The sequence below is a fragment of the Paramormyrops kingsleyae genome, chromosome 15 (genome assembly GCF_048594095.1).
Source record: "Paramormyrops kingsleyae isolate MSU_618 chromosome 15, PKINGS_0.4, whole genome shotgun sequence".
NCBI lineage: Eukaryota > Metazoa > Chordata > Actinopteri > Osteoglossiformes > Mormyridae > Paramormyrops > Paramormyrops kingsleyae.
Window position 1 is genome coordinate 29,444,441 of NC_132811.1, and position 72,089 is coordinate 29,516,529.

The following is a 72,089-nucleotide window of genomic DNA, read 5'->3' on the forward strand; positions in this document are numbered from 1 at the left end:
GTCAATCGGTCTGACGGGAGCGCTACGGCCACTGTTTATATATGTCTAAGACCAACCTATGCTAATTCAGCTAAAATGAGTTACCAGTCAGGTAGGAAGCAGTCTACCGATTTCCCCCATCTTACCAAATGCAGCATGTGGCACAGTGGGCTAAGCCTGCGTGCTTGTGATCAGAGAGTTGCCGGTTCAAACCCAGTTTCGGTGGCTACTTGACCTACCTGTATGCTACGGCCACCAGCTACATCCAACCTGCACCATTTCCATGCTCATTTCAATCAACCATCTAAATCTCAGCCGTGCTTCAGCCAATCCTCATCAAATTTGATGGCCTAATGTAGTAAGGGACCTCAGACAGACCCTCCAATTTTGGTGCCGATCGGTCAAACGGGGGCGTTACAACAATTTAACATGTCTGTATAAACCTTGAAAATCAGTTCAACTTACATTTATCTCATTTCTGTTATAGTGACATATTACTGGTTAAAATATTTTGTACTGCCAGTTCTATGAGTCATGCCAAATCAATACATATGCAATGCCGAATGATAGTCATTTTCATTCACTTGTGATGTTTAAAAACTTAATAAATAACATATTACTGTAACTTCTACAATGTCCAGCCCAAGTAGGTCATTCTGGTAGTACATCAATCAGGACATTGCCCTTATGGATAATTCATAAAAATATCTTGACCTGTATGCTATGGCCACCAGCTACAACAAACCTGCACCATATCCATGCTCATTTCAATCAACCATCTAAATCTCAGCCATGCTTCAGCCAATCCTCATCAAATTTGACGGCCTAATGTAGTAAGGGACCTCAGACAGACTCTCCAATTTTGGTGCCAATCGGTCAAACGGGGGCGCTACAGCCACTGTCCATATATGTCTAAGACCCACCTTAGCAAATTCAGCTGAAATGTCCTTATTTCTCATAAAACCTTGAAAAAATTGTTACCTTTCCCTTCACCTGAGTCCATGTTTTTTATTTACTTTCATTTTTCACCAATTTGCCTCATAGAACATTATCAGACTTAATTTACACATAAGAAGGCCTGAAAGTATTAAATGGAATTTCTAAAATGGAGCGCTGACTCCACCTGCTGGCCACACCATTTCCATACCCATTTCAATCAAACAGCTATATCTCTGGCATGCTTCATCAAATCCTTACAAAATTTGACTCGCTTCTGTGTCACTGTACTACAGACAGACCTTCCAAGTTTGGTGGCAATCGGTCAAATTGGGGTGCTACAGCCGCTGTTCTAATATGTCTAAGACCAACCTTGGTTAATGCAGCTGAAATCTGCTTATTGTTTATTTGAAAATTAAAATATTAATCACCTTTCCCTTCATCTAAGTCCATATTTTTAATCTGCTTATATTTTCCTGCCATTTGACTTTTACAAATCTTTCAAACTTTAATCTTTCTTCAGGCTGTGTACACTGCAGCAATTACAATTTTATAATAAATTGGCCAGCAGGTGGAGTCAGCGCTCCATTTCAATAATGCCTTCAATACTTTTAGCCTTTCTCCTGTCTAAATGTACAACCTACAATATGATACAGCATGATATTACTGCTGTTACATGTCACACTGCCGCAACTCAGCACTTTGTTAAGAATATGCAACAGCCTATGTTTACACAGGCAGTATAAATAAGCAACTGTGTAATATCTAGACTTACCAGACCAGGTATGAAGGTGCCTAAATCTACCAACTAGTCAGGCCATCTGACCCAAACCATGCATTCAGTCAGGCTAAGGCACTCCACCACAGGGTTCTACATTCTGTCCTACATTTGCTGACCTGTTAGGCCGATATTAACTAATCTATATCATGATATCTACTTACTACTCAGACCATCTGACCAAAACAATGCATTAAATCAGGTTCAGGCACTACACCACAGGGTTCTACATTATGTCCTACATTTCCTGACCTGTTAGACCGATACTAAACAATCTGCATCCTGATTTCTACCTTCTACTAAAACCATCTGACCAAAACAAGTTCTGTTCTGTCTGACATCTGCTGACCTGTTGTTCTGTCTGACTTGTTAGTACCCTCCTCTACGGTTTGCCCTACATCTCCTGTCGCATTAGAGCTACGCTAAATCTTCATCCTGTTATGGCAGTCTAATTTTGTCTGACTTTCTACTACCCTGGCCGCCGGTTCTCTGCCGTTATTCCTCTACTGTCCTACCAGTCCGATCGTCCTACGCTTTGGACCCTTTCGTAACTGCTTGCAGTTTCTAGTTAAGGGTCCAAAGGACGAAGTCCTTATGGACCATTATTGTTTTTCTTAGGATTATTATTATTATTATTATTATTATTTTTCTGCCCTAAAACTGAATGCCCAGCCTAAACCGTAAGTCCTAGGCCTACCAAATTTGGTAGGATGATTGGAATTCCTACCCACTACTCAGCGTGTCCGACGCGTCCGACTCAGCCAGAGGGGGGCGCCGTAGCGCCCCCCAACACGTTTTGGATGATATCTCCTGTCCAGTTTGTCCTACCTTCGAAATTCTTTTTTCTCCTGATACAGACAGCCATGCCCTACCAAAAAGTCAATGGGACCATGAAGCTCCGCCTACTTAGATTTTTTGCTAATTTGCATAATTTGCAAATCCTACTTTTTCCTTCAAGTCCTGGCTTGTCCTACCAAATCAGACAAATGAGGTGTCAGACGAATCAGAATTCTCAGCTGATCAAGAATCATTAAGAAAATTCAGACATTTTTATATCCTACGGCCATTAGCCACGCCCAAACAATGTCCAAATTTGGCCCGTTTTGGTCTGACGGCTATAACTTGGCCGTGCCTTGGCCTACCTTGACCAAATTTGAAATGCTACCTCCCTACACCATTCTGGGGACACGGTCCGAGGCGGGCCGCATTTCGCCCATAGGGGGCGCTACAACTAAACACTGGCAATATCTCCTGACTGCCTTGGCCAATCTGACTGAAATTTGGTAGATATGTGCTTGGACCCAGCCTGAGGTCAGCCACATACAATGGCAGTCATTAGTCCTTAGATCGTGGCCGCCATCGGCCAATCAAGATCAAGCAGCCATTTGACAGTCTTATCAATGACCAATCTAGACCAAATTTTGGTGGTATATTTGTCCTCCTACCCCCAGCCCAACATGCAAAGGACACCTCACTCGGCCACATGGGGGCGCTACAGTGACAACTTTTGCGTTTCTGCCTATTTCTCGAGAACGGTGAAGCCTACAATCGACATTTATTGCCAGGTCAATTCAGTACGACATGCCAAATCAAACAACATGTAGAACTTGCTTATGCATCTTTGCGTTTTTGCATAATTGTTATTGTTCTGAAAACAAGACATTTCATTAACCTCCTAGGATTTTCACCAAACCTACCCAAATCTGATATCATTTAAATCAGGAGACAGTCATAATAAATAATTCATAAAAAAATCATAAACTTTCCATGAGGTATAGTCACCAGCCACACACAAACCATACAGGTGCCATGCCCAATTCAATCAGACAGCTATATCTCAGGCCTGCCTCAGCCAATCATCACCAAACTTTAATATATCCTGTAGAATAGTAGTCCGGAAGGGCCCTCCAAATTTGGTGCCGATCAATCAAACGGGGGCGCTACAACAATATAACATGTCTGTATAAACCTTGAAAATCAGTTCAACTTACATTTATCTCATTTCTGTTCTAGTGACATATTACTGGTTAAAATATTTTGTACTGCCAGTTCTATGAGTCATGCCAAATCAATACATATGCAATGCTGAATGATAGTCATTTTCATTCACTTGTGATGTTTAAAAACTTAATAAATAACATATTACTGTAACTTCTACAATGTCCAGCCCAAGTAGATCATTCTGGTAGTACATCAATCAGGACATTGCCCTTATGGATAATTCATAAAAATATCTTGACCTGTATGCTATGGCCACCAGCTACAACAAACCTGCACCATATCCATGCTCATTTCAATCAACCATCTAAATCTCAGCCATGCTTCAGCCAATCCTCATCAAATTTGACGGCCTAATGTAGTAAGGGACCTCAGACAGACCCTCCAATTTTGGTGCCAATCGGTCAAACGGGGGCGCGACAGCCACTGTCCATATATGTCTAAGACCCACCTTAGCAAATTCAGCTGAAATGTCCTTATTTCTCATAAAACCTTGAAAAAATTGTTACCTTTCCCTTCACCTGAGTCCATGTTTTTTATTTACTTTCATTTTTCACCGATTTGCCTCATAGAACATTATCAGACTTAATTTACACATAAGAAGGCCTGAAAGTATTAAATGGAATTTCTAAAATGGAGCGCTGACTCCACCTGCTGGCCACACCATTTCCATACCCATTTCAATCAAACAGCTATATCTCTGGCATGCTTCATCAAATCCTTACAAAATTTGACTCGCTTCTGTGTCACTGTACTACAGACAGACCTTCCAAGTTTGGTGGCAATCGGTCAAATTGGGGTGCTACAGCCGCTGTTCTAATATGTCTAAGACCAACCTTGGTTAATGCAGCTGAAATCTGCTTATTGTTTATTTAAAAATTAAAATATTAATCACCTTTCCCTTCATCTAAGTCCATATTTTTAATCTGCTTATATTTTCCTGCCATTTGACTTTTACAAATCTTTCAAACTTCAATCTTTCTTCAGGCTATGTACACTGCAGCAATTACAATTTTATAATAAATTGGCCAGCAGGTGGAGTCAGCGCTCCATTTCAATAATGCCTTCAATACTTTTAGCCTTTCTCCTGTCTAAATATACAACCTATAATACAATACAGCATGATATTACTGCTGTTACATGTCACACTCCCGCAACTCAGCACTTTGTTAAGAATATGCAACACAGCCTATGTTTACACAGGCAGTATAAAATAGCAACTCTGTAATATCTAGACTTACCAGACCAGGTATGAAGGTGCCTAAATCTACCAACTAGTCAGGAAATCTGACCGAAACCATGCATTCAGTCAGGCTAAGGCACTCCACCACAGGGTTCTACATTCTGTCCTACATTTGCTGACCTGTTAGACCGATACTAACTAATCTATATCGTGATTTCTACCTACTACTGAGACCATCTGACCAAAACAATGCATTCAGTCAGGTTCAGGCACTACACCACAGGGTTCTACATTATGTCCTACATTTCCTGACCTGTTAGACCGACACTCAACAATCTCCAACCTGATTTCTACCTTCTACTCAAACCATCTGACCTAAACAAGTTCTGTTCTGTCTGACATCTGCTGACCTGTAGTTCTGTCTGACTTGTTAGTACCCTCCTCTACGGTTTGCCCTACATCTCCTGTCGCATTAGAGCTATGCTAAATCTCCATCCTGTTATGGCAGTCTAATTCTGTCTGACTTTCTGCTACCCTGGCCGCCGGATCTCTGCTGTTATTCCTCTACTGTCCTACCAGTCCGATTGTCCTACGCTTTGGACCCTTTCGTAACTGCTTGCAGTTTCTAGTTATTATTATTTTTCGCGCCCTAAAACTGAATGCACAGCCTAAACCGTAAGTGCTAGACCAACCAAAATTGGTAATATGATGTCAATTCCTACCCGCTACTCAGATTCTCTGACCCAGGCCTGTCAGCCAGATGGGGGCGCTCTAGCGCCCCCCAACGCGTTTCAATCCATAGCTCCTGTCCTATTAGTCCTATAATTGAAATTATTTTTTCTGCTGATACAGACAGCTTTGCTCTACCAACTTGCTATTTGGACTATGAAGCTCCGCCTACTTAGATTTTTTGCTAATTTGCATAATTTGTGAAACTGACTTCTGCCTTCAAGTCCTACAATATTGGACCAAATCAGACAAATGAGGTGTCAAACCGATCAGTCCACTTAGCTGATTAAAATAGATTCAAGAAAGTCTGACATTTGTCTATTTTATGGCCACTACCCATGCCCAAATCCCACCTAAATTTGGCCTATTTCAGTCTGAATGCTATAACTTCTCCATACCTTAGCCTACCTGAACCAAACTTACAATCCAACCTCCCTGCTCTATCATGGGGTCAACATACAATGCGGCCCACATTTCGTCAATAGGGGGCGCTACAACTAATAACTGCCAATATCTCCTGAATGCCTTAACCAATCTAATTGAAATTTGGCAGATATGTACTATGTACAAGCCTGAGGTCAGAGAAGTAAAATGGCAGTCATTAGTTGTAAAATCCTGGCCACCATTAGCCAATCAAAATCAAGCAGCCATTTGACCAGCTAAACAATGAGCAATCCAAACCAAATTTTGGTTATACATTTGTATTGTGACCCTGAGCCCACCCTGTAAAGGACATGTCAATCTGCCATATGGGGGCGCTACAGCACATTTCTGCCTATTTCTCCTGAACTGTTAATTATAAAATTGACAATTGTTGCTTAAGCTATCCACTAGCTCATGACAAATTTAATCGTATAAAGAACTTCATCATATCTCTTGCCATTTTTGCCTATTTTGTAAAAGTCTTAAAACAGTACTTTTTTCTTATCCTCCTAGGATTTTCACCAAACCTACACAAATCTGGTATCATTTAAATCAGGAGACAGTCCCTATATAAAATTATTAAAAAAATCATAAACTTTCCATGAGGTATGGCCACCAGCCACACCCAAACCATAGTGGTGCCACACCCATTTCAATCAGACAGCTATATCTCAGGCCTGCCTCAACCAATCATCATCAAACTTAAATATATAATGTAGGATATTACTGGAGAAGGGCCCTCCAAATTTGGTGCCGATCAGTCAAACGGGGGTGCTACAGCAATATAACATCACTGTATAAACTGCAAAATCAGCTCAACTTACATTTATCTCATTTTTGATCCAGTGACATATTACTGGTTAAAATCTTTTGCCCTGCAAGTTCTGTGAGTCATGTCAAATCAAGAAATATGCAATGTCCCATGATAGTCATTTGCATTCCCTTGTCATATTTAAAAACTTAATAAATAACATATTACTGTAACTACTGCAATGTCCATCCTAAGTAGGTCAATCTGGTAGTATAAAAATCAGGACACTGCCCATATGTATAATTTATAAAGATAACTTCACTTGCCTGTACAGTATAGCCACCAGCCACACTGAACCTACAGCATTTCCATGATCATTTCAATCAAACAGCTAAATCAGAGGAATACTTCATCTGATCATCACCAAATTTGACCCACTAATGTACCACTGCACCTCAGACAGACCGTCCAAATTTGGTGCTGATCGGTCAAATGGGGGCGTGACAGCCACTGTCCATATATGTGTAAGACCCACCTTAGCAGATTCAGCTGAAATGTCCTTATTCCTCATGAAACCTTCAAATAATTGTTACCTTTCCCTTCAGCTGAGTCCATATTTTTAATTTCCTTTCATTTTTCACCAATTTGCCTTATACAACATTATCAGACTTCATTTACAAATGAGAAGGTCAGAAAGCATTTAATATCATTTCTAAAATGGAGCGCTGACTCCACCTGCTGGCCACACCATTTCCATTCCCATTTCATTCAAACAGCTAAATCTCAGGCATGCTTCATCCGATCCTTACAAAATTTGATTCACTACCTTGGGTAATTCAGCTGAAATATCCTTCATAATACTTTCAAGGAATTAACTTTCCCTTCACCTCAGTCCATATTTTTAAGCTCCTTTCATTTTTCTGCTATTTGACTCATAGAAAATTATCAGATTTTATTTATAAGCCAGGCAGTATATATTGCAGATTTTTCGCTTTTTTGTATTAAATTGGCCAGTAGGTGGAGATGGTGCTCTATTTATATTGCAGTTTTTTAGATTTTTTTTTATAGATTAGCCAGCAGGTGTAGTTCGTCCTGTATTTCATTAATGGCATTAAATTCTTTCAGGGCTTCTTATGTCTAGAATACTTTACAAATGCAATAAGCCAGTTGTTTTTTTTAATATACAAGACAGCATGTGTTCACTGAGGTACTATAAAGTAAGCTTAACTTGTATGATCTAGACTTAAAATATTAGGTATGCAGGTGCCTATTTCTACCGTCTACTTAGACCATCTGACACAAAAAACAAATTCTTTTGGGCTGAGGCACTTCAGCAAATGGTTATATATTGTATCTTATATTGTTGTACTAAGGCTGCTTCTGCTAATGGCAGTAGTCAAACTGCCACACCAGGGACTGCATGCTACCAATTATCAAATGTAGCGCTAACTCCACCTGCTGGCCTCACTATTTCCATACCGAATTCATCAAGTCTGCTAAACCTCATTGATACTTCATCGAATTCGCACAAAATTTGACTCACTTCTGTAGCACTGGACTATGAATAGACCATCTAACTTTGGTGACATTCGGTTAAATGGGGGCGCTTCTGCCACTGTCAAAATGTATTAATAGTTAATGCAGCTGAAATTTATTTTTCATCAAACCTTCAAAGATTATTGACATTTTCATTTCATTTCACTTTTAGAAATGTATCAAAGTTCAGAGATACTTCAGGCTGTGTACAGTGCAACAATTGCAATTTCTTCCAACAGCTAGTCACCACATGTCCCTTCTGTTTCTGATCTACCCTCTTCCGTTTATCGTACCTTAATCAACATATCAAAGTCAATGTTCAAAATATCAGGTATTATCTTATCATAGAAGCATTTTCTACTTTTTCTGACTATTTAAAAACATTGGCCATCAGTTACAGTCTGTACTTCATTTCCAATTTAGCCAATGTCATAACATGTCTAAGACCAACCTTCGATAATGCAGCTGAAATTAGCTTATTTCTCATGAAATATTAAAAATTAATCATCTTTCCCCTCATCTCAGTCCATATTATTAAATTGCTTTCATTTTCCAGCCATTTCACTTTTAGAAATCTATCAAACTTCAGTGATGTACACTGCAGCAATTTCAATTTTTTCCAACAACTAGTCACCACATGTCCGTTCTTTCTCATCTACCATTTTCCTACTTTCTGTCTATTTAAATGCATTGGCCATCCGTTACAGTCTGTACTTCATTTCCAATTTAGCCACCGTCATAATATGTCTAAGACCAACCTTGGTTAATGCAGCTGACATCTCCTTATTGTTTATTTAAACATTTAAATATTAATCACCTTTCCCTTCATCTAAGTCCATATTTTTAATCTCATATATTACTGCCATTTAACTTTTAGAAATCTATCAAACTTCAATGTTACTTCAGCCTATGTACACTGCAGCAATTGCAATATTTCTCCAACAACTAGTCACCACATATCCCTTCTATTTCTCATCTACCCTTTTCCCTTTATTGTACCTTGATAAACATTTCTACAGTAATGTTCAAATGTTAGTTATCATCTCATAGTAGCATTTCCTATTTTCTGATTATTTAAATGCATTGCTCATCAATTACAGTCTGTACTTCATTTACAATAATTAGTGAACTTCTAATCTTATGCCATTCACTTCATTCCTCTTCATTGCTTCTGTCCATTTGCTTTGGACCCGATTGTCACTGCTTGCAGTTATCTTTATTATTATTATTTTTTTCCTGCCGTAAAACTGAATGTACAGCCTAAACCGTAAGAGCTAGACCAACCAAACTTGGTAAGATGATGTCAATTCTTACCCGCTACTCAGATTCTCTGACCCAGTCTTGTCAGCCAGATGGGGGCGCTCTAGCGCCCCCCAACGCATTTCAGTCCATATCTCCTGTCCTATTAGTCCTACAATTGAAATTCTTTTTTCTGCTGATACAGACAGCCATTCCCTACCAACTTACCATTTGGACTATGAAGCTCCGCCTACTTAGATTTTTTGCTAATTTGCATAATTTGCAAATCCTACTTTTCCCTTCAAGTCCTAGCTTGTTCTACCAAATCAGACAAATGAGGTGTCAAACGAATCAGAACTCTGAGCTGATCAAGAATCATCAACAAAATTCCGACATTTTTATATCCTACGGCCATTAGCCACGCCCAAACAATGGCCAAATTTCGCCCATTTTGGTCTGACGGCTATAACTTGGCAATTCCTTGGCCTACCTTGACCAAATTTGAAATCCTACCTCGCAACACCATCCTGGGGACACGGTCCAAGGCGGGCCGCATTTCGTCAATAGGGGGCGCTATAACTAAAAACTGGCAGTATCTCCTGACTGCCTTGGCCAATCTAACTGAAATTTGGCAGATATGTACTAGGACGCAGCCTGTGGTCAGTCACATACAATGGCAGTAATTCGTCCTTAAAGAGTGGCCGCCATCATCCAATCAAAATCAAGCAGCCATTTGACAGGCTTATCAATGACCAATCTAAATCAAATTTGGGTGATACATTTGTGCTCTCACCCTCTGCCTACCCTGTAAAGGACACCTCACTCGGCCAGATGGGGGCGCTACAGTGACAACTTTTGCGTTTCTGCCTATTTCTCGAGAATGGTGAAGCCTACAATCAACATTTACTGCCAGGTCAATTCAGTACGACATGCCAAATCAAACAACATGTAGAACTTGCTTCTGCACCTTAGCATTTTTACATAATTCATATTGGTCTGAAAACAAGACATTTCGTTAGCCTCCTAGGATTTTCACCAAACCTACACAAATCTGGTATCATTTAAATCAGGAGACAGTCATAATAAATAAATATTAAAAAAATCCTAAACTTTCCATGAGGTTGGGCCACCAGCCACACCCAAACCATAGTGGTGCCACACCCATTTCAATCAGACAGCTATATCTCAGGCCTGCCTCAACCAATCATCATCAAACTTAAATATGTAATGTAGGATATTACTGGAGAAGGGCCCTCCAAATTTGGTGCCGATCAGTCAAACGGGGGTGCTACAGCAATATAACATCACTGTATAAACTGCAAAATCAGCTCAACTTACATTTATCTCATTTTTGATCCAGTGACATATTACTGGTTAAAATCTTTTGCCCTGCAAGTTCTGTGAGTCATGTCAAATCAAGAAATATGCAATGTCCCATGATAGTCATTTGCATTCCCTTGTCATATTTAAAAACTTAATTAATAACATATTACTGTAACTACTGCAATGTCCAGCCTAAGTAGGTCAATCTGGTAGTAGAAAAATCAGGACACTGCCCATATGTATAATTTATAAAGATAACTTCACTTGCCTGTACAGTATAGCCACCAGCCACACTGAACCTACAGCATTTCCATGATCATTTCAATCAAACAGCTAAATCAGAGGCATACTTCATCTGATCATCACCAAATTTGACCAACTAATGTACGACTGCACCTCAGACAGACCCACCAAATTTGGTGCCGATCGGTCAAATGGGGGCGCTACAGTTACTGTCCATATATGTCTAAGACCTACCTTAGCAAATTCAGCTGAAATGTCCTTCTTTCTCATAAAACCTTCAAGGAATTGTTACCTTTCCCTTCACCTTAGTCCATATTTTTAATTTCCTTTCATTTTTCACCTATTTCCCTCATATAACATTATCAGACTTCATTTACACATGAGAAGGCCTAAAAGTATTAAATAGTATTTCTAAAATGGAGCGCTGCCTCCACCTGCTGGCCAAACCATTTCCATGCCCATTTCAATCAAACAGTTATATCTCTGGCATGCTTCATCCAATCCTCTCAAAAATTGACCAACTGATTTATCTCTGGCCCACAGACAGACCCTACACTTTTTGTGCTGATTGGTCAAAGGGGGGCGCTACAGCTACTCTGTAAATATGTCTAAGACCAACATAGGCTAATGCAGCTGATATTACCTTATTTCTCATCAAATATTTAAAGATTAATCACCATTACCTTGATCTCAGTTAATATTTTTAAATTGCTTTAATTTTCCTGCCATTAGACTTTTAGAAATGTATCAAACTTCAGTGATGCTTCAGGCTCTGTACATTGCAGCAATTGCAAATTCTTTGAACAGCTACTCACCACATTTCCCTTCTGTTTCTCATCTACCGTTTTCCATTTATTGTACCTTAATCAACATTTCTACGGTAATGTTCAAATGTCAGGTATCATCTTATAGTAGCATTAACTACTTTCTGACTATTTAAATGCATTGGCCATCAGTTACAGTCTGTACTTCATTTACAATTTAGCAACTGTCATAATATTTCTAAGACCAACCTTGGTTAATGCAACTGAAATTAGTTTATTTCTCATCAAATATTTAAATATTAATCACCATTACCTTCACCTCAGTCAATATTAATAAATTGGTTTCATTATCCTGCCATTTGACTTTTAGAAATGTATCAAACTTCAGTGATGTTCACTGCAGCAATTTCAATTTTTTCCAACAGCTAGTCACCACATTTCCCTTCTGTTTCTCATCTACCATTTTCATTCTTTCTGACTAATTCAATGCATTGGCCATCAGTTACAGTCTGCACTTCATTTCCAATTTAGCCACTGTCATAATATGTCTAACAACAACCTTGGTTAATGCAGCTGACATCTCCTTATTGTTTATTTAAACATTTAAATATTAATCACCTTTCCCTTCATCTAAGTCCATATTTTTTTTATCTACTTATATATTACTACCATTTCACTTTCAGAAATCTATCAAACTTCAATGTTACTTCAGCCTGTGTAAACTGCAGCAATTGCAATATTTCTCCAAAAGATAGTCACAAGATTTTCCTTCTGTTTTTCATCTACCATTTTGATAAACATTTCTACGGTAATGCTCAAAATGTTACGTGTCATCATCTCATACTATCATTTCCTATTTTCTGACTATTTAAATGCATTGCTCATCAATTACATTGTATACTTCATTTACAATAATTATTAAACTTTTAATTTTATGCCATTCACTTCATTACTATTCATTGCTTCTGTCCATTTGCTTTGGACCCGATTGTCACTGCTTGCAGTTATTTAAGGGTCCAAAGCATGAAATGCTTATGGAACCTTATTGTTTTTCTTAGGATTATTATTAAGGGTCCAAAGCATGAAATGCTTATGGACCATTATTGTTTTTCTTAGGATTATTAAGGGTCCAAAGGACGAAGTCCTTATGGACCATTATTGTTTTTCTTAGGATTATTTATTAAGGGTCCAAAGGACGAAGTCCTTATGGACCATTATTGTTTTTCTTAGGATTATTATTATTAAGGGTCCAAAGGACGAAGTCCTTATGGACCATTATTGTTTTTCTTAGGATTATTATTATTATTATTATTATTATTATTTTTCTGCCCTAAAACTGAATGTACAGCCTAAACTGTAAGAGCTAGACCAACCAAACTTGGTCAGATGATGTCAATTCCTACCCACTACTCAGGTTGTCCTACCCAGTCCTGCCAGCCAGATGGGGGCGCCTTAGCGCCCCCCAACACGTTTCGGTCGATATCTCCTGTCCTGTTAGACCTACAATCGAAATTCTTTGTTCTACATATACAGACAGCAAAGCCCTACCAACTTGCCATTTGGACTATGAAGCTCCGCCTACTTAGATTTTTTGCTAATTTGCATAATTTGCCAATCCTACTTTTTCCTTAAAGTCCTGGCTTGTCCTACCAAATCAGACAAATGAGGTGTCAGACGAATCAGAATTCTCTGCTGATCAAGAATTATCCACAAAATTCAGACATTTTTATATCCTACGGCCATTAGCCACGCCCAAACAATGTCCAAATTTGGCCCGTTTTGGTCTGACGGCTATAACTTGGCCGTGCCTTGGCCTACCTTGACCAAATTTGAAATGCTACCTCCCTACACCATTCTGGGGACACGGTCCGAGGCGGGCCGCATTTCGTCAATAGGGGGCGCTACAACTAAAAACTGGCAATATCTCCTGACTGCCTTTGCCAATCTAACTGAAATTTGGTAGATATGTACTAGGAAGCAGCCTGTGGTCAGTCACCTACAATGGCAGTAATTATTCCTTAAAGAGTGGCCGCCATCAGCCAATCAAAATCAAGCAGGCATTTCACAGGCTTCTCAATGACCAATCTAAATCAAATTTGGGTGATACATTTGTGCTCTGACCCTCTGCCTAAACTGTAAAGGACACCTCACTCGGCCAGATGGGGGCGCAACAGTGACAACTTTTGCATTTCTGCCTATTTCTCGAGAACGGTGAAGCCTACAATCGACATTTCTTGCCAGGTCAATTCAGTACGACATGCCAAATCAAACAACATGTAGAACTTGCTTCTGCATCTTTGCGTTTTTGCATAATTCATATTGGTCTGAAAACAAGACATTTCGTTAACCTCCTAGGATTTTCACCAAACCTACACAAATCTGGTATCATTTAAATCAGGAGACAGTCATAATAAATAATTCATAAAAAAAATCATAAACTTTCCATGAGGTATAGTCACCAGCCACACACAAACCATACAGGTGCCATGCCCAATTCAATCAGACAGCTATATCTCAGGCCTGCCTCAGCCAATCATCACCAAACTTTAATATATCCTGTAGAATAGTAGTCCGGAAGGGCCCTCCAAATTTGGTGCCGATCGGTCAAACGGGGGCGCTACAACAACATAACATGTCTGTATAAACCTTGAAAATCAGTTCAACTTACATTTATCTCATTTCTGTTCTAGTGACATGTTACTGGTTAAAATATTTTGTACTGCCAGTTCTGTGAGTCATGCCAAATCAAGACATATGCAATGCCCAATGATAGTCATTTTCATTCCCTTGTGATGTTTAAAAACTTAATAAATAACATATTACTGTAACTTCTACAATGTTCAGCCCAAGTAGGTCATTCTGGTAGTACATCAATCAGGACATTGCCATTATGGATAATTCATAAAAATATCTTAACCTGTACGCTATGGCCACCAGCTACAACAAACCTGCACCATATCCATGCTCATTTCAATCAACCATCTAAAGCTCAGCTGTGCTTCAGCCAATCCTCATCAAATTTGACGGCCTAATGTAGTAAGGGACCTCAGACAGACCCTCCAATTTTGGTTCCAATCGGTCAAATGGGGGCGCTACAGCCACTGTCCATATATTTCTAAGACCCACCTTAGCAAATTCAGCTGAAATGTCCTTATTTCTCATAAAACCTTGAAAGAATTGTTACCTTTCCCTTCACCTGAGTCCATATTTCTTATTCACTTTCATTTTTCACCGATTTGCCTCATAGAACATTATCAGACTTAATTTACACATAAGAAGGCCTGAAAGTATTGAATACAATTTCTAAAATGGAGCGCTGACTCCACCTGCTGGCCACACTGTTTCCATGCCCATTTCATTAAAATAGCTATATCTCTGGCATGCTTCATCCAATCCTCACAAAATTTGACGCACATCTGTGTTACTAGACTTCAGAAAGACCTTCCAAGTTTGGTGGCAATCGGTCAAACGGGGGCACTACAGCCACTGTCCTAATATGTCTAAGACCAACCTTGGTTAATGCAGCTGAAATCTGCTTATCGTTTATTTAAAAATTAAAAAATTAATCACCTTTCCCTTCATCTAAGTCCATATTTTTAATCTGCTTATATTTTCCTGCCATTTGACTTTTACAAATCTTTCAAACTTCAATCTTTCTTCAGGCTGTGTACACTGCAGCAATTACAATTTTATAATAAATTGGCCAGCAGGTGGAGTCAGCGCTCCATTTCAATAATGCCTTCAATACTTTTAGCCTTTCTCCTGTCTAAATGTATAACCTAGAATATGATACAGCATGATATTACTGCTGTTACATGTCACAATACGCAACTCAGCACTTTGTTAAGAATATGCAACACAGCCTATGTTTACACAGGCAGTATAAAAAAGAAAACTCTGTAATATCTAGACTTACCAGACCAGGTATGAAGGTCCCTAAATCTACCAACTAGTCAGGCCATCTGACCCAAACCATGCATTCAGTCAGGCTAAGGCACTCCACCACAGGGTTCTACATTCTGTCCTACATTTGCTGACCTGTTAGACCGATACTAACTAATCTATATCCTGATTTCTACCTACTACTGAGACCATCTGACCAAAACAATGCATTCAGTCAGGTTCAGGCACTACACCACAGGGTTCTACATTCTGTCCTACATTTCCTGACCTGTTAGACCGACACTCAACAATCTACATCATGATTTCTACCTTCTACTCAAACCATCTGACCTAAACAAGTTCTGTTCTGTCTGACATCTGCTGACCTGTAGTTCTGTCTGACTTTTTAGTATCCTCCTCTACGGTTTGCCCTACATCTCCTGTCACATTAGAGCTACGCTAAATCTCCATCCTGTTATGGCAGTCTAATTGTTGCCCGGTCAATTAAGTACGACATGCCAAATCAAACAACATGTAGAACTTGCTTCTGCATCTTTGCGTTTTTGCATAATTCATATTGGTCTGAAAACAAGACATTTCGTTAACCTCCTAGGATTTTCACCAAACCTACACAAATCTGGTATCATTTAAATCAGGAGACAGTCATAATAAATAATTCATAAAAAAATCATAAACTTTCCATGAGGTATAGTCACCAGCCACACACAAACCATACAGGTGCCATGCCCAATTCAATCAGACAGCTATATCTCAGGCCTGCCTCAGCCAATCATCACCAAACTTTAATATATCCTGTAGAATAGTAGTCCGGAAGGGCCCTCCAAATTTGGTGCCGATCGGTCAAACGGGGGCGCTACAACAATATAACATGTCTGTATAAACCTTGAAAATCAGTTCAACTTACATTTATCTCATTTCTGTTCTAGTGACATATTACTGGTTAAAATATTTTGTACTGCCAGTTCTGTGAGTCATGCCAAATCAAGACATATGCAATGCCCAATGATAGTCATTTTCATTCCCTTGTGATGTTTAATAACTTAATAAATAACATATTACTGTAACTTCTACAATATCCAGCCCAAGTAGGTCATTCTGGTAGTACATCAATCAGGACATTGCCCTTATGGATAATTCATAAAAATATCTTGACCTGTATGCTATGGCCACCAGCTACAACAAACCTGCACCATATCCATGCTCATTTCAATCAACCATCTGAATCTCAGCCGTGCTTCAGCCAATCCTCATCAAATTTGACGGCCTAATGTAGTAAGGGACCTCAGACAGACCCTCCAATATTGGTGCCAATCGGTCAAACAGGGGCGCTACAGCCACTGTCCATATATGTCTAAGACCCACCTTAGCAAATTCAGCTGAAATGTCCTTATTTCTCATAAAACCTTGAAAGAATTGTTACCTTTCCCTTCACCTGAGTCCATATTTTTTATTCACTTTCATTTTTCACCAATTTGCCTCATAGAACATTATCAGACTTAATTTACACATAAGAAGGCCTGAAAGTATTGAATACAATTTCTAAAATGGAGCGCTGACTCCACCTGCTGGCCACACTGTTTCCATGCCTATTTCATTCAAATAGCTATATCTCTGGCATGCTTCATCCAATCCTCACAAAATTTGATGCACGGCTGTGTTACTAGACTGCCTCAGCCAAGCTGCAAAAGACCTTCCAAGTTTGGTGGCAATCAGTCAAACGGGGGCACTACAGCCACTGTCATAATATGTCTAAGACCAACCTTGGTTAATGCAGCTGAAATCTGCTTATTGTTTATTTAAAAATTAAAATATTAATCACCTTAACCTTCATCTAAGTCCATATTTTTAATCTGCTTATATTCTCCTGCCATTTGACTTTTACAAATCTTTCAAACTTTAATCTTTCTTCAGGCTGTGTACACTACAGCAATTACAATTTTATAATAAATTGGCCAGCAGGTGGAGTCAGCGCTCCATTTCAATAATGCCTTCAATACTTTTAGCCTTTCTCCTGTCTAAATATACATCCTAGAATAGCATACAGCATGATATTACTGCTGTTACATGTCACACTCCCGCAACTCAGCACTTTGTTAAGAATATGCAACACAGCCTATGTTTACACAGGCAGTATAAAAAAGCAACTATGTAATATCTACACTTACCAGACCAGGTATGAAGGTCCCTAAATCTACCAACTAGTCAGGCCATCTGACCCAAAACATGTATTAAGTCAGGCTAAGGCACTCCACCACAGGGTTCTACATTCTGTCCTGCATTTGCTGACCTGTTAGACCGATACTAACTAGTCTATATCCTGATTTCTACCTACTACTCAGACTATCTCACCAAAACATTACATTCAGTCAGGTTCAGGCACTACACCACAGGGTCCTACATTCTGTCCTACATTTCCTGACCTGTTAGACGGACACTCAACAATCTCCATCCTGATTTCTACCTTCTACTCAAACCATCTGTTGTCCTACCTGTCCTACCTGTCCTACTTGTCATACCCTTTGGACCCTTCAGTAACTGCCTGCAGTTTCTAGTTATTATTATTATTATTATTTTTCTGCCCTAAAACTGAATGTACAGCCTAAACTGTAAGAGCTAGACCAACCAAACTTGGTCAGATGATGTCAATTCCTACCCACTACTCAGGTTGTCCTACCCAGTCCTGCCAGCCAGATGGGGGCGCCTTAGCGCCCCCCAACACGTTTCGGTCGATATCTCCTGTCCTGTTAGACCTACAATCGAAATTCTTTGTTCTACATATACAGACAGCAAAGCCCTACCAACTTGCCATTTGGACTATGAAGCTCCGCCTACTTAGATTTTTTGCTAATTTGCATAATTTGCCAATCCTACTTTTTCCTTAAAGTCCTGGCTTGTCCTACCAAATCAGACAAATGAGGTGTCAGACGAATCAGAATTCTCTGCTGATCAAGAATTATCCACAAAATTCAGACATTTTTATATCCTACGGCCATTAGCCACGCCCAAACAATGTCCAAATTTGGCCCGTTTTGGTCTGACGGCTATAACTTGGCCGTGCCTTGGCCTACCTTGACCAAATTTGAAATGCTACCTCCCTACACCATTCTGGGGACACGGTCCGAGGCGGGCCGCATTTCGTCAATAGGGGGCGCTACAACTAAAAACTGGCAATATCTCCTGACTGCCTTTGCCAATCTAACTGAAATTTGGTAGATATGTACTAGGAAGCAGCCTGTGGTCAGTCACCTACAATGGCAGTAATTATTCCTTAAAGAGTGGCCGCCATCAGCCAATCAAAATCAAGCAGGCATTTCACAGGCTTCTCAATGACCAATCTAAATCAAATTTGGGTGATACATTTGTGCTCTGACCCTCTGCCTAAACTGTAAAGGACACCTCACTCGGCCAGATGGGGGCGCAACAGTGACAACTTTTGCATTTCTGCCTATTTCTCGAGAACGGTGAAGCCTACAATCGACATTTCTTGCCAGGTCAATTCAGTACGACATGCCAAATCAAACAACATGTAGAACTTGCTTCTGCATCTTTGCGTTTTTGCATAATTCATATTGGTCTGAAAACAAGACATTTCGTTAACCTCCTAGGATTTTCACCAAACCTACACAAATCTGGTATCATTTAAATCAGGAGACAGTCATAATAAATAATTCATAAAAAAAATCATAAACTTTCCATGAGGTATAGTCACCAGCCACACACAAACCATACAGGTGCCATGCCCAATTCAATCAGACAGCTATATCTCAGGCCTGCCTCAGCCAATCATCACCAAACTTTAATATATCCTGTAGAATAGTAGTCCGGAAGGGCCCTCCAAATTTGGTGCCGATCGGTCAAACGGGGGCGCTACAACAACATAACATGTCTGTATAAACCTTGAAAATCAGTTCAACTTACATTTATCTCATTTCTGTTCTAGTGACATGTTACTGGTTAAAATATTTTGTACTGCCAGTTCTGTGAGTCATGCCAAATCAAGACATATGCAATGCCCAATGATAGTCATTTTCATTCCCTTGTGATGTTTAAAAACTTAATAAATAACATATTACTGTAACTTCTACAATGTTCAGCCCAAGTAGGTCATTCTGGTAGTACATCAATCAGGACATTGCCATTATGGATAATTCATAAAAATATCTTAACCTGTACGCTATGGCCACCAGCTACAACAAACCTGCACCATATCCATGCTCATTTCAATCAACCATCTAAAGCTCAGCTGTGCTTCAGCCAATCCTCATCAAATTTGACGGCCTAATGTAGTAAGGGACCTCAGACAGACCCTCCAATTTTGGTTCCAATCGGTCAAATGGGGGCGCTACAGCCACTGTCCATATATTTCTAAGACCCACCTTAGCAAATTCAGCTGAAATGTCCTTATTTCTCATAAAACCTTGAAAGAATTGTTACCTTTCCCTTCACCTGAGTCCATATTTCTTATTCACTTTCATTTTTCACCGATTTGCCTCATAGAACATTATCAGACTTAATTTACACATAAGAAGGCCTGAAAGTATTGAATACAATTTCTAAAATGGAGCGCTGACTCCACCTGCTGGCCACACTGTTTCCATGCCCATTTCATTAAAATAGCTATATCTCTGGCATGCTTCATCCAATCCTCACAAAATTTGACGCACATCTGTGTTACTAGACTTCAGAAAGACCTTCCAAGTTTGGTGGCAATCGGTCAAACGGGGGCACTACAGCCACTGTCCTAATATGTCTAAGACCAACCTTGGTTAATGCAGCTGAAATCTGCTTATCGTTTATTTAAAAATTAAAAAATTAATCACCTTTCCCTTCATCTAAGTCCATATTTTTAATCTGCTTATATTTTCCTGCCATTTGACTTTTACAAATCTTTCAAACTTCAATCTTTCTTCAGGCTGTGTACACTGCAGCAATTACAATTTTATAATAAATTGGCCAGCAGGTGGAGTCAGCGCTCCATTTCAATAATGCCTTCAATACTTTTAGCCTTTCTCCTGTCTAAATGTATAACCTAGAATATGATACAGCATGATATTACTGCTGTTACATGTCACAATACGCAACTCAGCACTTTGTTAAGAATATGCAACACAGCCTATGTTTACACAGGCAGTATAAAAAAGAAAACTCTGTAATATCTAGACTTACCAGACCAGGTATGAAGGTCCCTAAATCTACCAACTAGTCAGGCCATCTGACCCAAACCATGCATTCAGTCAGGCTAAGGCACTCCACCACAGGGTTCTACATTCTGTCCTACATTTGCTGACCTGTTAGACCGATACTAACTAATCTATATCCTGATTTCTACCTACTACTGAGACCATCTGACCAAAACAATGCATTCAGTCAGGTTCAGGCACTACACCACAGGGTTCTACATTCTGTCCTACATTTCCTGACCTGTTAGACCGACACTCAACAATCTACATCATGATTTCTACCTTCTACTCAAACCATCTGACCTAAACAAGTTCTGTTCTGTCTGACATCTGCTGACCTGTAGTTCTGTCTGACTTTTTAGTATCCTCCTCTACGGTTTGCCCTACATCTCCTGTCACATTAGAGCTACGCTAAATCTCCATCCTGTTATGGCAGTCTAATTGTTGCCCGGTCAATTAAGTACGACATGCCAAATCAAACAACATGTAGAACTTGCTTCTGCATCTTTGCGTTTTTGCATAATTCATATTGGTCTGAAAACAAGACATTTCGTTAACCTCCTAGGATTTTCACCAAACCTACACAAATCTGGTATCATTTAAATCAGGAGACAGTCATAATAAATAATTCATAAAAAAATCATAAACTTTCCATGAGGTATAGTCACCAGCCACACACAAACCATACAGGTGCCATGCCCAATTCAATCAGACAGCTATATCTCAGGCCTGCCTCAGCCAATCATCACCAAACTTTAATATATCCTGTAGAATAGTAGTCCGGAAGGGCCCTCCAAATTTGGTGCCGATCGGTCAAACGGGGGCGCTACAACAATATAACATGTCTGTATAAACCTTGAAAATCAGTTCAACTTACATTTATCTCATTTCTGTTCTAGTGACATATTACTGGTTAAAATATTTTGTACTGCCAGTTCTGTGAGTCATGCCAAATCAAGACATATGCAATGCCCAATGATAGTCATTTTCATTCCCTTGTGATGTTTAATAACTTAATAAATAACATATTACTGTAACTTCTACAATATCCAGCCCAAGTAGGTCATTCTGGTAGTACATCAATCAGGACATTGCCCTTATGGATAATTCATAAAAATATCTTGACCTGTATGCTATGGCCACCAGCTACAACAAACCTGCACCATATCCATGCTCATTTCAATCAACCATCTGAATCTCAGCCGTGCTTCAGCCAATCCTCATCAAATTTGACGGCCTAATGTAGTAAGGGACCTCAGACAGACCCTCCAATATTGGTGCCAATCGGTCAAACAGGGGCGCTACAGCCACTGTCCATATATGTCTAAGACCCACCTTAGCAAATTCAGCTGAAATGTCCTTATTTCTCATAAAACCTTGAAAGAATTGTTACCTTTCCCTTCACCTGAGTCCATATTTTTTATTCACTTTCATTTTTCACCAATTTGCCTCATAGAACATTATCAGACTTAATTTACACATAAGAAGGCCTGAAAGTATTGAATACAATTTCTAAAATGGAGCGCTGACTCCACCTGCTGGCCACACTGTTTCCATGCCTATTTCATTCAAATAGCTATATCTCTGGCATGCTTCATCCAATCCTCACAAAATTTGATGCACGGCTGTGTTACTAGACTGCCTCAGCCAAGCTGCAAAAGACCTTCCAAGTTTGGTGGCAATCAGTCAAACGGGGGCACTACAGCCACTGTCATAATATGTCTAAGACCAACCTTGGTTAATGCAGCTGAAATCTGCTTATTGTTTATTTAAAAATTAAAATATTAATCACCTTAACCTTCATCTAAGTCCATATTTTTAATCTGCTTATATTCTCCTGCCATTTGACTTTTACAAATCTTTCAAACTTTAATCTTTCTTCAGGCTGTGTACACTACAGCAATTACAATTTTATAATAAATTGGCCAGCAGGTGGAGTCAGCGCTCCATTTCAATAATGCCTTCAATACTTTTAGCCTTTCTCCTGTCTAAATATACATCCTAGAATAGCATACAGCATGATATTACTGCTGTTACATGTCACACTCCCGCAACTCAGCACTTTGTTAAGAATATGCAACACAGCCTATGTTTACACAGGCAGTATAAAAAAGCAACTATGTAATATCTACACTTACCAGACCAGGTATGAAGGTCCCTAAATCTACCAACTAGTCAGGCCATCTGACCCAAAACATGTATTAAGTCAGGCTAAGGCACTCCACCACAGGGTTCTACATTCTGTCCTGCATTTGCTGACCTGTTAGACCGATACTAACTAGTCTATATCCTGATTTCTACCTACTACTCAGACTATCTCACCAAAACATTACATTCAGTCAGGTTCAGGCACTACACCACAGGGTCCTACATTCTGTCCTACATTTCCTGACCTGTTAGACGGACACTCAACAATCTCCATCCTGATTTCTACCTTCTACTCAAACCATCTGTTGTCCTACCTGTCCTACCTGTCCTACTTGTCATACCCTTTGGACCCTTCAGTAACTGCCTGCAGTTTCTAGTTATTAAGGGTCCAAAGGACGAAGTCCTTATGGACCATTATTGTTTTTCTTAGGATTATTATTATTATTATTATTATTATTATTTTTCTGCCCTAAAACTGAATGTACAGCCTAAACTGTAAGAGCTAGACCAACCAAACTTGGTCAGATGATGTCAATTCCTACCCACTACTCAGGTTGTCCTACCCAGTCCTGCCAGCCAGATGGGGGCGCCTTAGCGCCCCCCAACACGTTTCGGTCGATATCTCCTGTCCTGTTAGACCTACAATCGAAATTCTTTGTTCTACATATACAGACAGCAAAGCCCTACCAACTTGCCATTTGGACTATGAAGCTCCGCCTACTTAGATTTTTTGCTAATTTGCATAATTTGCCAATCCTACTTTTTCCTTAAAGTCCTGGCTTGTCCTACCAAATCAGACAAATGAGGTGTCAGACGAATCAGAATTCTCTGCTGATCAAGAATTATCCACAAAATTCAGACATTTTTATATCCTACGGCCATTAGCCACGCCCAAACAATGTCCAAATTTGGCCCGTTTTGGTCTGACGGCTATAACTTGGCCGTGCCTTGGCCTACCTTGACCAAATTTGAAATGCTACCTCCCTACACCATTCTGGGGACACGGTCCGAGGCGGGCCGCATTTCGTCAATAGGGGGCGCTACAACTAAAAACTGGCAATATCTCCTGACTGCCTTTGCCAATCTAACTGAAATTTGGTAGATATGTACTAGGAAGCAGCCTGTGGTCAGTCACCTACAATGGCAGTAATTATTCCTTAAAGAGTGGCCGCCATCAGCCAATCAAAATCAAGCAGGCATTTCACAGGCTTCTCAATGACCAATCTAAATCAAATTTGGGTGATACATTTGTGCTCTGACCCTCTGCCTAAACTGTAAAGGACACCTCACTCGGCCAGATGGGGGCGCAACAGTGACAACTTTTGCATTTCTGCCTATTTCTCGAGAACGGTGAAGCCTACAATCGACATTTCTTGCCAGGTCAATTCAGTACGACATGCCAAATCAAACAACATGTAGAACTTGCTTCTGCATCTTTGCGTTTTTGCATAATTCATATTGGTCTGAAAACAAGACATTTCGTTAACCTCCTAGGATTTTCACCAAACCTACACAAATCTGGTATCATTTAAATCAGGAGACAGTCATAATAAATAATTCATAAAAAAAATCATAAACTTTCCATGAGGTATAGTCACCAGCCACACACAAACCATACAGGTGCCATGCCCAATTCAATCAGACAGCTATATCTCAGGCCTGCCTCAGCCAATCATCACCAAACTTTAATATATCCTGTAGAATAGTAGTCCGGAAGGGCCCTCCAAATTTGGTGCCGATCGGTCAAACGGGGGCGCTACAACAACATAACATGTCTGTATAAACCTTGAAAATCAGTTCAACTTACATTTATCTCATTTCTGTTCTAGTGACATGTTACTGGTTAAAATATTTTGTACTGCCAGTTCTGTGAGTCATGCCAAATCAAGACATATGCAATGCCCAATGATAGTCATTTTCATTCCCTTGTGATGTTTAAAAACTTAATAAATAACATATTACTGTAACTTCTACAATGTTCAGCCCAAGTAGGTCATTCTGGTAGTACATCAATCAGGACATTGCCATTATGGATAATTCATAAAAATATCTTAACCTGTACGCTATGGCCACCAGCTACAACAAACCTGCACCATATCCATGCTCATTTCAATCAACCATCTAAAGCTCAGCTGTGCTTCAGCCAATCCTCATCAAATTTGACGGCCTAATGTAGTAAGGGACCTCAGACAGACCCTCCAATTTTGGTTCCAATCGGTCAAATGGGGGCGCTACAGCCACTGTCCATATATTTCTAAGACCCACCTTAGCAAATTCAGCTGAAATGTCCTTATTTCTCATAAAACCTTGAAAGAATTGTTACCTTTCCCTTCACCTGAGTCCATATTTCTTATTCACTTTCATTTTTCACCGATTTGCCTCATAGAACATTATCAGACTTAATTTACACATAAGAAGGCCTGAAAGTATTGAATACAATTTCTAAAATGGAGCGCTGACTCCACCTGCTGGCCACACTGTTTCCATGCCCATTTCATTAAAATAGCTATATCTCTGGCATGCTTCATCCAATCCTCACAAAATTTGACGCACATCTGTGTTACTAGACTTCAGAAAGACCTTCCAAGTTTGGTGGCAATCGGTCAAACGGGGGCACTACAGCCACTGTCCTAATATGTCTAAGACCAACCTTGGTTAATGCAGCTGAAATCTGCTTATCGTTTATTTAAAAATTAAAAAATTAATCACCTTTCCCTTCATCTAAGTCCATATTTTTAATCTGCTTATATTTTCCTGCCATTTGACTTTTACAAATCTTTCAAACTTCAATCTTTCTTCAGGCTGTGTACACTGCAGCAATTACAATTTTATAATAAATTGGCCAGCAGGTGGAGTCAGCGCTCCATTTCAATAATGCCTTCAATACTTTTAGCCTTTCTCCTGTCTAAATGTATAACCTAGAATATGATACAGCATGATATTACTGCTGTTACATGTCACAATACGCAACTCAGCACTTTGTTAAGAATATGCAACACAGCCTATGTTTACACAGGCAGTATAAAAAAGAAAACTCTGTAATATCTAGACTTACCAGACCAGGTATGAAGGTCCCTAAATCTACCAACTAGTCAGGCCATCTGACCCAAACCATGCATTCAGTCAGGCTAAGGCACTCCACCACAGGGTTCTACATTCTGTCCTACATTTGCTGACCTGTTAGACCGATACTAACTAATCTATATCCTGATTTCTACCTACTACTGAGACCATCTGACCAAAACAATGCATTCAGTCAGGTTCAGGCACTACACCACAGGGTTCTACATTCTGTCCTACATTTCCTGACCTGTTAGACCGACACTCAACAATCTACATCATGATTTCTACCTTCTACTCAAACCATCTGACCTAAACAAGTTCTGTTCTGTCTGACATCTGCTGACCTGTAGTTCTGTCTGACTTTTTAGTATCCTCCTCTACGGTTTGCCCTACATCTCCTGTCACATTAGAGCTACGCTAAATCTCCATCCTGTTATGGCAGTCTAATTGTTGCCCGGTCAATTAAGTACGACATGCCAAATCAAACAACATGTAGAACTTGCTTCTGCATCTTTGCGTTTTTGCATAATTCATATTGGTCTGAAAACAAGACATTTCGTTAACCTCCTAGGATTTTCACCAAACCTACACAAATCTGGTATCATTTAAATCAGGAGACAGTCATAATAAATAATTCATAAAAAAATCATAAACTTTCCATGAGGTATAGTCACCAGCCACACACAAACCATACAGGTGCCATGCCCAATTCAATCAGACAGCTATATCTCAGGCCTGCCTCAGCCAATCATCACCAAACTTTAATATATCCTGTAGAATAGTAGTCCGGAAGGGCCCTCCAAATTTGGTGCCGATCGGTCAAACGGGGGCGCTACAACAATATAACATGTCTGTATAAACCTTGAAAATCAGTTCAACTTACATTTATCTCATTTCTGTTCTAGTGACATATTACTGGTTAAAATATTTTGTACTGCCAGTTCTGTGAGTCATGCCAAATCAAGACATATGCAATGCCCAATGATAGTCATTTTCATTCCCTTGTGATGTTTAATAACTTAATAAATAACATATTACTGTAACTTCTACAATATCCAGCCCAAGTAGGTCATTCTGGTAGTACATCAATCAGGACATTGCCCTTATGGATAATTCATAAAAATATCTTGACCTGTATGCTATGGCCACCAGCTACAACAAACCTGCACCATATCCATGCTCATTTCAATCAACCATCTGAATCTCAGCCGTGCTTCAGCCAATCCTCATCAAATTTGACGGCCTAATGTAGTAAGGGACCTCAGACAGACCCTCCAATATTGGTGCCAATCGGTCAAACAGGGGCGCTACAGCCACTGTCCATATATGTCTAAGACCCACCTTAGCAAATTCAGCTGAAATGTCCTTATTTCTCATAAAACCTTGAAAGAATTGTTACCTTTCCCTTCACCTGAGTCCATATTTTTTATTCACTTTCATTTTTCACCAATTTGCCTCATAGAACATTATCAGACTTAATTTACACATAAGAAGGCCTGAAAGTATTGAATACAATTTCTAAAATGGAGCGCTGACTCCACCTGCTGGCCACACTGTTTCCATGCCTATTTCATTCAAATAGCTATATCTCTGGCATGCTTCATCCAATCCTCACAAAATTTGATGCACGGCTGTGTTACTAGACTGCCTCAGCCAAGCTGCAAAAGACCTTCCAAGTTTGGTGGCAATCAGTCAAACGGGGGCACTACAGCCACTGTCATAATATGTCTAAGACCAACCTTGGTTAATGCAGCTGAAATCTGCTTATTGTTTATTTAAAAATTAAAATATTAATCACCTTAACCTTCATCTAAGTCCATATTTTTAATCTGCTTATATTCTCCTGCCATTTGACTTTTACAAATCTTTCAAACTTTAATCTTTCTTCAGGCTGTGTACACTACAGCAATTACAATTTTATAATAAATTGGCCAGCAGGTGGAGTCAGCGCTCCATTTCAATAATGCCTTCAATACTTTTAGCCTTTCTCCTGTCTAAATATACATCCTAGAATAGCATACAGCATGATATTACTGCTGTTACATGTCACACTCCCGCAACTCAGCACTTTGTTAAGAATATGCAACACAGCCTATGTTTACACAGGCAGTATAAAAAAGCAACTATGTAATATCTACACTTACCAGACCAGGTATGAAGGTCCCTAAATCTACCAACTAGTCAGGCCATCTGACCCAAAACATGTATTAAGTCAGGCTAAGGCACTCCACCACAGGGTTCTACATTCTGTCCTGCATTTGCTGACCTGTTAGACCGATACTAACTAGTCTATATCCTGATTTCTACCTACTACTCAGACTATCTCACCAAAACATTACATTCAGTCAGGTTCAGGCACTACACCACAGGGTCCTACATTCTGTCCTACATTTCCTGACCTGTTAGACGGACACTCAACAATCTCCATCCTGATTTCTACCTTCTACTCAAACCATCTGTTGTCCTACCTGTCCTACCTGTCCTACTTGTCATACCCTTTGGACCCTTCAGTAACTGCCTGCAGTTTCTAGTTATTATTATTTTTCTGCCCTAAAACTGAATGCCCAGCCTAAACCGTAAGTCCTAGGCCTACCAAATTTGGTACGATGATTGGAATTCCTACCCACTACTCAGGTTTTCCGACCCGTCCGACTCAGCCAGAGGGGGGCGCCGTAGCGCCCCATAACACGTTTTGGATGATATCTCCTGTCCTGTTTGTCCTACCTTCAAAATTCTTTTTTCTCCTGATACAGACAGCCATGCCCTACCAAAAAGTCATTGGGACCATGAAGCTCCGCCTACTTAGATTTTTTGCTAATTTGCATAATTTGCAAATCATACTTTTTCCTTAAAGTCCTGGCTTGTCCTACCAAATCAGACAAATGAGGTGTCAGACGAATCAGAATTTTCAGCTGATCAAGAATCATCAACAAAATTCAGACATTTTTATATCCTATGGCCAATAGCCACGCCCAAACAATGTCCAAATTTGGCCCATTTTGGTCTGATGGCTATAACTTGGCCGTGCCTTGGCCTACCTTGACCAAATTTGAAATGCTACCTCCCTACACCATTCTGGGGACACGGTCCAAAGCGGGCCGCATTTCGTCAATAGGGGGCGCTACAACTAAAAACTGGCAATATCTCCTGACTGCCTTTGCCAGTCTAACTGAAATTTGGCAGATATGTACTAGCACCCAGTCTGTGGTCAGTCACATACTATGGCAGTCATCATTCCTTAAATAGTGGCCGCCATCGGCCAATCAAAATCAAGCAGGCATTTGACAGGCTTATAAATGACCAATCTATACCAAATTTTGGTGGTATATTTGTCCTCTGACCCGCAGCCCACCATGCAAAGGACACCTCACTTGGCCAGATAGGGGCGCTACAGTGACAACATTTGCATTTCTGACTATTTCTCGAGAACGGTGAAGCCTACAATCGACATTTATTGCCAGGTCAATTCAGTACGACATGCCAAATCAAACAACATGTAGAACTTGCTTCTGCATCTTTGCGTTTTTTCATAATTCATATTGGTCTGAAAACAAGACATTTCGTTAACCTCCTAGGATTTTCACCAAACCTACACAAATCTGGTATCATTTAAATCAGGAGACAGTCATAATAAATAATTCATAAAAAAATCATAAACTTTCCATGAGGTATAGTCACCAGCCACACACAAATCATACAGGTGCCATGCCCAATTCAATCCGACAGCTATATCTCAGGCCTGCCTCAGCCAATCATCACCAAACTTTAACATATCCTGTAGAATAGTAGTCCGGAAGGGCCCTCCAAATTTGGTGCCGATCGGTCAAACGGGGGCGCTACAACAATATAACATGTCTGTATAAACCTTGAAAAGCAGTTCAACTTACATTTATCTCATTTCTGTTATTGTGACATATTACTGGTTAAAATATTTTGTACTGCCAGTTCTGTGAGTCATGCCATACCAAGACATATGCAATGCCCAATGATAGTCATTTTCATTCCCTTGTGATGTTTAAAAGCTTAATAAATAACATATTACTGTAACTTCTACAATGTCCAGCCCAAGTAGGTCATTCTGGTAGTACATCAATCAGGACATTGCCCTTATGGATAATTCATAAAAATATCTTGACCTACCTGTATGCTATGGCCACCAGCTACACCAAACATGCACCATATCCATGCTCATTTCAATCAACCATCTAAAACTCAGCCGTGCATCAGCCAATCCTCATCAAATTTGACAGCCTAATGTAGTAAGGGACATCAGACAGACCCTCCAATTTTGGTGCCAATTGGTCAAATGGGGGCGCTACAGCCACTGTCCATATATGTCTAAGACCCACCTTAGCAAATTCAGCTGAAATGTCCTTATTTCTCATAAAACCTTGAAAAAATTGTTACCTTTCCCTTCACCTGAGTCCATATTTTTTATTCACTTTCATTTTTCACCGATTTGCCTCATAGAACATTATCAGACTTAATTTACACATAAGAAGGCCTGAAAGTATTAAATGGAATTTCAAAAATGGAGCGCTGCCTCCACCTGCTGGCCACACTATTTCCATACACATTTCAATCAAACAGCTATATCTCTGGCATGCTTCATCAAATCCTTACAAAATTTGACTCGCTTCTGTGTCACTGGACTACAGACAGACCTTCCAAGTTTGGTGGCAATCGGTCAAATTGGGGTGCTACAGCCGCTGTTCTAATATGTCTAAGACCAACCTTGGTTAATGCAGCTGAGATCTGCTTATTGTTTATTTAAAAATTAAAATATTAATCACCTTTCCCTTCATCTAAGTCCATATTTTTAATCTGCTTATATTTTCCTGCCATTTGACTTTTACAAATCTTTCAAACTTTGATCTTTCTTCAGGCTGTGTACACTGCAGCAATTACAATTTTATAATACATTGGCCAGCAGGTGGAGTCAGCGCTCCATTTAAATAATGCCTTCAATACTTTTAGCCTTTCTCCTGTCTAAATGTACAACCTAGAATATGATACAGCATGATATTACTGCTGTTACATGTCACACTCCTGCAACTCAGCACTTTGTTAAGAATATGCAACGCAGCCTATGTTTACACAGGCAGTATAAAAAATCAACTCTGTAATATCTAGACTTACCAGACCAGGTATGAAGGTGCCTAAATCTACCAACTAGTCAGGCCATCTGACCAAAACCATGCATTAAGTCAGGCTAAGGCACTCCACCACAGGGTTCTACATTCTGTCCTACATTTTCTGACCTGTTAGACCGATACTAACTAATCTATATCCTGATTTCTACCTACTACTCAGGCCATCTGACCAAAACCATGCATTAAGTCAGGCTAAGGCACTCCACCACAGGGTTCTACATTCTGTCCTACATTTTCTGACCTGTTAGACCGATACTAACTAATCTATATCCTGATTTCTACCTACTACTCAGACCATCTGACCAAAACAATGCATTCAGTCAGGTTCAGGCACTACACCACAGGGTTCTACATTCTGTCCTACATTTCCTGACCTGTTAGACCGACACTAAACAATCTACATCATGATTTCTACCTTCTACTCAAACCATCTGACCGAAACAAGTTCTCTTCTGTCTGACATCTGCTGACCTGTAGTTCTGTCTGACTTGTTGGTATCCTCCTCTACGGTTTGCCCTACATCTCCTGTCGCATTAGAGCTATGCTAAATCTGCATCCTGTTATGGCAGTCTAATTCTGTCTGACTTTTTACTACCCTGGCCGCCGGATCTCTGCCCTTATTCCTCTACTGTCCTACCAGTCCGATTGTCCTACGCTTTGGACCCATTCGTAACTGCTTGCAGTTTCTAGTTATTATTATTATTTTTCTGCCCTAAAACTGAATGCCCAGCCTAAACCGTAAGTCCTAGGCCTACCAAATTTGGTACGATGATTGGAATTCCTACCCACTACTCAGGTTTTCTGACCCGTCCGAATCAGCCAGAGGGGGGCGCCGTAGCGCCCCATAACACGTTTTGGACGATATCTCCTGTCCTGTTTGTCCTACCTTCAAAATTCTTTTTTCTCCTGATACAGACAGCCATGCCCTACCAAAAAGTCAATGGGACCATGAAGCTCCGCCTACTTAGATTTTTTGCTAATTTGCATAATCTGCAAATCATACTTTTTTCTTAAAGTCCTGGCTTGTCCTACCAAATCAGACAAATGAGGTGTCAGACGAATCAGAATTTTCAGCTGATCAAGAATCATCAACAAAATCCAGACATTTTTATATCCTATGGCCATTAGCCACACCCAAACAATGTCCAAATTTGGCCAATTTTGGTCTGATGGCTATAACTTGGCCGTGCCTTGGCCTACCTTGACCAAATTTGAAATGCTTCCTCCCTACACCATTCTGGGGACACGGTCCGAAGCGGGCCGCATTTCGTCAATAGGGGGCGCTACAACTAAAAACTGGCAATATCTCCTGACTGCCTTTGCCAATCTAACTGAAATTTGGCAGATATGTACTAGCACCCAGCCTGTGGTCAGTCACATACAATGACAGTCATCATTCCTTAAATAGTGGCCGCCATCGGCCAATCAAAATCAAGCAGGCATTTGACAGGCTTATAAATGACCAATCTATACCAAATTTTTGTGGTATATTTGTCCTCTGACCCGCAGCCCACCATGCAAAGGACACCTCACTCGGCCAGATGCGGGCGCTACAGTGACAACTTTTGCATTTCTGCCTATTTCTCGAGAAGGGTGAAGTCTACAATCGACATTTATTGCCAGGTCAATTCAGTACGACATGCCAAATCAAACAACATGTAGAACTTGCTTCTGCATCTTTGCGTTTTTGCATAATTCATATTGGTCTGAAAACAAGACATTTCGTTAACCTCCTAGGATTTTCACCAAACCTACACAAATCTGGTATCATTTAAATCAGGAGACAGTCATAATAAATAATTCATAAAAAAATCATAAACTTTCCATGAGGTATAGTCACCAGCCACACACAAATCATACAGGTGCCATGCCCAATTCAATCCGACAGCTATATCTCAGGCCTGCCTCAGCCAATCATCACCAAACTTTAACATATCCTGTAGAATAGTAGTCCGGAAGGGCCCTCCAAATTTGGTGCCGATCGGTCAAACGGGGGCGCTACAACAATATAACATGTCTGTATAAACCTTGAAAAGCAGTTCAACTTACATTTATCTCATTTCTGTTATTGTGACATATTACTGGTTAAAATATTTTGTACTGCCAGTTCTGTGAGTCATGCCATATCAAGACATATGCAATGCCCAATGATAGTCATTTTCATTCCCTTGTGATGTTTAAAAGCTTAATAAATAACATATTACTGTAACTTCTACAATGTCCAGCCCAAGTACGTCATTCTGGTAGTACATCAATCAGGACATTGCCCTTATGGATAATTCATAAAAATATCTTGACCTACCTGTATGCTATGGCCACCAGCTACAACAAACCTGCACCATATCCATGCTCATTTCAATCAACCATCTAAATCTCAGCCGTGCTTCAGCCAATCCTCATCAAATTTGACGGCCTAATGTAGTAAGGGACCTCAGACAGACCCTCCAATTTTGGTGCCAATCGGTCAAACGGGGGCGCTACAGCCACTGTCCATATATGTCTAAGACCCACCTTAGCAAATTGAGCTGAAATGTCCTTATTTCTCATAAAACCTTGAAATAATTGGTACCTTTCCCTTCACCTCAGTCCATATTTTTTTATTAACTTTCATTTTTCACCTATTTGCCTCATACATCATTATCAGACTTAATTTACACATAATAAGGCCTGAAAGTATTAAATACAATTTCTAAAATGGAGCGCTGACTCCACCTGCTGGCCACACTATTTCCATGCCCATTTCATTCAAATAGCTATATCTCTGGCATGCTTCATCCAATCCTCACAAAATTTGAAGCACATCTGTGTTACTAGACTTCAGAAAGACCTTCCAAGTTTGGTGGCAATCGGTCAAACGGGGGCACTACAGCCACTGTCATAATATGTCTAAGACCACCCTTGGTTAATGCAGCTGAAATCTGCTTATTGTTTATTTAAAAATTAAAATATTAATCACCTTTCCCTTCAACTAAGTCCATATATTTAATCTGCTTATATTTTCCTGCCATTTGACTTTTACAAATCTTTCAAACTTCAATCTTTCTTCAGGCTGTGTACACTGCAGCAATTACAATTTTATAATAAATTGGCCAGCAGGTGGAGTCAGCGCTCCATTTCAATAATGCCTTCAATACTTTTAGCCTTTCTCCTGTCTAAATGTATAACCTAGAATATGATACAGCATGATATTCCTGCTGTTACATGTCACACTACGCAACTCAGCACTTTGTTAAGAATAAGCAACACAGCCGATGTTTACACAGGCAGTATAAAAAAGCAACTCTGTAATATCTAGACTTACCAGACCAGGTATGAAGGTCCCTAAATCTACCAACTAGTCAGGCCATCTGACCAAAACCATGCATTCAGTCAGGCTAAGGCACTACACCACAGGGTTCTACATTCTGTCCTACATTTGCTGACCTGTTAGTCCGATACTAACTAATCTATATCATGATTTCTACCTACTACTCAGACCATCTGACCAAAACAATGCATTCAGTCAGGTTCAGGCACTACACCACAGGGTTCTACATTATGTCCTACATTTCCTGACCTGTTAGACCGACACTAAACAATCTGCATCCTGATTTCTACCTTCTACTAAAACCATCTGACCTAAACAAGTTCTGTTCTGTCTGACATCTGCTGACCTGTAGTTCTGTCTGACTTGTTAGTACCCTCCTCTACGGTTTGCCCTACATCTCCTGTCGCATTAGAGCTACGCTAAATCTTCATCCTGTTATGGCAGTCTAATTTTGTCTGACTTTCTACTACCCTGGCCGCTGGTTCTCTGCCGTTATTCCTCTACTGTCCTACCAGTCCGATCGTCCTACGCTTTGGACCCTTTCGTAACTGCTTGCAGTTTCTAGTTATTATTATTTTTCTGCCCTAAAACTGAATGCCCAGCCTAAACCGTAAGTCCTAGGCCTACCAAATTTGGTACGATGATTGGAATTCCTACCCACTACTCCGGTTTTCTGACCCGTCCGAATCAGCCAGAGGGGGGCGCCGTAGCGCCCCATAACACGTTTTGGACGATATCTCCTGTCCTGTTTGTCCTACCTTCAAAATTCTTTTTTCTCCTGATACAGACAGCCATGCCCTACCAAAAAGTCAATGGGACCATGAAGCTCCGCCTACTTAGATTTTTTGCTAATTTGCATAATCTGCAAATCATACTTTTTTCTTAAAGTCCTGGCTTGTCCTACCAAATCAGACAAATGAGGTGTCAGACGAATCAGAATTTTCAGCTGATCAAGAATCATCAACAAAATCCAGACATTTTTATATCCTATGGCCATTAGCCACGCCCAAACAATGTCCAAATTTGGCCAATTTTGGTCTGATGGCTATAACTTGGTCGTGCCTTGGCCTACCTTGACCAAATTTGAAATGCTACCTCCCTACACCATTCTGGGGACACGGTCCGAAGCGGGCCGCATTTCGTCAATAGGGGGCGCTACAACTAAAAACTGGCAATATCTCCTGACTGCCTTTGCCAATCTAACTGAAATTTGGCAGATATGTACTAGCACCCAGCCTGTGGTCAGTCACATACAATGACAGTCATCATTCCTTAAATAGTGGCCGCCATCAGCCAATCAAAATCAAGCAGGCATTTGACAGGCTTATAAATGACCAATCTATACCAAATTTTTGTGGTATATTTGTCCTCTGACCCGCAGCCCACCATGCAAAGGACACCTCACTCGGCCAGATGGGGCCGCTACAGTGACAACTTTTGCATTTCTGCCTATTTCTCGAGAAGGGTGAAGTCTACAATCGACATTTATTGCCAGGTCAATTCAGTACGACATGCCAAATCAAACAACATGTAGAACTTGCTTCTGCATCTTTGCGTTTTTGCATAATTCATATTGGTCTGAAAACAAGACATTTCGTTAACCTCCTAGGATTTTCACCAAACCTACACAAATCTGGTATCATTTAAATCAGGAGACAGTCATAATAAATAATTCATAAAAAAATCATAAACTTTGCATGAGGTATAGTCACCAGCCACACACAAATCATACAGGTGCCATGCCCAATTCAATCGGACAGCTATATCTCAGGCCTGCCTCAGCCAATCATCACCAAACTTTAACATATCCTGTAGAATAGTAGTCCGGAAGGGCCCTCCAAATTTGGTGCCGATCGGTCAAACGGGGGCGCTACAACAATATAACATGTCTGTATAAACCTTGAAAAGCAGTTCAACTTACATTTATCTCATTTCTGTTATTGTGACATATTACTTGTTAAAATATTTTGTACTGCCAGTTCTGTCAGTCATGCCATATCAAGACATATGCAACTCCCAATGATAGTCATTTTCATTCCTTTGTGATGTTTAAAAGCTTAATAAATAACATATTACTGTAACTTCTACAATGTCCAGCCCAAGTAGGTCATTCTGGTAGTACATCAATCAGGACATTGCCCTTATGGATAATTCATAAAAATATCTTGACCTACCTGTATGCTATGGCCACCAGCTACACCAAACATGCACCATATCCATGCTCATTTCAATCAACCATCTAAAACTCAGCCGTGCATCAGCCAATCCTCATCAAATTTGACAGCCTAATGTAGTAAGGGACATCAGACAGACCCTCCAATTTTGGTACCAATTGGTCAAACGGGGGCGCTACAGCCACTGTCCATATATGTCTAAGACCCACCTTAGCAAATTCAGCTGAAATGTCCTTATTTCTCATAAAACCTTGAAAAAATTGTTACCTTTCTCTTCACCTGAGTCCATATTTTTTATTCACTTTCATTTTTCACCAATTTGCCTCATAGAACATTATCAGACTTAATTTACACATAAGAAGGCCTGAAAGTATTAAATGGAATTTCTAAAATGGAGCGCTGACTCCACCTGCTGGCCACACCATTTCCATACACATTTCAATCAAACAGCTATATCTCTGGCATGCTTCATCAAATCCTTACAAAATTTGACTCGCTTCTGTGTCACTGGACTACAGACAGACCTTCCAAGTTTGGTGGCAATCGGTCAAATTGGGGTGCTACAGCCGCTGTTCTAATATGTCTAAGACCAACCTTGGTTAATGCAGCTGAGATCTGCTTATTGTTTATTTAAAAATTAAAATATTAATCACCTTTCCCTTCATCTAAGTCCATATTTTTAATCTGCTTATATTTTCCTGCCATTTGACTTTTACAAATCTTTCAAACTTTGATCTTTCTTCAGGCTGTGTACACTGCAGCAATTTCAATTTTATAATACATTGGCCAGCAGGTGGAGTCAGCGCTCTATTTAAATAATGCCTTCAATACTTTTAGCCTTTCTCCTGTCTAAATGTACAACCTATAATATGATACAGCATGATATTACTGCTGTTACATGTCACACTCCTGCAACTCAGCACTTTGTTAAGAATATGCAACGCAGCCTATGTTTACACAGGCAGTATAAAAAATCAACTCTGTAATATCTAGACTTACCAGACCAGGTATGAAGGTGCCTAAATCTACCAACTAGTCAGGCCATCTGACCAAAACCATGCATTAAGTCAGGCTAAGGCACTCCACCACAGGGTTCTACATTCTGTCCTACATTTTCTGACCTGTTAGACCGATACTAACTAATCTATATCCTGATTTCTACCTACTACTCAGACCATCTGACCAAAACAATGCATTCAGTCAGGTTCAGGCACTACACCACAGGGTTCTACATTCTGTCCTACATTTCCTGACCTGTTAGACCGACACTAAACAATCTACATCATGATTTCTACCTTCTACTCAAACCATCTGACCGAAACAAGTTCTCTTCTGTCTGACATCTGCTGACCTGTAGATCTGTCTGACTTGTTGGTATCCTCCTCTACGGTTTGCCCTACATCTCCTGTCGCATTAGAGCTATGCTAAATCTGCATCCTGTTATGGCAGTCTAATTCTGTCTGACTTTTTACTACCCTGGCCGCCGGATCTCTGCCCTTATTCCACTACTGTCCTACCAGTCCGATTGTCCTACGCTTTGGACCCATTCGTAACTGCTTGCAGTTTCTAGTTAAGGGTCCAAAGGACGAAGTCCTTATGGACCATTATTGTTTTTCTTAGGATTTTTCTCTTTTATTAAGGGTCCAAAGGACGAAGTCCTTATGGACCATTATTGTTTTTCTTAGGATTATTATTATTATTTTTCTGCCCTAAAACTGAATGCCCAGCCTAAACCGTAAGTCCTAGGCTGACCAAACTTGGTAAGATGCTTGCAATTCCTACCCACTACTCAGGTTGTCCGACCCGTCCGACTCAGCCAGAGGGGGGTGCCGTAGCGCCCCCCAACACGTTTTGGACGATATCTCCTGTCCTGTTTGTCCTACCATCGAAATTCTTTTTTCTCCTGATGCAGACAGCCTTGCCCTACCAAAAAGTCAATGGGACCATGAAGCTCCGCCTACTTAGATTTTTTGCTAATTTGCATAATTTGCAAATCATACTTTTTCCTTAAAGTCCTGGCTTGTCCTACCAAATCAGACAAATGAGCTGTCAGACGAATCAGAATTCTCAGCTGATCAAGAAACATTAACAAAATTGAGACATTTTTATATCCTACGGCCATTAGCCACGCCCAAACAATGTCCAAATTTGGCCCGTTTTGGTCTGATGGCTATAACTTGGCCGTGCCTTGGCCTACCTAGACCAAATTTGAAATCCTACCTTCCGACACCATTCTGGGGACACGGTCCAAGGCGGGCTGCATTTCGTCCATAGGGGGCGCTACAACTAAAAACTGCCAATATCTCCTGACTGCCTTGGCCAATCCAACTGAAATTTTGCTGACATATACTACGACCTAGCCTGAGGACAGTCACATACAATGCCAGTCATCAATCATAAAAGCTTGGCTGCCATTAGCCAATCAACATCAAGCAGCCATTTGACAGGCTTAACAATGACCAATCAAACCAAAATTTGGCTGCTACATTCACCTTCTGACCCTCTGCACATCCTGTAAAGGACAACTCACTAGGCCAGATGGGGGCGCTACAGTGGCCCCATTTGCATTTCTGCCTATTTCTACAAAACTGTCAAGCCTACAGTTAAAATTGATTGCCAGTCTAATTCAATATGTCATGGCAAATCTAAACACATATGTAACTTGGTTATATATCATTGCATTTTTGCATAATTTATAATTGTCTGTAAACAGGCTTTTTCGTTGCCCTCCTAGAATTTTTGCCGCACCTACTTAAATCTGCTGTCATTAAAATCAGGAGACAGTCCATTTAATGATTTACAGAAAAAATCTTATGCTTTCAGTAAGGTACGGCCAAAAGCCAAACCATGACCATACTGGTGCCACGTACATTTCAATCAGACAGCTATATCTCAGGCATGCTTCAGCCAATCATTACCAAATTTCTCTCACTAATGTAGTGCTATACCACCGAGCGACCCTCCAAATTTTGTGTCGATCAGTCAAACGGGAGCGCTACGGCCACTGTTTATATGTTACTAAGACCAACCTAGGCCAATTCAGGTATAATGAGTTACCAGATCAGTTATGAAAGTGTCTACTGATCTCACCCATCTTACCATCAGAAGCGGGTGGCTCAGTGGGATAAACCTGTGTGCTTGTAATCAGAGGGTCACCGGTTCGAACCCAGCTTCGGTTGGTACTTGAGCTAGGCAGCCCGATGTGCACAGCATGCTCTCTGTAAAGCAAGCTGGGGAGACATATAGGCATTTTCCCCATGATGGTCAATGAAGCTTCTATTTTTGTTATTAACCCAGCCATTCAGACGGGCTTAGGCACTCCTCCAGAGGGTTCGATTATAATTATTTTTCTTCCCTAAAACTGAATGCCCAGCCAAAACCATAAGTCCTAGGCCGACCAAATTTGGCAGTAAGATTCCTATTGCTATCCACTACTGAGCCTCTCTGACCCATCCCAGTCAGTCAGAGGGGGGCACCGTTGCGCCCCACAACACGTTTTGGTCGATATCTTTATTATTATTATTATTATTTTTCTGCCCTAAAACTGAATGCCCAGCCTAAACCGTAAGTCCTAGGCCTACCAAATTTGGTAGGATGATTGGAATTCCTACCCACTACTCAGCGTGTCCGACGCGTCCGACTCAGCCAGAGGGGGGCGCCGTAGCGCCCCCCAACACGTTTTGGACGATATCTCCTGTCCAGTTTGTCCTACCTTCGAAATTCTTTTTTCTCCTGATACAGACAGCCATGCCCTACCAAAAAGTCAATGGGACCATGAAGCTCCGCCTACTTAGATTTTTTGCTAATTTGCATAATTTGCAAATCCTACTTTTTCCTTCAAGTCCTGGCTTGTCCTACCAAATCAGACAAATGAGGTGTCAGACGAATCAGAATTCTCAGCTGATCAAGAATCATTAAGAAAATTCAGACATTTTTATATCCTATGGCCATTAGCCACGCCCTAACAATGTCCAAATTTGGCCCGTTTTGGTCTGACGGCTGTAACTTGGCCGTGCCTTGGCCTACCTTGACCAAATTTGAAATGCTACCTCCCTACACCATTCTGGGGACACGGTCCAAGGCGGGCCGCATTTCGCCCATAGGGGGCGCTACAATTAAAAACTGGCAATATCTCCTGACTGCCTTTGCCAATCTTACTGAAATTTGGCAGATATGTTCTAGGGCCCAGCCTTACATCAGCCACATACAATGGCAGTCATTATTCCTTAAAGAGTGGCCGCCATCAGCCAATCAAAATCAAGCAGCCATTTGACAGGCTTATCAATGACCAATCTAGACCAAATTTTGGTGCTATATTTGTCCTCCGACCCGCAGCCCACCATGCAAAGGACACCTCACTCGACCACATGGGGGCGCTACAGTGCCCTAATTTACATTTCTGCCTATATCTTCAGAACTGTCATGCCTACAGTTGAAATTTTTTGCCATTCTAATCCACTATGTCATGCCAAATCAAACAACATATAGAGCTATTATATGCATCTTCGCATTATTGCACAATTTTGTATTTTTCTAAAAACAGGCTTTTTCATTATCCTCCTATGATTTTCGGCCAATCTACATAAGTCTGTTGTCATTCTAATCAGGAGACAGTCCTTTTAAAGACTTAGAGAAAAAACATAAACTTTCAGTAAGGTATGGCCACCAGGGACACCCTGACTGTGCTGGTGCCTCGCCTATTTCAATCAGACAGCTATATCTCAGGCATACTTCGGCTAATCATTACCAAATTTCTCTCTCTGATGTAGGGCTGTACCACAGAGACATCTTCCAAATTTCATGTCAATCGGTCTGACGGGAGCGCTACGGCCACTGTTTATATATGTCTAAGACCAACCTATGCTAATTCAGCTAAAATGAGTTACCAGGTCAGGTAGGAAGCAGTCTACCGATTTCCCCCATCTTACCAAATGCAGCATGTGGCACAGTGGGCTAAGCCTGCGTGCTTGTGATCAGAGAGTTGCCGGTTCAAACCCAGTTTCAGTGGCTACTTGACCTACCTGTATGCTACGGCCACCAGCTACATCCAACCTGCACCATTTCCATGCTCATTTCAATCAACCATCTAAATCTCAGCCGTGCTTCAGCCAATCCTCATCAAATTTGATGGCCTAATGTAGTAAGGGACCTCAGACAGACCCTCCAATTTTGGTGCCGATCGGTCAAACGGGGGCGCTACAGCCACTGTCCATATATGTCTAAGACCCACCTTAGCAAATTCAGCTGAAATGTCCTTATTTCTCATAAAACCTTGAAAAAATTGTTACCTTTCCCTTCACCTCAGTCCATGTTTTTTATTTACTTTCATTTTTCACCGATTTGCCTCATAGAACATTATCAGACTTAATTTACACATAAGAAGGCCTGAAAGTATTAAATGGAATTTCTAAAATGGAGCGCTGACTCCACCTGCTGGCCACACCATTTCCATACCCATTTCAATCAAACAGCTATATCTCTGGCATGCTTCATCAAATCCTTACAAAATTTGACTCGCTTCTGTGTCACTGTACTACAGACAGACCTTCCAAGTTTGGTGGCAATCGGTCAAATTAGGGTGCTACAGCCACTGTTCTAATATGTCTAAGACCAACCTTGGTTAATGCAGCTGAAATCTGCTTATTGTTTATTTAAAAATTAAAATATTAATCACCTTTCCCTTCATCTAAGTCCATATTTTTAATCTGCTTATATTTTCCTGCCATTTGACTTTTACAAATCTTTCAAACTTCAATCTTTCTTCAGGCTGTGTACACTGCAGCAATTACAATTTTATAATAAATTGGCCAGCAGGTGGAGTCAGCGCTCCATTTCAATAATGCCTTCAATACTTTTAGCCTTTCTCCTGTCTAAATGTACAACCTACAATATGATACAGCATGATATTACTGCTGTTACATGTCACACTGCCGCAACTCAGCACTTTGTTAAGAATATGCAACACAGCCTATGTTTACACAGGCAGTATAAATAAGCAACTGTGTAATATCTAGACTTACCAGACCAGGTATGAAGGTCCCTAAATCTACCAACTAGTCAGGCCATCTGACCCAAACCATGCATTCAGTCAGGCTAAGGCACTCCACCACAGGGTTCTACATTCTGTCCTACATTTGCTGACCTGTTAGACCGATACTAAACAATCTGCATCCTGATTTCTACCTTCTACTAAAACCATCTGACCAAAACAAGTTCTGTTCTGTCTGACATCTGCTGACCTGTTGTTCTGTCTGACTTGTTAGTACCCTCCTCTACGGTTTGCCCTACATCTCCTGTCGCATTAGAGCTACGCTAAATCTTCATCCTGTTATGGCAGTCTAATTTTGTCTGACTTTCTACTACCCTGGCCGCCGGTTCTCTGCCGTTATTCCTCTACTGTCCTACCAGTCCGATCGTCCTACGCTTTGGACCCTTTCGTAACTGCTTGCAGTTTCTAGTTATTATTATTATTATTTTTCTGCCGTAAAACTGAATGCCCAGCCTAAACCGTAAGTCCTAGGCCGACCAAATTTGGTAGGATGATTGCAATTCCTACCCACTACTCAGCGTGTCCGACCCGTCCGACTCAGCCAAAGGGGGGCGCCGTAGCGCCCCCCAACGCGTTTTGGACGATATCTCCTGTCCTGTTTGTCCTACGTTCGAAATTCTTTTTTCTACTGATGCAGACAGCCATGCCCTACCAAAAAGTCAATGGGACCATGAAGCTCCGCCTACTTAGATTTTTTGCTAATTTGCATAATTTGCAAATCATACTTTTTCCTTACAGTCAAAGCTTGTCCTACCAAATCAGACAAATGAGGTGTCAGACGAATCAGAATTCTCAGCTGATCAAGAATCATTAACAAAATTCAGACATTTTTATATCCTACGGCCATTAGCCATGCCCAAACAATATCCAAATTTGGCCCGTTTTGGTCTAACGGCTATAACTTGGCCGTGCCTTGGCCTACCTTGACCAAATTTGAAATGCTACCTCCCTACACCATTCTGGGGACACGGTCCAAGGCGGGCTGCATTTCGTCCATAGGGGGCGCTACAACTAAAAACTGGCAATATCTCCTGACTGCCTTGGCCAATCAAACTGAAATTTGGCAGATATGTACTAGGGCCCAGCCTGAGGTCAGTCACATACAATGGCAGTCATTATTGCTTAAAGAGTGGCCGCCATCAGCCAATCAAAATCGAGCAGCCATTTGACAGGCTTATCAATGACCAATCAAGACCAACTTTTGGTGGTATATTTGGCCTACGACCCGCAGCCCACTATACAAAGGACACCTCACTGAGCCACATGGGGGCGCTACAGTGCCCTGATTTACATTTCTGCCTATATCTGCAGAACTGTCATGCCTACAGTTGAAATTTATTGCCAGTCTAATCCACTATGTCATGACAAATCAAACAACATATAGAGCTTTTCTCTTCATCTTTGCGTTTTTGCACAATTTATATTTTTATAAAAACAGGCTTTTTCATTCATCTCCTAGGATTTTCGGCCAATCTACATAAGTCTGTTGTCATTATAATCAGGAGATAGTCCTTTTAAAGATTTACAGAAAAAACATAAACTTTCGGTAAGGTATGGCCACCAGGGACACCCTGACTGTACTGGTGCCTCGCCCATTTCAATCAGACAGCTATATCTCAGGCATGTCTCACCAAATCATCACCAAACTTAAATCCATAATGTAAGACATTACTGCGGAAGGGCCCTCCAAATTTTGTGCCGATCGGTCAAACAGGGGCGCTACAGCAACATAACATGTCTGTGTAAACCTGCAAAATCAGTTCATCTTACATTTATCTAATTGTTGATCCAGTGACATTTCACTGGTTAAAATCATTTGTCCAGCAATTTCAGTGATTCATGCCAAATCAAGATATATGCAATGTCGCATGATAGTCATTTGCATTCCCTTGTCATATTTAAAAACTTAATAAATAACATATTACTATCACTACTGCAATGTCCAGCCGAAGTAGGTCATTCTGGTAGTAGATCAATCAGGACACTGCCCTTATGTATAATTTATAAAGATAACTTCACCTGCCTGTACAGTATGGCCACCAGCCACACTGAACCTACAGCATTTCCATGCTCATTTCAATCAAACAGCTAAATCTGAGGCATTCTTCATCCAATCCTCATCAAATTTGACCGGCTAATGTAGTAAGGGACCTCAGACAGACCCTCCAATTTTGGTGCCAATCGGTCAAATGGGGGCGCTACAGCCACTGTCCATATATGTCTAAGACCCACCTTAGCAAATTCAGCTGAAATGTCCTTATTTCTCATAAAACCTTGAAAGAATTCTTACCTTTCCCTTCACCTTAGTCCATATTTTTTATTCACTTTCATTTTTCACCCATTTGCCTCATAGAACATTATCAGACTTAATTTACACATAAGAAGGCCTGAAAGTATTCAATATAATTTCTAAAATGGAGCGCTGACTCCACCTGCTGGCCACACTATTTCCATGCCCATTTCATTCAAATAGCTATATCTCTGGCGTGCTTCATCCAATCCTCACAAAATTTGACGCACATCTGTGTTACTAGACTTCAGAAAGACCTTCCAAGTTTGGAGGCAATAGGTCAAACGGGGGCCCTACAGCCACTGTCTTAATCTGTCTAAGACTAACCTTTGTTAATGCAGCTGAAATCTGCTTATTGTTTATTTAAAAATTAAAATATTAATCACCTTTCCCTTCATCTAAGTCCATATTTTTAATCTGCTTATATTTTCCTGCCATTTGACTTTTACAAATCTTTCAAACTTCAATCTTTCTTCAGGCTGTGTACACTGCAGCAATTACAATTTTATAATAAATTGGCCAGCAGGTGGAGTCAGCGCTCCATTTCAATAATGCCTTCAATACTTTTAGCCTTTCTCCTGTCTAAATGTATAACCTAGAATACGATACAGCATGATATTACTGCTGTTACATGTCACACTACGCAACTCAGCACTTTGTTAAGAATATGCAACACAGCCTATGTTTACACAGGCAGTATAAAAAAGCAACTCTGTAATATCTAGACTTACCAGACCAGGTATGAAGGTCCCTAAATCTACCAACTAGTCAGGCCATCTGACCCAAACCATGCATTCAGTCAGGCTAAGGCACTCCACCACAGGGTTCTACATTCTGTCCTACATTTGCTGACCTGTTAGACCGATACTAACTAATCTATATCCTGATTTCTACCTACTACCGAGACCATCTGACCAAAACAATGCATTCAGTCAGGTTCAGGCACTCCACCACAGGGTTCTACATTCTGTCCTACATTTGCTGACCTGTTAGACCGATACTAACTAATCTATATCCTGATTTCTACCTACTACCGAGACCATCTGACCAAAACAATGCATTCAGTCAGGCTAAGGCACTCCACCACAGGGTTCTACATTATGTCCTACATTTGCTGATCTGTTAGACCGATACTAACTAATCTATATCCTGATTTCTACCTACTACCGAGACCATCTGACCAAAACAATGCATTCAGTCAGGTTCAGGCACTACACCACAGGGTTCTACATTCTGTCCTACATTTGCTGACCTGTTAGACCGATACTAACTAATCTATATCCTGATTTCTACCTACTACTCAGACCATCTGACCAAAACAATGCATTCAGTCAGGTTCAGGCACTACACCACAGGGTTCTACATTCTGTCCTACATTTCTTGACCTGTTAGACCAACACTCAACAATCTCCATCCTGATTTCTACCTTCTACTCAAACCATCTGACCCAAACAAGTTCTGTTCTGTCTGACATCTGCTGACCTGTATTTCTGTCTGACTTGTTAGTACCCTCCTCTACGGTTTGCTCTACATCTCCTGTCACATTAGAGCTACGTTAAATCTCCATCCTGTTATGGCAGTCTAATTCTGTATGACTTTCTACTTTCCTGGTCACCAGTCCCCTGCCGTTATTGCTCTATTACTTGTCCTACCTGTCCTACCTGTCCTACTTGTCATACCCTTTGGACCCTTCAGTAACTGCCTGCAGTTTCTAGTTAAGGGTCCAAAGGACGAAGTCCTTATGGACCATTATTGTTTTTCTTAGGATTATTAAGGGTCCAAAGCATGAAATGCTATGGAACCTTATTGTTTTTCTTAGGATTATTAAGGGTCCAAAGGACGAAGTCCTTATGGACCATTATTGTTTTTCTTAGGATTATTATTAAGGGTCCAAAGGACGAAGTCCTTATGGACCATTATTGTTTTTCTTAGGATTATTAAGGGTCCAAAGGACGAAGTCCTTATGGACCATTATTGTTTTTCTTAGGATTATTATTATTATTTTTCTGCCCTAAAACTGAATGCCCAGCCTAAACCGTAAGTCCTAGGCTGACCAAACTTGGTAAGGTGCTTGCAATTCCTACCCACTACTCAGGTTGTCCGACCCGTCCGACTCAGCCAGAGGGGGGTGCCGTAGCGCCCCCCAACACGTTTTGGACGATATCTCCTGTCCTGTTTGTCCTACCATCGAAATTCTTTTTTCTCCTGATGCAGACAGCCTTGCCCTACCAAAAAGTCAATGGGACCATGAAGCTCCGCCTACTTAGATTTTTTGCTAATTTGCATAATTTGCAAATCATACTTTTTCCTTAAAGTGCTGGCTTGTCCTACCAAATCAGACAAATGAGGTGTCAGACGAATCAGAATTCTCAGCTGATCAAGAAACATTAACAAAATTGAGACATTTTTATATCCTACGGCCATTAGCCACGCCCAAACAATGTCCAAATTTGGCCCGTTTTGGTCTGATGGCTATAACTTGGCCGTGCCTTGGCCTACCTAGACCAAATTTGAAATCCTACCTTCCGACACCATTCTGGGGACACGGTCCAAGGCGGGCTGCATTTCGTCCATAGGGGGCGCTACAACTAAAAACTGCCAATATCTCCTGACTGCCTTGGCCAATCCAACTGAAATTTTGCTGACATATACTACGACCTAGCCTGAGGACAGTCACATACAATGCCAGTCATCAATCATAAAAGCTTGGCTGCCATTAGCCAATCAACATCAAGCAGCCATTTGACAGGCTTAACAATGACCAATCAAACCAAAATTTGGCTGCTACATTCACCTTCTGACCCTCTGCACATCCTGTAAAGGACAACTCACTAGGCCAGATGGGGGCGCTACAGTGGCCCCATTTGCATTTCTGCCTATTTCTACAAAACTGTCAAGCCTACAGTTAAAATTGATTGCCAGTCTAATTCAATATGTCATGGCAAATCTAAACACATATGTAACTTGGTTATATATCATTGCATTTTTGCATAATTTATAATTGTCTGTAAACAGGCTTTTTCGTTGCCCTCCTAGAATTTTTGCCGCACCTACTTAAATCTGCTGTCATTAAAATCAGGAGACAGTCCATTTAATGATTTACAGAAAAAATCTTATGCTTTCAGTAAGGTACGGCCAAAAGCCAAACCATGACCATACTGGTGCCACGTACATTTCAATCAGACAGCTATATCTCAGGCATGCTTCAGCCAATCATTACCAAATTTCTCTCACTAATGTAGTGCTATACCACCGAGCGACCCTCCAAATTTTGTGTCGATCAGTCAAACGGGAGCGCTACGGCCACTGTTTATATGTTACTAAGACCAACCTAGGCCAATTCAGGTATAATGAGTTACCAGATCAGTTATGAAAGTGTCTACTGATCTCACCCATCTTACCATCAGAAGCGGGTGGCTCAGTGGGCTAAACCTGTGTGCTTGTAATCAGAGGGTCACCGGTTCAAACCCAGCTTCGGTTGGTACTTGAGCTAGGCAGCCCGATGTGCACAGCATGCTCTCTGTAAAGCAAGCTGGGGAGACATATAGGCATTTTCCCCATGATGGTCAATGAAGCTTCTATTTTTGTTATTAACCCAGCCATTCAGACGGGCTTAGGCACTCCTCCAGAGGGTTCGATTATAATTATTTTTCTTCCCTAAAACTGAATGCCCAGCCAAAACCATAAGTCCTAGGCCGACCAAATTTGGCAGTAAGATTCCTATTGCTATCCACTACTGAGCCTCTCTGACCCATCCCAGTCAGTCAGAGGGGGGCACCGTTGCGCCCCACAACATGTTTTGGTCGATATCTCCTGTCCTACTTGTCCTACACTTAAATTTTATTGGCAGTCAAATTTACTATGTCGTACCAAATCCAGGAACATATATAGTCATATCGCATTAGACCTATGCCAAAATTTCCATCATGTTATGGCTGACTAATTCTGTCTGACTTTCTACTACCCTGGCCGCCAGATCTCTGCCCTTATTCCTCTACTGTCCTACCAGTCCGATTGTCCTACGCTTTGGACCCTTTAGTAACTGCTTGCAGTTTCTAGTTATTATTATTATTATTTTTCTGCCCTAAAACTGAATGCCCAGCCTAAACCGTAAGTCCTAGGCTGACCAAACTTGGTAAGATGCTTGCAATTCCTACCCACTACTCAGGTTGTCCGACCCGTCCGACTCAGCCAGAGGGGGGCGCCGTAGCGCCCCCCAAAACGTTTTGGACGATATCTCCTGTCCTGTTTGTCTTACCATCGAAATTCTTTTTTCTCCTGATGCAGACAGCCTTGCCCTACCAAAAAGTCAATGGGACCATGAAGCTCCGCCTACTTAGATTTTTTGCTAATTTGCATATTTTGCAAATACTACTTATCTCTTAAAGTCCTAGCTTGTCCTACCAAATCAGACAAATGAGGTGTCAAACCAATCAGAACTATGAGCTGATCAAGAATCATCCACAAATTTCAGACTTTTCTATGTCCTACGGCCATTAGCCAAGCCCAAACAAAATCCAAATTTGACTCGTTGTGGTCTGACTGCTATAACTTGGCCGTGCCTTGGCCTACCTTGACCAAATTTGAAATCCTACCTCGCTACACCTTTCTGGGGACACGGTCCAAGGCGGGCTGCATTTCGTCCATAGGGGGCGCTACAACTAAAAACTGCCAATATCTCCTGACTGCCTTGGTCAATCAAACTGAAATTTGGCAGACATATACTATGACCTAGCCTGAGGGCAGTCACATACAAAGCCAGTCATCAATCATAAAAGCTTGGCTGCCATTAGCCAATCAACATCAAGCAGCCATTTGACAGGCTTAACAATGACCAATCAAACCAAAATTTGGCTGCTACATTCATCTTCTGACCCTCTGCAAACCATGTAAAGGACAACTCACTAGGCCAGATGGGGGCGCTACAGTGGCCCCATTTGGATTTCTGCCTATTTCTACAGACCTATCAAGGCTACAGTTGAAATTGATTGCCAGTCTAATTCAATATGTCATGGCAAATCTAAACAAATATGGAACTTGGTTATATATCATTGCATTTTTGCATAATTTATATTTGTCTGAAAACAGGCTTTTTCGTTGCCCTCCTATGATTTTTGCCGCACCTACATAAATCTGCTGTCATTTAAATCAGGAGACAGTCATTTTAAAGATTTAGAGAAAAAAGCTTAAACTTTCGGTAAGGTATGGCCAAAAGCCACACCAAGACCATACTGGTGCCATGTCCATTTCAATCAGAAAGCTATTTCTCAGGCATACTTCAACCAATCATTACCAAATTTGTGGTCCTATTGTACGGCTGTAATCCAGAGAGACCCTCCGATTTTTGTGTCAATCGGTCAAACGGGAGCGCTGTGGCCACTGTTTATATTTGTCTAAGACCAACCTAGGCTAATTCAGCTAAAATGAGTTACCATATAAGGTAGGAAGGTGTCTACCAATCTCACCAATCTTACCAAAAGCAGCAGGTGGCTCAGTGGGCTAAACTTGTGTGCTTGTAATCAGAGCGTCGCCGGTTCGAACCCAGCTTCGGTGGGTACTTGAGCTAGGCAGCCCGATATGCACAGCATGCTCTCTGTAAAACAAGCTGCGGAGATATATCAGCATTTTCCCCATGACGGTCAATGAAGCTTATATTTTTGTTATTAACCGAGCCATTCTGAGGGGCTTAGGCACTCCTCCGGAGGGTTCGATTATAATTATTTTTCTTCCCTAAAACTGAATGCCCAGCCTAAACCGTAAGTCTTAGGCTGACCAAATTTGGCAGTAAGTTTCCTATTGCTAACCACTACTAAGTCTCTCAGACCCATCACAGTCAGTCAGAGGGGGGCGCCGTTGCACCCCACAACACGTTTTGGTCAATATCTCCTTTCTTACACTTAAATTTTATTGCCAGTCAAATTCACTATGTAGTGCCAAATCCAGTAACATATATAGTCATATCTCATTAGACCTACGCTGAATCTCCATCCTGTTATGGCTAACTAATTCTGTCTGACTTTCTACTACCATGGCCACTGGATCTCTGCCCTTATTCCTCTACTGTCCTACCAGTCCGATCGTCCTACGCTTTGGACCCTTTCGTAACTGCTTGTTATTATTATTATTATTATTATTTTTCTGCCCTAAAACTGAATGCCCAGCCTAAACCGTAAGTCCTAGGCCTACCATATTTGGTAGGATGATTGGAATTCCTACCCACTACTCAGCGTGTCCGACGCGTCCGACTCAGCCAGAGGGGGGCGCCGTAGCGCCCCCCAACACGTTTTGGACGATATCTCTTGTCCAGTTTGTCCTACCTTCGAAATTCTTTTTTCTCCTGATACAGACAGCCATGCCCTACCAAAAAGTCAATGGGACCATGAAGCTCCGCCTACTTAGATTTTTTGCTAATTTGCATAATTTGCAAATCCTACTTTTTCCTTCAAGTCCTGGCTTGTCCTACCAAATCAGACAAATGAGGTGTCAGACGAATCAGAATTCTCAGCTGATCAAGAATCATTAAGAAAATTCAGACATTTTTATATCCTACGGCCATTAGCCACGCCCTAACAATGTCCAAATTTGGCCCGTTTTCGTCTGACGGCTGTAACTTGGCCGTGCCTTGGCCTACCTTGACCAAATTTGAAATGCTACCTCCCTACACCATTCTGGGGACACGGTCCGAGGCGGGCCGCATTTCGCCCATAGGGGGCGCTACAATTAAAAACTGGCAATATCTCCTGACTGCCTTTGCCAATCTTACTGAAATTTGGCAGATATGTTCTAGGGCCCAGCCTTACATCAGCCACATACAATGGCAGTCATTATTCCTTAAAGAGTGGCCGCCATCAGCCAATCAAAATCAAGCAGCCATTTGACAGGCTTATCAATGACCAATCTAGACCAAATTTTGGTGCTATATTTGTCCTCCGACCCGCAGCCCACCATGAAAAGGACACCTCACTCGGCCACATGGGGGCGCTACAGTGCCCTAATTTACATTTCTGCCTATATCTTCAGAACTGTCATGCCTACAGTTGAAATTTTTTGCCATTCTAATCCACTATGTCATGCCAAATCAAACAACATATAGAGCTATTATATGCATCTTCGCATTATTGCACAATTTTGTATTTTTCTAAAAACAGGCTTTTTCATTATCCTCCTATGATTTTCGGCCAATCTACATAAGTCTGTTGTCATTATAATCAGGAGACAGTCCTTTTAAAGACTTAGAGAAAAAACATAAACTTTCGGTAAGGTATGGCCACCAGGGACACCCTGACTGTGCTGGTGCCTCGCCTATTTCAATCAGACAGCTATATCTCAGGCATGCTTCGGCTAATCATTACCAAATTTCTCTCTCTGATGTAGGGCTGTACCACAGAGACACGTTCCAAATTTAATGTCAATCGGTCTGACGGGAGCGCTACGGCCACTGTTTATATATGTCTAAGACCAACCTATGCTAATTCAGCTAAAATGAGTTACCAGGTCAGGTAGGAAGCAGTCTACCGATTTCCCCCATCTTACCAAATGCAGCATGTGGCACAGTGGGCTAAGCCTGCGTGCTTGTGATCAGAGAGTTGCCGGTTCAAACCCAGTTTCGGTGGCTACTTGACCTACCTGTATGCTACGGCCACCAGCTACATCCAACCTGCACCATTTCCATGCTCATTTCAATCAACCATCTAAATCTCAGCCGTGCTTCAGCCAATCCTCATCAAATTTGATGGCCTAATGTAGTAAGGGACCTCAGACAGACCCTCCAATTTTGGTGCCGATCGGTCAAACGGGGGCGTTACAACAATTTAACATGTCTGTATAAACCTTGAAAATCAGTTCAACTTACATTTATCTCATTTCTGTTATAGTGACATATTACTGGTTAAAATATTTTGTACTGCCAGTTCTATGAGTCATGCCAAATCAATACATATGCAATGCCAAATGATAGTCATTTTCATTCACTTGTGATGTTTAAAAACTTAATAAATAACATATTACTGTAACTTCTACAATGTCCAGCCCAAGTAGGTCATTCTGGTAGTACATCAATCAGGACATTGCCCTTATGGATAATTCATAAAAATATCTTGACCTGTATGCTATGGCCACCAGCTACAACAAACCTGCACCATATCCATGCTCATTTCAATCAACCATCTAAATCTCAGCCATGCTTCAGCCAATCCTCATCAAATTTGACGATCTAATGTAGTAAGGGACCTCAGACAGACTCTCCAATTTTGGTGCCAATCGGTCAAACGGGGGCGCTACAGCCACTGTCCATATATGTCTAAGACCCACCTTAGCAAATTCAGCTGAAATGTCCTTATTTCTCATAAAACCTTGAAAAAATTGTTACCTTTCCCTTCACCTGAGTCCATGTTTTTTATTTACTTTCATTTTTCACCAATTTGCTTCATAGAACATTATCAGACTTAATTTACACATAAGAAGGCCTGAAAGTATTAAATGGAATTTCTAAAATGGAGCGCTGACTCCACCTGCTGGCCACACCATTTCCATACCCATTTCAATCAAACAGCTATATCTCTGGCATGCTTCATCAAATCCTTACAAAATTTGACTCGCTTCTGTGTCACTGTACTACAGACAGACCTTCCAAGTTTGGTGGCAATCGGTCAAATTGGGGTGCTACAGCCGCTGTTCTAATATGTCTAAGACCACCCTTGGTTAATGCAGCTGAAATCTGTGTATTGTTTATTTAAAAATTAAAATATTAATCACCTTTCCCTTCATCTAAGTCCATATATTTAATCTGCTTATATTTTCCTGCCATTTGACTTTTACAAATCTTTCAAACTTCAATCTTTCTTCAGGCTGTGTACACTGCAGCAATTACAATTTTATAATAAATTGGCCAGCTGGTGGAGTCAGCGCTCCATTTCAATAATGCCTTCAATACTTTTAGCCTTTCTCCTGTCTAAATGTATAACCTAGAATATGATACAGCATGATATTCCTGCTGGTACATGTCACACTATGCAACTCAGCACTTTGTTAAGAATATGCAACACAGCCTATGTTTACACAGGCAGTATAAAAAAGCAACTCTGTAATATCTAGACTTACCAGACCAGGTATGAAGGTCCCTAAATCTACCAACTAGTCAGGCCATCTGACCAAAACCATGCATTCAGTCAGGCTAAGGCACTCCACCACAGGGTTCTACATTCTGTCCTACATTTGCTGACCTGTTAGTCCGATACTAACTAATCTATATCATGATTTCTACCTACTACTCAGACCATCTGACCAAAACAATGCATTCAGTCAGGTTCAGGCACTACACCACAGGGTTCTACATTATGTCCTATATTTCCTGACCTGTTAGACCGACACTAAACAATCTGCATCCTGATTTCTACCTTCTACTAAAACCATCTGACCTAAACAAGTTCTGTTCTGTCTGACATCTGCTGACCTGTAGTTCTGTCTGACTTGTTAGTACCCTCCTCTACGGTTTGCCCTACATCTCCTGTCGCATTAGAGCTACGCTAAATCTTCATCCTGTTATGCCAGTCTAATTTTGTCTGATTTTCTACTACCCTGGCCGCTGGTTCTCTGCCGTTATTCCTCTACTGTCCTACCAGTCCGATCGTCCTACGCTTTGGACCCTTTCGTAACTGCTTGCAGTTTCTAGTTATTATTATTTTTCTGCCCTAAAACTGAATGCCCAGCCTAAACCGTAAGTCCTAGGCCTACCAAATTTGGTACGATGATTGGAATTCCTACCCACTACTCAGGTTTTCTGACCCGTCCGAATCAGCCAGAGGGGGGCGCCGTAGCGCCCCATAACACGTTTTGGACGATATCTCCTGTCCTGTTTGTCCTACCTTCAAAATTCTTTTTTCTCCTGATACAGACAGCCATGCCCTATCAAAAAGTCAATGGGACCATGAAGCTCCGCCTACTTAGATTTTTTGCTAATTTGCATAATCTGCAAATCATACTTTTTTCTTAAAGTCCTGGCTTGTCCTACCAAATCAGACAAATGAGGTGTCAGACGAATCAGAATTTTCAGCTGATCAAGAATCATCAACAAAATCCAGACATTTTTATATCCTATGGCCATTAGCCACACCCAAACAATGTCCAAATTTGGCCAATTTTGGTCTGATGGCTATAACTTGGCCGTGCCTTGGCCTACCTTGACCAAATTTGAAATGCTTCCTCCCTACACCATTCTGGGGACACGGTCCGAAGCGGGCCGCATTTCGTCAATAGGGGGCGCTACAACTAAAAACTGGCAATATCTCCTGACTGCCTTTGCCAATCTAACTGAAATTTGGCAGATATGTACTAGCACCCAGCCTGTGGTCAGTCACATACAATGACAGTCATCATTCCTTAAATAGTGGCCGCCATCGGCCAATCAAAATCAAGCAGGCATTTGACAGGCTTATAAATGACCAATCTATACCAAATTTTTGTGGTATATTTGTCCTCTGACCCGCAGCCCACCATGCAAAGGACACCTCACTCGGCCAGATGCGGGCGCTACAGTGACAACTTTTGCATTTCTGCCTATTTCTCGAGAAGGGTGAAGTCTACAATCGACATTTATTGCCAGGTCAATTCAGTACGACATGCCAAATCAAACAACATGTAGAACTTGCTTCTGCATCTTTGCGTTTTTGCATAATTCATATTGGTCTGAAAACAAGACATTTCGTTAACCTCCTAGGATTTTCACCAAACCTACACAAGTCTGGTATCATTTAAATCAGGAGACAGTCATAATAAATAATTCATAAAAAAATCATAAACTTTGCATGAGGTATAGTCACCAGCCACACACAAACCATACAGGTGCCATGCCCAATTCAATCCGACAGCTATATCTCAGGCATGCTACAGCCAATCATTACCAAATTTCTCTCACTAATGCAGTGCTATACCACCGAGCGACCCTCCAAATTTTGTGTCGATCAGTCAAACGGGAGCGCTACGGCCACTGTTTATATCTTACTAAGACCAACCTAGGCCAATTCAGCTATACTGAGTTACCAGATCAGTTATGAAAGTGCCTACTGATCTCACTGATCTTACCATCAGAAGCGGGTGGCTCAGTGGGCTAAACCTGTGTGCTTGTAATCAGAGGGTCACCGGTTCGAACCCAGCTTCAGTTGGTACTTGAGCTAGGCAGCCCGATGTGCACAGCATGTTCTCTGTAAAGCAAGCTGGGGAGACATATAGGCATTTTCCCCATGATGGTCAATGAAGCTTCTATTTTTGTTATTAACCCAGCCATTCAGACGGGCTTAGGCACTCCTCCGGCGGGTTCGATTATAATTATTTTTCTTCCCTAAAACTGAATGCCCAGCCTAAACCGTAAGTCCTAGGCCGTCCAAATTTGGCAGTAAGATTCCTATTGCTATCCACTACTGAGCCTCTCTGACCTATCCCAGTCAGTCAGAGGGGGGCACCGTTGCACCCCACAACACGTTTTGGTCGATATCTCCTGTCCTACTTGTCCTACACTTAAATTTTATTGGCAGTCAAATTTACTATCTTGTACCAAATCCAGGAACATATATAGTCATATCGCATTAGACCTATGCCAAAATTTCCATCATTTTATGGCTGACTAATTCTGTCTGACTTTCTACTACCATGGCCGCCAGATCTCTGCCCTTATTCCTCTACTGTCCTACCAGTCCGATTGTCCTACGCTTTGGACCCTTTAGTAACTGCTTGCAGTTTCTAGTTAAGGGTCCAAAGGACGAAGTCCTTATGGACCATTATTGTTTTTCTTAGGATTTTTCTCTTTTATTATTATTATTTTTCTGCCGTAAAACTGAATGCCCAGCCTAAACCATAAGTCCTAGGCCGACCAAATTTGGTAGGATGATTGCAATTCCTACCCACTACTCAGCGTGTCCGACCTGTCCGACTCAGCCAAAGGGGGGCGCCGTAGCGCCCCCCAACGCGTTTTGGACGATATCTCCTGTCCTGTTTGTCCTACGTTCGAAATTCTTTTTTCTACTGATGCAGACAGCCATGCCCTACCAAAAAGTCAATGGGACCATGAAGCTCCGCCTACTTAGATTTTTTGCTAATTTGCATAATTTGCTAATCATACTTTTTCCTTACAGTCAAAGCTTGTCCTACCAAATCAGACAAATGAGGTGTCAGACGAATCAGAATTCTCAGCTGATCAAGAATCATTAACAAAATTCAGACATTTTTATATCCTACGGCCATTAGCCATGCCCAAACAATATCCAAATTTGGCCCGTTTTGGTCTAACGGCTATAACTTGGCCGTGCCTTGGCCTACCTTGACCAAATTTGAAATGCTACCTCCCTACACCATTCTGGGGACACGGTCCAAGGCGGGCTGCATTTCGTCCATAGGGGGCGCTACAACTAAAAACTGGCAATATCTCCTGACTGCCTTGGCCAATCAAACTGAAATTTGGCAGATATGTACTAGGGCCCAGCCTGAGGTCAGTCACATACAATGGCAGTCATTATTGCTTAAAGAGTGGCCGCCATCAGCCAATCAAAATCGAGCAGCCATTTGACAGGCTTATCAATGACCAATCAAGACCAACTTTTGGTGGTATATTTGGCCTACGACCCGCAGCCCACTATACAAAGGACACCTCACTGAGCCACATGGGGGCGCTACAGTGCCCTGATTTACATTTCTGCCTATATCTGCAGAACTGTCATGCCTACAGTTGAAATTTATTGCCAGTCTAATCCACTATGTCATGACAAATCAAACAACATATAGAGCTTTTCTCTTCATCTTTGCGTTTTTGCACAATTTATATTTTTATAAAAACAGGCTTTTTCATTCATCTCCTAGGATTTTCGGCCAATCTACATAAGTCTGTTGTCATTATAATCAGGAGACAGTCCTTTTAAAGATTTACAGAAAAAACATAAACTTTCGGTAAGGTATGGCCACCAGGGACACCCTGACTGTACTGGTGCCTCGCCCATTTCAATCAGACAGCTATATCTCAGGCATGTCTCACCAAATCATCACCAAACTTAAATCCATAATGTAAGACATTACTGCGGAAGGGCCCTCCAAATTTTGTGCCGATCGGTCAAACAGGGGCGCTACAGCAACATAACATGTCTGTGTAAACCTGCAAAATCAGTTCATCTTACATTTATCTAATTGTTGATCCAGTGACATTTCACTGGTTAAAATCATTTGTCCAGCAATTTCAGTGATTCATGCCAAATCAAGATATATGCAATGTCGCATGATAGTCATTTGCATTCCCTTGTCATATTTAAAAACTTAATAAATAACATATTACTATCACTACTGCAATGTCCAGCCGAAGTAGGTCATTCTGGTAGTAGATCAATCAGGACACTGCCCTTATGTATAATTTATAAAGATAACTTCACCTGCCTGTACAGTATGGCCACCAGCCACACTGAACCTACAGCATTTCCATGCTCATTTCAATCAAACAGCTAAATCTGAGGCATTCTTCATCCAATCCTCATCAAATTTGACCGGCTAATGTAGTAAGGGACCTCAGACAGACCCTCCAATTTTGGTGCCAATCGGTCAAACGGGGGCGCTACAGCCACTGTCCATATATGTCTAAGACCCACCTTAGCAAATTCAGCTGAAATGTCCTTATTTCTCATAAAACCTTGAAAGAATTCTTACCTTTCCCTTCACCTTAGTCCATATTTTTTATTCACTTTCATTTTTCACCCATTTGCCTCATAGAACATTATCAGACTTAATTTACACATAAGAAGGCCTGAAAGTATTCAATATAATTTCTAAAATGGAGCGCTGACTCCACCTGCTGGCCACACTATTTCCATGCCCATTTCATTCAAATAGCTATATCTCTGGCATGCTTCATCCAATCCTCACAAAATTTGACGCACATCTGTGTTACTAGACTTCAGAAAACCTTCCAAGTTTGGAGGCAATAGGTCAAACGGGGGCCCTACAGCCACTGTCTTAATCTGTCTAACACTAACCTTTGTTAATGCAGCTGAAATCTGCTTATTGTTTATTTAAAAATTAAAATATTAATCACCTTTCCCTTCATCTAAGTCCATATTTTTAATCTGCTTATATTTTCCTGCCATTTGACTTTTACAAATCTTTCAAACTTCAATCTTTCTTCAGGCTGTGTACACTGCAGCAATTACAATTTTATAATAAATTGGCCAGCAGGTGGAGTCAGCGCTCCATTTCAATAATGCCTTCAATACTTTTAGCCTTTCTCCTGTCTAAATGTATAACCTAGAATACGATACAGCATGATATTACTGCTGTTACATGTGACACTACGCAACTCAGCACTTTGTTAAGAATATGCAACACAGCCTATGTTTACACAGGCAGTATAAAAAAGCAACTCTGTAATATCTAGACTTACCAGACCAGGTATGAAGGTCCCTAAATCTACCAACTAGTCAGGCCATCTGACCCAAACCATGCATTCAGTCAGGCTAAGGCACTCCACCACAGGGTTCTACATTCTGTCCTACATTTGCTGACCTGTTAGACCGATACTAACTAATCTATATCCTGATTTCTACCTACTACCGAGACCATCTGACCAAAACAATGCATTCAGTCAGGTTCAGGCACTCCACCACAGGGTTCTACATTCTGTCCTACATTTGCTGACCTGTTAGACCGATACTAACTAATCTATATCCTGATTTCTACCTACTACCGAGACCATCTGACCAAAACAATGCATTCAGTCAGGCTAAGGCACTCCACCACAGGGTTCTACATTATGTCCTACATTTGCTGATCTGTTAGACCGATACTAACTAATCTATATCCTGATTTCTACCTACTACCGAGACCATCTGACCAAAACAATGCATTCAGTCAGGTTCAGGCACTACACCACAGGGTTCTACATTCTGTCCTACATTTGCTGACCTGTTAGACCGATACTAACTAATCTATATCCTGATTTCTACCTACTACTCAGACCATCTGACCAAAACAATGCATTCAGTCAGGTTCAGGCACTACACCACAGGGTTCTACATTCTGTCCTACATTTCTTGACCTGTTAGACCAACACTCAACAATCTCCATCCTGATTTCTACCTTCTACTCAAACCATCTGACCAAAACAAGTTCTGTTCTGTCTGACATCTGCTGACCTGTATTTCTGTCTGACTTGTTAGTACCCTCCTCTACGGTTTGCTCTACATCTCCTGTCACATTAGAGCTACGTTAAATCTCCATCCTGTTATGGCAGTCTAATTCTGTATGACTTTCTACTTTCCTGGTCACCAGTCCCCTGCCGTTATTGCTCTATTACTTGTCCTACCTGTCCTACCTGTCCTACTTGTCATACCCTTTGGACCCTTCAGTAACTGCCTGCAGTTTCTAGTTATTATTATTATTTTTCTGCCCTAAAACTGAATGCCCAGCCTAAACCGTAAGTCCTAGGCCTACCAAATTTGGTACGATGATTGGAATTCCTACCCACTACTCAGGTTTTCCGACCCGTCCGACTCAGCCAGAGGGGGGCGCCGTAGCGCCCCATAACACGTTTTGGATGATATCTCCTGTCCTGTTTGTCCTACCTTCAAAATTCTTTTTTCTCCTGATACAGACAGCCATGCCCTACCAAAAAGTCATTGGGACCATGAAGCTCCGCCTACTTAGATTTTTTGCTAATTTGCATAATTTGCAAATCATACTTTTTCCTTAAAGTCCTGGCTTGTCCTACCAAATCAGACAAATGAGGTGTCAGACGAATCAGAATTTTCAGCTGATCAAGAATCATCAACAAAATTCAGACATTTTTATATCCTATGGCCAATAGCCACGCCCAAACAATGTCCAAATTTGGCCCATTTTGGTCTGATGGCTATAACTTGGCCGTGCCTTGGCCTACCTTGACCAAATTTGAAATGCTACCTCCCTACACCATTCTGGGGACACGGTCCAAAGCGGGCCGCATTTCGTCAATAGGGGGCGCTACAACTAAAAACTGGCAATATCTCCTGACTGCCTTTGCCAGTCTAACTGAAATTTGGCAGATATGTACTAGCACCCAGTCTGTGGTCAGTCACATACTATGGCAGTCATCATTCCTTAAATAGTGGCCGCCATCGGCCAATCAAAATCAAGCAGGCATTTGACAGGCTTATAAATGACCAATCTATACCAAATTTTGGTGGTATATTTGTCCTCTGACCCGCAGCCCACCATGCAAAGGACACCTCACTTGGCCAGATAGGGGCGCTACAGTGACAACATTTGCATTTCTGACTATTTCTCGAGAACGGTGAAGCCTACAATCGACATTTATTGCCAGGTCAATTCAGTACGACATGCCAAATCAAACAACATGTAGAACTTGCTTCTGCATCTTTGCGTTTTTTCATAATTCATATTGGTCTGAAAACAAGACATTTCGTTAACCTCCTAGGATTTTCACCAAACCTACACAAATCTGGTATCATTTAAATCAGGAGACAGTCATAATAAATAATCCATAAAAAAATCATAAACTTTCCATGAGGTATAGTCACCAGCCACACACAAATCATACAGGTGCCATGCCCAATTCAATCCGACAGCTATATCTCAGGCCTGCCTCAGCCAATCATCACCAAACTTTAACATATCCTGTAGAATAGTAGTCCGGAAGGGCCCTCCAAATTTGGTGCCGATCGGTCAAACGGGGGCGCTACAACAATATAACATGTCTGTATAAACCTTGAAAAGCAGTTCAACTTACATTTATCTCATTTCTGTTATTGTGACATATTACTGGTTAAAATATTTTGTACTGCCAGTTCTGTGAGTCATGCCATATCAAGACATATGCAATGCCCAATGATAGTCATTTTCATTCCCTTGTGATGTTTAAAAGCTTAATAAATAACATATTACTGTAACTTCTACAATGTCCAGCCCAAGTAGGTCATTCTGGTAGTACATCAATCAGGACATTGCCCTTATGGATAATTCATAAAAATATCTTGACCTACCTGTATGCTATGGCCACCAGCTACACCAAACATGCACCATATCCATGCTCATTTCAATCAACCATCTAAAACTCAGCCGTGCATCAGCCAATCCTCATCAAATTTGACAGCCTAATGTAGTAAGGGACATCAGACAGACCCTCCAATTTTGGTGCCAATTGGTCAAATGGGGGCGCTACAGCCACTGTCCATATATGTCTAAGACCCACCTTAGCAAATTCAGCTGAAATGTCCTTATTTCTCATAAAACCTTGAAAAAATTGTTACCTTTCCCTTCACCTGAGTCCATATTTTTTATTCACTTTCATTTTTCACCGATTTGCCTCATAGAACATTATCAGACTTAATTTACACATAAGAAGGCCTGAAAGTATTAAATGGAATTTCAAAAATGGAGCGCTGCCTCCACCTGCTGGCCACACTATTTCCATACACATTTCAATCAAACAGCTATATCTCTGGCATGCTTCATCAAATCCTTACAAAATTTGACTCGCTTCTGTGTCACTGGACTACAGACAGACCTTCCAAGTTTGGTGGCAATCGGTCAAATTGGGGTGCTACAGCCGCTGTTCTAATATGTCTAAGACCAACCTTGGTTAATGCAGCTGAGATCTGCTTATTGTTTATTTAAAAATTAAAATATTAATCACCTTTCCCTTCATCTAAGTCCATATTTTTAATCTGCTTATATTTTCCTGCCATTTGACTTTTACAAATCTTTCAAACTTTGATCTTTCTTCAGGCTGTGTACACTGCAGCAATTACAATTTTATAATACATTGGCCAGCAGGTGGAGTCAGCGCTCCATTTAAATAATGCCTTCAATACTTTTAGCCTTTCTCCTGTCTAAATGTACAACCTAGAATATGATACAGCATGATATTACTGCTGTTACATGTCACACTCCTGCAACTCAGCACTTTGTTAAGAATATGCAACGCAGCCTATGTTTACACAGGCAGTATAAAAAATCAACTCTGTAATATCTAGACTTACCAGACCAGGTATGAAGGTGCCTAAATCTACCAACTAGTCAGGCCATCTGACCAAAACCATGCATTAAGTCAGGCTAAGGCACTCCACCACAGGGTTCTACATTCTGTCCTACATTTTCTGACCTGTTAGACCGATACTAACTAATCTATATCCTGATTTCTACCTACTACTCAGACCATCTGACCAAAACAATGCATTCAGTCAGGTTCAGGCACTACACCACAGGGTTCTACATTCTGTCCTACATTTCCTGACCTGTTAGACCGACACTAAACAATCTACATCATGATTTCTACCTTCTACTCAAACCATCTGACCGAAACAAGTTCTCTTCTGTCTGACATCTGCTGACCTGTAGTTCTGTCTGACTTGTTGGTATCCTCCTCTACGGTTTGCCCTACATCTCCTGTCGCATTAGAGCTATGCTAAATCTGCATCCTGTTATGGCAGTCTAATTCTGTCTGACTTTTTACTACCCTGGCCGCCGGATCTCTGCCCTTATTCCTCTACTGTCCTACCAGTCCGATTGTCCTACGCTTTGGACCCATTCGTAACTGCTTGCAGTTTCTAGTTATTATTATTATTATTATTTTTCTGCCCTAAAACTGAATGCCCAGCCTAAACCGTAAGTCCTAGGCCTACCAAATTTGGTAGGATGATTGGAATTCCTACCCACTACTCAGCCTGTCCGACGCGTCCGACTCAGCCACAGGGGGGCGCCGTAGCGCCCCCCAACACGTTTTGGACGATATCTCCTGTCCTGTTTGTCCTACCATCGAAATTTTTTTTTCTCCTGATGCAGACAGCCATGCCCTACCAAAAAGTCAATTGGACCATGAAGCTCCGCCTACTTAAATTTTTTGATAATTTGCATAATTTGCAAATCATACTTTTTCCTTAAAGTCCTGGCTTGTCCTACCAAATCAGACAAATGAGGTGTCAGACGAATCAGAATTCTCTGCTGATCAAGAATTATTAACAAAATTCAGACATTTTTATATCCTACGGCCATTAGCCACGCCCAAACAATGTCCAAATTTGGCCCATTTTGGTCTGACGGCTATAACTTTGCCGTACCTTGGCCAACCTTGACCAAATTTGAAATGCTTCCTCCCTACACCATTCTGGGGACACGGTCCGAAGCGGGCCGCATTTCGTCAATTGGGGGCGCTACAACTAAAAACTGGCAATATCTCCTGACTGCCTTTGCCAATCTAACTGAAATTTGGCATATATGTACTAGGACCCAGCCTGTGGTCAGTCACATACAATGGCAGTCGTCATTCCTTAAACAGTGACCGCCATCGGCCAATCAAAATCAAGCAGGCATTTGACAGGCTTCTCAATGACTAATCTATACCAAATTTTGGTGCTATATTTGTCCTCTGACCCGCAGCCCACCATGCAAAGGACACCTCACTCGGCCAGATGGGGGCGCTACAGTGACAACTTTTGCGTTTCTGCCTATTTCTCGAGAACAGTGAAGCCTACAATCGACATTTATTGCTCGGTCAATTCAGTACGACATGCCAAATCAAACAACATGTAGAACTTGCTTCTGCATCTTTGCGTTTTTGCATAATTCATATTGGTCTGAAAACAAGACATTTCCTTAACCTCCTAGGATTTTCACCAAACCTACACAAATCTGGTATCATTTAAATCAGGAGACAGTCATAATAAATAATTGATAAAAAAATCATAAACTTTCCATGAGGTATAGTCACCAGCCACACACAAACCATACAGGTGCCATGCCCAATTCAATCAGACAGCTATATCTCAGGCCTGCCTCAGCCAATCATCACCAAACTTTAATATATCCTGTAGAATAGTAGTCTGGAAGGGTCCTCCAAATTTGGTGCGGATCGGTCAAACGGGGGCGCTACAACAATATAACATGTCTGCATAAACCTTGAAAATCAGTTCAACTTACATTTATCTCATTTCTGTTCTAGTGACATATTACTGGTTAAAATATTTTGTACTGCCAGTTCTGTGAGTCATGCCAAATCAAGACATATGCAATGCCCAATGATAGTAATTTTCATTCCCTTGTGATGTTTAAAAACATAATAAACAACATATTACTGTAACTTCTAGAATGTCCAGCCCAAGTACGTCATTCTGGTAGTGCATCAATCAGGACATTGCCCTTATGGATAATTTATAAAAATAACTTGACCTACCTGTATGCTATGGCCACCAACTACACCAAACCTGCACCATATCCATGCTCATTTCAATCAACCATCTAAATCTCAGCTGTGCTTCAGCCAATCCTCATCAAATTTGACGGCCTAATGTAGTAAGGGACCTCAGACAGACCCTCCAATTTTGGTGCCAATCGGTCAAACGGGGGCGCTACAGCCACTGTCCATATATTTCTAAGACCCACCTTAGCAAATTCAGCTGAAATGTCCTTATTTCTCATAAAACCTTGAAAGAATTGTTACCTTTCCCTTCACCTGAGTCCATATTTTTTAATCACTTTCATTTTTCACCGATTTGCCTCATAGAACATTATCAGACTTAATTTACACATAAGAAGGCCTGAAAGTATTGAATACAATTTCTAAAATGGAGCGCTGACTCCACCTGCTGGCCACTCTGTTTCCATGCCCATTTCATTCAAATAGCTATATCTCTGGCATGCTTCATCCAATCCTCACAAAATTTGGCGCACATCTGTGTTACTAGACTTCAGAAAGACCTTCCAAGTTTGGTGGCAATCGGTCAAACGGGGGCACTACAGCCACTGTCATAATATGTCTAAGACCAACCTTGGTTAATGCAGCTGAAATCTGCTTATTGTTTATTTAAAAATTAAAATATTAATCACCTTTCCCTTCATCTAAGTCCATATTTTTAATCTGCTTATATTTTCCTGCTATTTGACTTTTACAAATCTTTCAAACTTCAATCTTTCTTCAGGCTGTGTACACTACAGCAATTACAATTTTATAATAAATTGGCCAGCAGGTGGAGTCAGCGCTCCATTTCAATAATGCCTTCAATACTTTTAGCCTTTCTCCTGTCTAAATATACAACCTAGAATAGCATACAGCATGATATTACTGCTGTTACATGTCACACTCCCGCAACTCAGCACTTTGTTAAGAATATGCAACACAGCCTATGTTTACACAGGCAGTATAAAAAAGCAACTCTGTAATATCTAGATTTACCAGACCAGGTTTGAAGGTGCCTAAATCTACCAACTAGTCAGGCCATCTGACCAAAACCATGCATTAAGTCAGGCTAAGGCACTCCACCACAGGGTTCTACATTCTGTCCTACATTTGCTGACCTGTTAGACCGATACTAACTAATCTATATCCTGATTTCTACCAACTGCTCAGACCATCTGACCAAAACAATGCATTCAGTCAGGTTCAGGCACTACACCACAGGGTTCTACATTCTGTCCTACATTTCCTGACCTGTTAGACCGACACTCAACAATCTACATCATGATTTCTTCCTTCTACTCAAACCATCTGACCAAATCAACCATCTAAATCTCAGCCGTGCTTCAGCCAATCCTCATCAAATTTGACGGCCTAATGTAGTAAGGGACCTCAGACAGACCCTCCAATTTTGGTGGCAATCGGTCAAACGGGGGCGCTACAGCCACTGTCCATATATTTCTAAGACCCACCTTAGCAAATTCAGCTGAAATGTCCTTATTTCTCATAAAACCTTGAAAGAATTGTTACCTTTCCCTTCACCTGAGTCCATATTTTTTATTCACTTTCATTTTTCACCGATTTGCCTCATAGAACATTATCAGACTTAATTTACACATAAGAAGGCCTGAAAGTATTGAATACAATTTCTAAAATGGAGCGCTGACTCCACCTGCTGGCCACTCTGTTTCCATGCCCATTTCATTCAAATAGCTATATCTCTGGCATGCTTCATCCAATCCTCACAAAATTTGGCGCACATCTGTGTTACTAGACTTCAGAAAGACCTTCCAAGTTTGGTGGCAATCGGTCAAACGGGGGCACTACAGCCACTGTCATAATATGTCTAAGACCAACCTTGGTTAATGCAGCTGAAATCTGCTTATTGTTTATTTAAAAATTAAAATATTAATCACCTTTCCCTTCATCTAAGTCCATATTTTTAATCTTCTTATATTTTCCTGCCATTTGACTTTTACAAATCTTTCAAACTTCAATCTTTCTTCAGGCTGTGTACACTACAGCAATTACAATTTTATAATAAATTGGCCAGCAGGTGGAGTCAGCGCTCCATTTCAATAATGCCTTCAATACTTTTAGCCTTTCTCCTGTCTAAATATACAACCTAGAATAGCATACAGCATGATATTACTGCTGTTACATGTCACACTCCCGCAACTCAGCACTTTGTTAAGAATATGCAACACAGCCTATGTTTACACAGGCAGTATAAAAAAGCAACTCTGTAATATCTAGATTTACCAGACCAGGTTTGAAGGTGCCTAAATCTACCAACTAGTCAGGCCATCTGACCAAAACCATGCATTAAGTCAGGCTAAGGCACTCCACCACAGGGTTCTACATTCTGTCCTACATTTGCTGACCTGTTAGACCGATACTAACTAATCTATATCCTGATTTCTACCAACTGCTCAGACCATCTGACCAAAACAATGCATTCAGTCATGTTCAGGCACTACACCACAGGGTTCTACATTCTGTCCTACATTTCCTGACCTGTTAGACCGACACTCAACAATCTACATCATGATTTCTTCCTTCTACTCAAACCATCTGACCAAATCAACCATCTAAATCTCAGCCGTGCTTCAGCCAATCCTCATCAAATTTGACGGCCTAATGTAGTAAGGGACCTCAGACAGACCCTCCAATTTTGGTGCCAATCGGTCAAACGGGGGCGCTACAGCCACTGTCCATATATGTCTAAGACCCACCTTAGCAAATTCAGTTGAAATGTCCTTATTTCTCATAAAACCTTGGAAGAATTGTTACCTTTCCCTTCAACTGAGTCCATATTTTTAATTCACTTTTATTTTTCACCCATTTGTCTCATAGAACATTATCAGAATTAATTTACACATAAGAAGGCCTGAAAGTATTGAATACAATTTCTAAAATGGAGCGCTGACTCCACCTGCTGGCCACACTGTTTCCATGCCTATTTCATTCAAATAGCTATATCTCTGGCATGCTTCATCCAATCCTCACAAAATTTGACGTACATCTGTGTTACTAGACTTCAGAAACACCTTCCAAGTTTGGTGGCAATCGGTCAAACGGGGGCACTACAGCCACTGTCCTAATATGTCTAAGACCAACCTTGGTTAATGCAGCTGAAATCTGCTTATTTAAAAATTTAAATATTCATCACCTTTCCCTTCATCTAAGTCCATAACAATAGGGTCCTACATTCTGTCCTACATTTCCTGACCTGTTAGACGGACACTCAACAATCTCCATCCTGATTTCTACCTTCTACTCAAACCATCTGTTGTCCTACCTGTCCTACCTGTCCTACTTGTCATACCCTTTGGACCCTTCAGTAACTGCCTGCAGTTTCTAGTTAAGGGTCCAAAGGACGAAGTCCTTATGGACCATTATTGTTTTTCTTAGGATTATTAAGGGTCCAAAGGACGAAGTCCTTATGGACCATTATTGTTTTTCTTAGGATTATTATTATTAAGGGTCCAAAGCATGAAATGCTTATGGACCATTATTGTTTTTCTTAGGATTATTATTATTATTATTATTATTATTATTATTATTATTATTATTATTATTATTATTATTATTTTTTTCCTGCCCTAAAACTGAATGTACAGCCTAAACCGTAAGAGCTAGACCAACCAAACTTGGTAAGATGATGTCAATTCCTACCCGCTACTCAGATTCTCTGACCCAGTCCTGTCAGCCAGATGGGGGCGCTCTAGCGCCCCTCAACGCGTTTCAGTCCATATCTCCTGTCCTATTAGTCCTACAATTGAATTTATTTTTTCTGCTGATACAGACAGCTTTGCTCTACCAACTTGCCATTTGGACTATGAAGCTCCACCTACTTAGATTTTTTGCTAATTTGCATAATTTGTGAAACTGGCTTCTGCCTTCAAGTCCTACACTGTTGGACCAAATCAGACAAATGAGGTGTCAAACCGATCAGTCCACTGACCTGATCAAAAGCTGTTCAAGAAAGTCTGACATTTGTCTATTTTATGGCCACTAGCCACGCCCAAATCACACCTAAATTTGGCCTATTTCAGTCTGACTGCTATAACTTCTCCATACCTTTGCCTACCTGAACCAAACTTAGAATCCAACCTCCCTGCTCTATTATGGGGTGACCATACAATGCAGCCCACATTTCGTCAATAGGGGGCGCTACAACTAAAAACTGCTGATATCTCCTGACTGCTTTGACCAATCTAATTGAAATTTGGCAGATATGTACTACGTACAAGCCTGAGGTCAGACAAGTATCATGGCAGTCATTAGTTGTAAAATCCTGGCCACCATTAGCCAATCAAAATCAACCAGCCATTTGACTGGCTAAACAATGAGCAATCCAAACCAAATTTGGGTTCTACATTTGTACTCTGACCCTGAACCCACCCTGTAATGGACATGTCAGTCTGCCATATGGGGGCGCTACAGCACATTTCTGCCTATTTCTCCTGAACTGTTAATTATAAAATTGACAATTGTTGTTTACGCTATCCACTAGCTCATGACAAATTTAATGGCATAAAGAACTTCATCATATCTCTTGCCATTTTTGCCTATTTTGTAAAAGTCTTAAAACAGTACTTTTTCTTAACCTCCTTGGATTTTCACCAAACCTTCATATTTCTGTGATCATTTTAATCAGGAGACAGTCCTTATAAAGAAATATTAAAAAAATCTGAAACTTTCCATGTGGTATGGCCACCAGCCACACCCACACCATACTGGTGCCACACCCATTTCAATCAGACAGCTATATCTGAGGCGTGCCTCAGCCAATCATCACAAAACTTAAATATATATTGTAGGACATTACTGGGGAAGGGCCCTCCAATTTTCATGCCAATCAGTCAAACAGGGGCACTACAGCAATATAACATGTCTGTATAAACCTGCAAAATCAGTTCAAGTTGCATTGTTGTCATTTTTGATAAAGTGACATATTACTCGTTAAAATCTTTTGTCCTGCAAGTTCTGTTAGTCATGCTAAATCAAGATAGTCCATAATAGTCATTTGAATTACCTTGTGATATTTAAAAACTTAATAAATAACATATTACTATAACTACTACAATGTCTAGCCAAAGTAGGTCTTTCTGGTAGTAGATCAATCAGGACACTGCCCTTATGTATAATTTATAAAGATAGCTTCACCTGCCTGTACAGTATGGCCACCAGCCACACTGAACCTACCACATTTCCATGCTCATTTCAATCAAACAGCTAAATATGAGGTATACTTCATATGATCTTCACGAAATTTGACCCACTAATGTACCACTGCACCTCAGACAGACCCTCCAAATTTGGTGCCGATCAGTCAAATGGGGGCGCTACAGCTAATGTGCATATATGTGTAAGACCCACCTTAGCAAATTCAGCTGAAATGTCCTTATTTCTCATCAAATATTCAAAGATTTGTTCCCTTTCCCTTCAACTAGGTCCATATTTTTAATTTTTGTTCATTTTTCACCCATTTGCCTCATAGAACATTATCAGACTTCATTTACACATGAGAAGGCCTAAAAGTTTTAAATAGCATTTCTAAAATGGAGTGTTGACTCCACCTGCTGGCCAAATGATTTCCATGCCCATTTCAATCAAACAGTTATATCTCTGGCATGCTTCATCCAATCCTAACAAAATTTGATTCCCTTCTGTATCAGTGGACTACAGACAGACCTTCCAAATTTGGTGCCGATCAGTCAAACGGGGGCGCTACAGCAATATAACATGTCTTTATAAACCTGCAAAATCAGTACAACTTACATTTATCTCATTTCTGTTCCAGTGACATATGACTGGTTGAAATCTTTTGTATTGCAAGTTCTCTTAGTTATGCCAAATCAAGAAATATGCAATGCCTAATGATTGTCATTTGCATTCCCTTGTGACATTTAAAAACTTAATAAATAACATATTGCTATAACTACTACAATGTCCAGCCCAAGAAGGTCATTCTGGTAGTAGATCAATCATGACACGGCCCTTATGGATAATTTATAAAAATAACTTGACCTACCTGTATGCTATGGCCACCAACTACACCAAACCTGCACCATTTCCATGCTCATTTCAATCAAACAGCTAAATCTGAGGCATTCTTCATCCAATCCTCATAAAATTTGACCAGCTAATGTAACCATAGACCACAGACAGACCTTCCAACTTTAGTGCCGATCGGTCAAATGGGGGAGCTACAGCCACTGTCTATATATTTCTAAGACCCACCTTAGCAAATTCAGTTGGAATGTCCTTATTTCTCTTCAAACATTCAAAGAATTGTTTGCTTTCCCTTCAACTAGGTCCATATTTTAATTTCTGTTCATTTTTCACCCATTTGCCTCAGAACATTATCAGAATTAATTTAAACATGAGAAGGCCTAAAAGTATTAAATAGCATTTCTAAAATGGAGCGTTGACTCCACCTGCTGGCCACACCATTTCCATTTCATTCAAACAGCTAAATCTCAGGCATGCTTCTCCCAATCTTCACAAAATTTGACTGTCTCCTGCAGGAGTGGACTACAGACAGACCATCTATGTTTGGTGGTGATCGGGCAAATGGGGGCACTACAGCCAATGTTGTATTATGTCTAAGAGCCACCTTAACAGATTCAGCTGAAATGCCCTTATTCCTCATGAAACCTTCAAAGAATTGTTACCTTTCCCTTCACCTTAGTCCATATTTTTAATTTCCTTTCATTTTTCACCAATTTGCCTTATACAAC